General features: G+C 48.9%; 3 protein-coding genes across 6 annotated transcripts in view; 2 read left to right on the forward strand and 1 right to left on the reverse strand.

The window, feature by feature from the left end:
* The first annotated feature begins 12255 nt into the window (after positions 1 to 12255).
* HAO2 (hydroxyacid oxidase 2) lies at positions 12256 to 29597 on the forward strand. 3 transcript variants are annotated; one of them, XM_059674063.1, is made up of 9 exons: positions 12256 to 12389; positions 17945 to 18083; positions 19627 to 19778; positions 20749 to 21032; positions 22218 to 22427; positions 24622 to 24780; positions 25126 to 25195; positions 27687 to 27716; positions 28887 to 29597. In XM_059674063.1, exons 2-9 carry the CDS (start codon positions 17953 to 17955, stop codon positions 28940 to 28942), a joined length of 1092 nt encoding a protein of 363 aa, XP_059530046.1. In that variant the 5' UTR covers positions 12256 to 12389; positions 17945 to 17952; the 3' UTR covers positions 28943 to 29597. The 3 variants fall into 3 exon arrangements, with proteins under 3 accessions (XP_059530046.1, XP_059530049.1, XP_059530048.1); XM_059674066.1 differs by lacking the exon at positions 27687 to 27716; XM_059674065.1 differs by lacking the exons at positions 27687 to 27716; positions 28887 to 29597 and adding an exon at positions 27495 to 27595 and having other exon boundaries at positions 25126 to 25203.
* On the forward strand, positions 24725 to 38616 carry HSD3B2 (hydroxy-delta-5-steroid dehydrogenase, 3 beta- and steroid delta-isomerase 2). 2 transcript variants are annotated; one of them, XM_059674061.1, is made up of 5 exons: positions 24725 to 24780; positions 25126 to 25195; positions 32947 to 33098; positions 34810 to 34974; positions 37463 to 38616. In XM_059674061.1, the coding sequence occupies exons 3-5, from the start codon at positions 32954 to 32956 to the stop codon at positions 38272 to 38274; spliced, it is 1122 nt and encodes a 373-aa protein (XP_059530044.1). In that variant the 5' UTR covers positions 24725 to 24780; positions 25126 to 25195; positions 32947 to 32953; the 3' UTR covers positions 38275 to 38616. The 2 variants fall into 2 exon arrangements, with proteins under 2 accessions (XP_059530044.1, XP_059530045.1); XM_059674062.1 differs by lacking the exons at positions 24725 to 24780; positions 25126 to 25195 and adding an exon at positions 32282 to 32606.
* A 7540-nt stretch (positions 38617 to 46156) lies between these two features.
* The window catches only part of ZNF697 (zinc finger protein 697), a 28231-nt gene continuing 4195 nt past the window's right edge, over positions 46157 to 70192 (reverse strand). Inside the window, exons 2-3 of the mRNA XM_059675538.1 lie at positions 52470 to 52726; positions 46157 to 50650 (exon numbers count right to left, since the gene is read on the reverse strand). Of these exons, the coding sequence (XP_059531521.1) occupies positions 49299 to 50650; positions 52470 to 52726 (1609 nt within the window). The 3' untranslated portion in view covers positions 46157 to 49298. The remainder of the gene's footprint in view (positions 50651 to 52469; positions 52727 to 70192) is intronic.

Here is a 70192-nt window from a genome sequence, read left to right on the forward strand (position 1 = left end):
GACCTTCTGGTTCATAGGTCAATGCTCAACCCGAGCCACACGGCTGGGCATGACAACTACTCTTAACTTCTGATTTTGTGATGGCCTTATACAGATGACTATAGTTCTCCATGCAAAAATTAAAACTCACATTTTGAGCTCACATTTCCTCGTCCAGCCATCATTCTCCAAAGCACAAACACTGGTGCCTGGGTGCTTGTGTCTGGAGGAACTCCCGGCATAAACCTTTCCACACTGTGCCCAAACCTAGGCCCCTCACTCTGATAGATCACATCATTGGTCATAATATCTTCTCTCGGATCAGCCAACTCTTAGGTAACTAACAGATTCCTCAGAGTCTGCCTTTACAGAGCCCGGGAAGATGCTCTGACTGCAAAAAAGTCTCTGGCATACACCATATTATATCAACATAAGTCAGAGTGACACATGTAATTGTAGGGTAATGATTTTTTGAACTAATTTTACATTCAAGGAAACTGAAGCAATAAAAGATTAGGTATCTCCCCAAATTCAAACACCCAAGGAAAGACAGAGCCAGGATTAGAACTAAAATTTCCTCGTTCTCTATTCAGATTTTTAGACACTTAAACATTGTTGGGGTGTATGAGGGATATATATATATCCCTCTTCCCTGACCATGTTCTGTTCAAATTAACAAAACAAAGCACTGGCAACTGGAGACAAAAATATCCTTTGTTTCTAACAGAGGCCAGGTGGGAGGGTGTGGCTGGCTGTTGGCCAAGTAGACCTACCAATGCTAGACCCCAATGAGGAACAAGATGCCTCCAGAAAAGGCCAGGAGTTGCACTAAATGAGCTCCCTTTAACAAATGGAAACATCATAAGTAGGGTAAAAATGTTCCTGCAATACACCAGATATAATTAGTATCAATCAAAGTTAGGTTTAATTAAAAGCTCATATCTCACCCAGCCCCCTTTCATAAAGCCAGATAGGTATGTCTTCTATCTCTATGTTAACGATCATAATAGTAATTTTTTAAGCCTTAAACAAACTCTGAGATACTGTGAGGTGGAGTGAGGTAGAGTGGATATTGAGCCATTCTACAATCACACCACCCCCAACCAATCTTCCTCCAGATTAAATCGGCCTGGCTAACCCCAACGCAAGGGAGATCTCTGTGCCTTTCATCAATTCATTAGCTAATAATAGTCTGTCTTAATTCAAATAAAGTTGTCATTTCCCATCCTATTCCCACCTTCAGATGTAGTCATGTTCTTTCAGGCCAAAAACTGGTTCACCTTCTCCTAGAAAAACCATCTATTAGAAGGATCTGGATTTCAAATAGGTTGCCATCTTAGCATAGTGCCAACAAATTGCCTATTCCAGCTGCTTATTGGCTCCTTGTGGCCCATGCAAAATATACAATGGATGTTTAAAGAATGAGAATTGAAAGATGGATTCCCCACACCATGGCAGCAAAGATTACCGATTGCCAAAGCCTTTTATAAAGTAGGTGGAGAGCACAAATGGTTCTCATCATGTCCTGTCTCCACCATCTTGATTCATCTACATCGAAAAAGGAGGAGGGTATAGTGTGGAAATATGTGTGTGTGTGTGTGTGCGTGTGTGTGTGTGTGTGTGTTTCAAATTGCATTTTTTTGGCTACATCTCCAGTGAGATGATTAAAGAACTTTAGCTCTTTGCAACTGGCTCAGCCATAAGTTTGACTATGCTTTGCTTTCCCAATATGGTTCTCATTTGCTTTCAGCCTCATTCATTTCTTATTATTTTTGTCTCTTAGAGAAAAAGGCAGCAAGAAAAATCAACCTTGGGCTTCGTTAATTAAGGCCTGCATTCTTGCTGGTATATTTCAGGAAGACAATCGGTTCCTTTTGCCCCACTCTCTGGAGAACCTTATCATGTGGTTCCATTCATTCATCAGGGCTCTGGCTTTGGGGCCTGTCGCCTTGCGGTGGTCCTTACATTCATTTCCACATGGCACTGTGGACACTGTATCCGCTTATAAAGCTAATTTTTCTCTCTGCAGAGCCCTCCAGCAAGCAACCACTAGGATAATCTCATAAATCGTTATTGGGAAGAAGACAGAAGCTGTGATTTTCATAATTAAGAAAAAGAAAAAAAGGTAAGCATAGGCTCTCTCAGTCTCCTCACCCCCCACCCAAATACCAAGCATTCTAGTTCTGATTCCTTGTTTATTTGGTATGTGGGGTCCTGACCCACCTTAAGCTTAGTCTTGTTTTTTCTATGATAAACAAAAATAAAGGCAGGGAACTGTGGGTTCATTCTCCAGAAGGTAGAACCAGAGACAGTCGGGAAGAAAAGCCAGATGTCTGCCTTCTCAAGTCTCCTTCCCTCTTCACCTTTATTCCTTCTGGGAAGAAAATGGACGTGCTTCAGTCACATTAGCTAAGCATCTTTTGTCGTTTCCACCAAAATAAACCTTGCAGACTGGCTCCCAGGGGCAATAATGCATCCTTAAGGAAAAGTTCTCCATCATTTATTCAGCAGACACTATTCTGCTCCAGGCAGTGGTATGGGTGCCGTAGGGATTCAGAGATGTGCTCACGGTGCATCTATAAGGAATATGTAGATGACAGAACAGCACAGATGTGCAACAGAAAAAGGGGAAGCAGAAAGGGTGAGGAGGGAAGATTAAACACACCCCTTTATGATGCTGATCTCACTGTCCTCAGTTTAGTTGACTTTGCTCATATCAACACAATTCTAAGCCACTTCTCCAGCACTATAGCCAGATGAAGCATGGTTAGTGTGAACGGCCAAGTGGAAGGAAAAGCCGAGGGAAGTAGAGGAGGAAGTAGAAACAATGATTACAGACATCTCTTTTGGAAAGATCTTTGTAAACAAAGTGAAGGGCGACTTTCAGTGTTTAAAAGGTTAAACTCTCACTGATTTGGTCACTTTGACGGTAAAATTATTGCCTCCCTCAGGCCTAGAGGCTTTTCGTTTTTCTAGAACAATAGCTAATGCTCATTGTTTTTCAACTTAGTGCTGGCCACTCATAGCTCATACCCACATTTTTTCATTTATTTAATCTTTACAACCTGTTAAGTAACTGCTCTTATTATAGCCATTCTGCAGATGAGGAAACCAAAGTACAAGGGGGTCCAGTAATCTGACCAAGACCGTCCATCCAGGAAGAGAGAGAGGGAGAATTGAAATGCAGCCGGCCTGGCTCTAGAGCCCAAGCTCTCACCTGCATGTTTGTGAGTCTTTGTTCTTTGGCAGCACCAGCATTCAGAACTATGGGGCTCTTTCCATCAGTGTCCGAGTTGAGCATAAACACTGGGCTGTGTGGAAGAGTGGACAGCTGAAAAAAATCAGGGCTCTACTAGCAAGGAAGAAATTGGAGGGGGGGTGAAGGATGAACTTGTGTGCAGCCCACCATGTCTGATAAAATAACGTGATAGTAATTCTTATTGAATTGCAACTTAGGCTGAATGGCTTCATCAGTTCTAGGAACAGCGGTGAGGGAACAGAACCCCGCTTAGAGAAGCGTTGATGCGAAGAGAGAAGCGAACATTTAGGAAAGGTTGGGAGCTTGAGGCACCATCCTGCTAAGGACCCAATGCAGTGTGACATCCAACTAGGGAAGAACAGGCACCACCAGTGAAGACCTTTCATATACCAGATGCTGTATGAGATTACCTGCACACGTTATCCTCTTTAATCCTCATAAAAGTCCCTCTAAGATACAAACAATTATTCTTCTATTGAAGATGCCGAAGTCAAGACTCAAAGAAGCTGGGTAACTTGCCAAGGCTAGGAAGTAGCAGGGAGAGGATTCTGTTGGCTGTTGACAATGGCTGTAACCTTCCCACATGGTCCAAGTTTCTATGGAATTTATAGGAACAGAGCCTCAGCCCCCGACACTTGGTTATGACCTGAGGCTTTGAGCCCCACATCTGTGAAGTCTCTTGGTGAAGCAGACCATCTGTGAGCACCAAGTGCTCGTTTGTGCTTCTGGCCTAAGGCTCCGTGAGAGCAGCAGGCCAGGTAGGCCCTGTTCCGCTGGGCCAGTGCTGCTCAGAGGTGTCTACTGAGGTTCTGTCCAATGGCAGAGGAGGAGGAACCTCAAGCTAGGATTGTAATATCAAGAGACCTGGGAAGCCAACTGATCTTTGTCAGTGCAGAGCCTGCTTTAGCGAGTCAGCGAGGCTGGGAATTCCTAGGAAGCCCTCCTCCACTTCACTGCTGCCTGCAGCCAAGACTTCAGGGGGCAAAAAGTGAGAGAAGGCTCCACAACCAGACCCAGACTCAGAGGAAGGGAAAACACGGACCAGAAGCAACGCTAGGAAGAAGGAAAGATTTTACAAACAGGTTAAGAGAACAAGCCATAAGACATGGTGCAAGAGGTCACCTGGGACAAACAGACTTACTGGAGCAAGGTGTTGTGGACCAGGGGCTGGGAGAAAGGAGAAAGTAGACATGGAAACAAGGCCGGCCCGTCACGAAGTAGAGACCAGAGGTGCCAGTGCAGACTGGAGGCGAGTTGCTTGTGTGTCTCAGCTTTCTGAGACTGGGGTTCCGGTGGCCACCGGCTTGCTTGGCTCTGCACATGAGCCCTCGGGTCTGACCACCTGCCACCCAGCCTCACTACCTACCTAGCAGGCCCAAGACAGGCAGGTGGCATCCAGGAAAATAAAAAACAATTGCTCAAAACTCAGAGATGGAAATGCCTACCCATTAATTTTTGTTACAGTGAAAATGGGCTTTTCAAAGTGTGTGACAACCTGTATCCATGAGCCCTCCAGAAGTTATAGTTGGAAAATAAGGAAGCAAGGAGCTATCCAGCCTAGAGAGCAAGAGAGCTCGATAAATGTATCCTTTCTCTCCTGTACCAGATACAGAGAACTTCAGGAGTGGGGGAGAGAGAACACAGCACCCCACCTGGGTGTTTCCCCGGTGGGTACAGGCAGAGCAGCAGCAGACCCAGCTGAGAATCCACCTGTCCTCCAAGTCACCTTAACCCTCAGGGCCGCTGCATTTCGTCCAGTTCCCTGGCCATCCAGGATCACCCCGGGACTGCTACCTGACGGGGATGCATGAAGCTAGAAATCTCTTCCTGAAAACATGATGTACTTAAGGTTGAGGACAGTTTTCCAGGAGTTAGAAGGAATCAGAGGTTCACTGTTTCCCGTGGCTGAGCTCCAGGCCCTGGCTTTGGCGCAGGTGCTCTCATGACCGAGTGAAGGCAGTGATGACATGTTGAATGAAAGGTAGACATTTATGCTCAGTCTCCAGCAGATTAGCCTGTGCGTGGGAGGGTGGGTGCGTGAGTGGGTCAGTGAGTTCCCCAGCGCAGGAGCTGGGACCCCTCTCATGGTAATGATCTGGATCTCACTGGATGCCCTGTTGTTGTTCTGAAAACAGACAGGTAGGGAACCAAGCGATCAGGAGGCGGTCAGCAGCCAGAAGGACTGCAGTGTGCTTGAAGCCGGAGCAGCTGTCCTTGTGCTGTTTTCAGAAAATCCCAGAGCAGCACAGCACAGCCATCCAGTCTCCTGGGCTGCTGCTGGCACCTAGTGGAAAGACGGCGAAGCGGCTGGCGTGCAAATACTTTGTTCTCACAACAAGAGGATCCCACCCAGAGCTCAGAGTTCGCTGTGGACTGCAGGGTTCGAATTCCACCCCCTGCTCTAGCGAGAGTGGTTGCAGCAAAAACAGAAGCCATTGGGACGGAGAGATGCGGCTCCGACTCACCCCTAGGCACCCACAGCACTGGTTCTTAACACCGTCAGACCCAGCGCCCTCTCTTTATCATTTTTATCGAGTGTCCCCTCTATCCTCCTAACAGAAAATCCATAGATAATACAACCTATCTATGACCATTAGTATAAAAATCAATATAATGTCCTAGCTGTAATATAAAGGTGAAAACATTGTAGTGTATGATTTTTTAAAATGTGTTCTTATATGTATGTATTCACACATGAACAGGCTAGAGCAGATAATTGGTCACAGCTTGCACTCACATAAACTTAAGTGTAAATTTAAGAGAATAAGAATATCAGAAGCCACTCTATTCAAGAAGAACAGGAAAATAAAGGAGCAGAAATACCGGTGGACACTAGAATAAAACCTTGTATTCAGACAAAAAAAATAACAGAACAACCTGATTGTTTGGATGTGATAAGGCAGTGGTCTGCAAACTGCGGCTCGTGAGCCACAGGCGGCTCTTTGGCCCCTTGAATGTGGCTCTTCCACAAAATACCGACTTCTGCGCATGGGCCACGAAGTTTCAATCGCACTGTACATGCACTCCCGCACATGGTATTTTGTGGAAGAGCCACACTCAAGGGGCCAAAGAGCCGCCTGTGGCTCACGAGCCGCAGTTTGCCGACCAATGTAGGGATCAAAGGAGCTAACCTTGATGGAAGAGAAAAAGGGATGTGTTCTACATTTTGTGAGTGAAGAATGAAAAAAGGAAAACTGCAGGAGGCCAGACACTGTGGAGATCAAGAATTCAGCAGAAGCGGGAACCCAGGAAGCACCTAAAGGCAATGCTGATCCTCTGAGGATCATGGGAATGTAGAGGTGGGGACAAGAATTTCCCACTGTACCAAGGCTAGAGCCAGTTTATTTGCTACATGATATTGAAGAGCGGGGTGAATCGTATGACTGGAGGACCAGGGACACCTGGGAGGCTGAAACTGGGTTACAAATCACAGCCCAGGAGCTGTTGATGTCACTGTGTGAGCTTTAATCAGCAGGACATGCTGCCTAATTCAACAAAGGTTGGCTGTCAGCAGAGTGAATGTGCCACCTGTGGAGAAAACTGCCACGCATCTGACGGTACGTACACTTGAATAATTCAAACAAGTCGCCTGCTTAGTCTTGAGGCCTCATTTACTGAGCACCCACTGTGATAGATGCTTACATATATTACCTAATTCTCATAACTACCTTGTAAGGTATCCATCTTTTATCTTCACTTCACAGGGATGGAAACGCAGATCTGAAGTAGATAAGTCACACAATCGAGCTCTTGGTTGGATGTGGAAAGCCTCGATTCCATGCAGCTGCGTCTCGTTTGAATCACTCCCACTCCAGCAGGTAGGTGGATAGAAACAGGAATTCTTGTTCCCACTCTGGTTTTGAGTGACCCGAAGAGAAGTGATGTGACTGGCTAAATTCTGTGCAGCCGGCATGCAGTGTCGTTATCTTGCCTACAAAGTCCGCATCTTCTACAGCATTTACATCATAGCTTATGATATCTACTTCATATCTTGTTGTAGGGATCTCAGAAATCAGCTGCAATCTTAAACAAATGAAGTTAAGCTCTCCTGGGAGGATCTGAGCATGGTAATTCATTAACTGTTTCATAATGGAGAACAGAGACTTAAATGTCACTTGGGAAATTTAGTTAAGATCTGTGCTCAGTGTGGGAACGATTAGCGAATAGACTGCAAATAAATTCTCTGATTACTCAGGGATGGGATAGTGACTTGTTACATAGCCACTCGTGGATGTGAGGGTGATCTGGCTTGAACACCTGTCATCCAATTGGTTGGTGGGTTTGGTCCTGCATGGTGTGTTGAGCTGTACCGTCCTCCCTCATTGCCCCTTGAGCATCTTCCTGATTTTCCATGCCGGATCTAAGGTGCCAAGGCGTGGAAACCCTTTTCCTATCACGGCATTCAAGTAGAAAGCATCTCCTGGGGACAGAACCCTCAGAAACCTGTTTGTAAGAACCAATATTATGGTTCTTAGAACTGTCCTAAGTAGTGACCATGAGCTAAGAGAATGAAACTTCAGTGAAATAACTGAAACTTTCAGACTCTGGGGGTGGGAATTTAAAATGGTTCAACCATGCCCTGGCCAGGTGGCTCCATTTGTTAGAGCATCATCCCCATATGCCAAGGTTGTGGGTTCGATCCCCAGTCAGGGTACATACAAGAGTCAACCCATGAATGCATAAATAAGTGGAACAACAAATGTGTGTGTGTGTGTGCATATATATATATATATATATATATATGCACACACACACACATTTGTGTATATATATACATATACATATTTGTATATATATATATATATATATACAAATACATATATATATTCTTTCTCTCCATCTCTTTCCCTCCCCACTCGCTCTTTCTTCCTGTCATTTTTCTCTCTAAAAATCTAACTTTTTAAAAATAAGTAAATAAATAAACTAAATGGTACAACCATTTTGGAGAGCTTTTTCTCCAGTGCTACTTTGGAGAAGTTTTTCTTCCCTGCCATGGACACGGACAATAGTGTGCAGGGGAGGAGGGAAGATGGAAGAGGGAATTGGGGGATAAATGATCAGTGATGGAGGAAAAAACAGAACACCGACTCTGTCGCAAAGCTATTTTCCTCCTGGGCAGCTCCCAAGGGAAATGAAAATATGTTCACAGGAAGAATGTTCTTAGCAGTTCTATTCATAATCACTCCCCAAACTGGAAACAAGCCTAATAATGCCAACCAAAAGGGGAATGGACAAACAAATATGTGTTATATTAATACAATAATACAGTGGGGCCTTGACTCACGAGTTTAATTTGTTCCGAGACTGAGCTCTTTAAGGAGCTCGTTAACTCAAATTACTCTGTCAATTCAATGCAAAAAATCAGCCGAGAGACAGCTGGTATCTCAAAAAACTCATTAGTCGGGACACTCGTAAGTCAAGGCCCCACTGTACTAAGCAATAAACAAGAGAAAAGTAATTCAAGCAAGCAACGATATAGATGAATCTCAAAAGCATTTTGTTGAGTGAAAGAAGATGTGCACACCTACATAATCACTTGATTGATCCTAATAATGCAAAGTTCCAGAACAAGCAACGCTAATCCTTGGCGATGGCATCAGAATAGTGAGCACAGCTTTGGAGGGGAGGGCACTGACTGGAAGAAAAAACAAGGACATTTTCTTCGGGCGTCTCCCGTCCATCCCTGAGACCGTTGCCCCACCCATGGCTCACCCGCAACTTTGAGCTCCTGGCCTGTAAGGATCTCAGTGGCTGCAGAAAGATGCAAACTCCCCCTTGGTTTGATTTAGCCCCGTCCACGGCTGGTTTGGCTTCCAATTTCAACAACCCACAGTTAATATTAACCTGCTCCAAAGGGTCAGGTAGGTTTTTAACCTGATAGGCTTTAGCACACACCTCAAAGTCCAAAGCTCATCCGAATTAGCTCAAGCAAGACAGATGACCTGGCACAGCAGGGACCACGAGGGTCTAGTGTCCTCCATCGTGGAGGGTTGGGTCTTTCCTTTCTGCTTGTGGAACCACATTTGCTCTCTCCAAAGCTGGGCCATGGCTGCTCCAGATTGACCCGTCATTTCTCTTCACCCAAATTAAGCAGGTGCATTGTTCAACAGGTACCCCAGGCCCACCTGAACAAGAACAGCATCTCCTTCCAGCCTCATCCTGCAGCACCCACCAAGCCCGCTGGGGCTGCCCGGTGGAGCCCAGGATCAGCTCTGAGGTTGGGCCCATCATGAATCAATTTTAATGCTGCAAGACCCCATCCGCCTGTGCCCACTGTGCCTCATTGAGAGCCACTCACTTGGGCTAAAGCAGTGAAGGCTGGCATTCAAGTGTGTCACCGTGGAAGACAGGATCTGTTCCCTAGCTCAGTGCAGGGTCAGGTTCAAAAGGTCCCCAGGATGGGAATTAGTTCAAACTTGAAAATCTAGTACGAGAACTTCCTCGCCAGCACCTTATAAGGATTGACTCATTTACTGCTCATTAACGTTGTTAGAAAACAGAGGCAGAGAAATTGAGGAGCACGTGGGAGTCAGCAAGGGCTGCAGGTTTGAGCTCGGGCGTTAATGTTCCCGTGTCTGTGTTCTTCGTGCCGCACTGCAGTGTCTCCTGGAAGGGAGGGATGTGGCCCAGGTGTGGACAGTGCCTGTGGAAAGTCTGCATCGGGGCACAGCAAACAGCCAGGTGACATGAGAGCTGGCCGGCCTAGAGGCTCACTGTGGAGGGGGGAAAGGGATTTCCCAGTCCCAGATTACGGCCAATTTGAAAGCATGTCTGAGGTAATACTGTCATCTAGTGGCAAAACAGCAAAAAGCAGTTACCCTCCAAGCAAAGATGGAGTGAGCCTTGAGAAGGCGAGGTATAACAAATCAGCCCAGAGTTGTTCATTTTTCCTCCAAGTACAGATTCTAAAACAGGCATATCCCATGCCATGTCCTTGGAGTAGCCTTCCGGTTCCACAGGCCACTGGATGGTGGCCGCAGGTTAGGTTCTAATCCCAGCTCTGCTCATTACTGACAAAAGGCTTGGGCAAGTTCATTAATTTCATTTTCTCTTTTGAAAACTGGGGGAAATAATGTCTACCCACATGGGTGTTGTGAGGATCAAGTGAAATTATGCATGCAATGTGCCAGGCATAGTGTAAACATTTAAAAAATGCTAGTTGTTGTGGCAATACTGAAGAGGTGTGGCAAGAGCTGGGACCGAAGCATGGAGGGAAGGACCTGGACACATTAGGCATTAACTAGTGTGACCTTTGGTGAATCCCACAGGGTCGTTCTTGGGGAATAGTTTTTTCACATGCAGTCTTATGTTTGCTTCTCTCAGTCTTCTGCCTACATTACCGAGTCATTTCTCCATTCAAAAATATTAATGGTTCCAAAAGACTCCGAATAGCCAAAGCAATCTCGAGAAAGAAGAACCAAGTTGGAGGTATCTTGCTACCTGATATCAAAGTATGCAACAAGGTGATAATAACAAAACAGCATGGTCCTGGCATAAAAACAGACTCATAGATCAATGGAATATAATAGAGAGCCCAGAAATAAATCCAGGCCTATCTGATCAATTTATGACAAAGAAAGCAAGAATATGCAATGGGGTACAGACAGTCTATTCAATAAATGGTCTTGGGAAAACTGGACAGTCATATGCCAAATAATGAAACTAGACCACTTTCTTACACCATATTATACAAGAATAAACTCAAAATGGATTACAGACTAAATGGAAAACCTGAAACCATAAAATTCCTAGAAGAAAACATAGGCAATTAGCAATATTTTTTGGATATGTTTCCCCAAGAGAAACAAAAGAACAAATTGAACTACATCAAACTGAAAAGTTTTTGTACAATACTGGAAACCATCAACAAAACAACAAGACAACCTACTGTCCTGACCGGTTTGGCTCAGTGGATAGAGCGTCGGCCTGCGGACTGAAAGGTCCCAGGTTCGATTCTGGTCAAGGGCATGTACCTTGGTTGCGGGCACATCCCCAGTAAGAGGTGTGCAGCTGATCGATGTTTCTAACTATCTCTCTCATCGATGTTTCTAACTCTCTATCCTTCATCCTTTCTCTCTGTAAAAAAAATCAATAAAATACATTTTTTTTAAAAAAATAGACAACCTACTGAATGAAAGAAGACAGTCACCAATAATACATCTGATAAGGGGTTACTATCCACACTATGTAAGGAATTCATACAACTTAACACACACACACACACACACACACACACACACACACACACACACTCCTATTTAAAAAAAAAAAAATAAGCAGAAGACCTGCATAGACACTTCTCCAGAGAGGACATACATATGGCCAACAGACATATGAAAAGATGGTCAACCTCACTAATCATCAGAGAAAGGCTAATTAAAACCACAATGAGCTATCACCTCACACCTGTCAGAAGGGCTATCATCATTAAATCAACAAGTGTGAGTGAGGATGTGGAGAAAAGGGAACCCTGGTGCACTGCTGGTGAGAATGCAGATCGGTGCAGCCTCTGTAAAAGCAGTATGGAGAGACCTCAAAAAATTAAAAATCGAACTGCCGTATGACCCAGCAACTTCACTTCTGGGTATTTATCTAAAGAAATCCAAAACACTAATTTAAAATTAATCTCTGTCAGGCCAGGAGAGCCCTACACAGCACGCCCCTCAGACCCTCCTGACTGGGTTCCTCTGGAGGTGGCTCCTCACCCTCCCATCCCCTCCTCCCCAGACAAGCTCTCCTTGACATCATGGGGGCTATTTAATTCCCCAGTTGAAATCACCCACTCTCTTCTTCTAATCATGTTGGACCAACTGGGGAAATAAGCAACTAAGCAACTCTTTTGGAAGCTTATAAGCAACTCTTTTATTTTGAAGTTTCCTTTTGTAACGAACTTCAGTGACATTTGAGGTAACTTTGCAAAGCACAAAAAGTTCGTTTCCAGATTAACCTTGCTCTGGCCTAGTTGCTCATTTACTTCCAAAGCTGAATATTGTGCCCATTCAAAGATTAACTTTTAGCCTTGAACCTCGTCTGCACTCACGGGGCTGTGGGCTGTGACTTGCTGTTTCCTGCCACATCCAGCTGTGAGCCAGGCTTCGAGTGGCTGCCTCTACTTACCACTTTCGTGAGCCCTGGAGGACCCCACAGTCAGGTTTGTGGTTGGGTGTCTCCTGTGGGCTTAGAACTGGGAAGGAGATGAGGTGGCAGGTGGGGCGAGGACAGAGGCCAGAGTCTGTGTGAGGCATTGTGGCTGCTAACTGGGAACTTGCAAGGTGGCAAAAAGGGGTCACGTTGACAGGACACTGAGGACAGCCAAGGAAGGCTCCCCTTCAAAGACAGAAGGCGTTGCGTTTAGTCAAGTCTTAGGACCACCTGGTAGCACATTGACCCTTAGGAGGGAGCATGGCTCAAAATCTGTTCACTTGAAAGGTACAGGCCCTGCCCTCAGGGAGGGACTTTATAACTTGACCACTGCTTTCTGGCCGTAGGCAGAGGGAAACAGTGGCATGGCTGCTGCCGGGTTATTGTGATCATCAAATGGAGCACTGAGGGAAGAGTGCTCTGTAGGTGCATTTAAATGTGTCCTTGTTTATGACCAGCTAAATGATGAAACCTTTCAACTTTCTGGTTGGATTTTGGTTTTATTGATGGACGGAGCAAAGCTGCGCATTTTAAATGCCAACGCTCTCCATCAGCCACACTTGGCTGCACAGGTTTGCTTCTTCTCATGATGCTTTAAGAACTAGGCCGTGGGAGTCAGATCACGTTACTCAATGTGCAGAGGTGGGCAAAGTATTTTAATCTCCCTGTCCTGTAGGTTTCCCATCTGTGCAGTTCAGAGCATAATAACTGTGCTTGGGGGTGGGGTTATCATGAGGGTTGGAACATGAACGCACATAAAACAATTTACACAGCACTCAATAAATGGTTGCAATTTTATTGTCACTATTATTACGAAGGAGCCATTCTGCTGTCTCCGGGGATCTTTGTGTAATCAAATTATTCCACTACTCAGTAGAATAAGATAATTCCCAACCTTTAAAAACACCAAGTGAGCATTCAGGTCCCTGTTTCCCAGCATGCCCTGCATGGTCTCCACACCCCACAGACAGCACACAATTCACAACATGACACTAAGGCTGAGTCCCAAAACTCTACTTGGAAGCCTTGTATTTAGAACTCAGCACCCATTTTCCCATAGAAAGAATGCTTTTATTTTTTTTATTTAAACGATTACACATAGTAGTACATATATCTCCTTTTTTTTCCCCATTGACCTTCCCCCAGCCTGCCCTACCCCTTGTCGTATGCCCTCATCCCAGAAAGAATGCTTTTAAAATACAGGTTGGATTCCCAGGTGACTGAAAATACCCAGAATTCCTAAAAAGACACCAACATGGATCATATGAATCATACAAGTCATCTGAAATCTTCAAAGGAAAAATAACTTGTTATCTAACTGCGTTAGATTAAATGGCAGTATTGCGAAAGCAAGGTCTGCCTTGAAATTCTTTCCAGCCCCCATCCACGTCCTTGCCCCTTTCCTCAGGCAGGCAAAACTATTTGATCCTCAGATAGTAAGCACCAGATACCACTGGATGTCCTTGCTCTCAGGGGTTAGCTTTCTTATCACTGGTATACTAGTTGTACCTCATCGTTGTTTACCATGAGGCAAAAAGCCTAAACAAATTGAATGAGCTTAAATGAGCTACAGTTATTAATTCGCAAGAGACTTTTATTCTTTCCTCTTCTTTATTTGAATGGAGATCAAAGAAAATGGGAACACAAGCAAACCATTAGATGACCTGGATCATCCCTTTAATATCTGGTGCCTTTAAGTCTTGTATGGATCAAACTGAAATACATAAAAACCTAGAGAGCTAAGTCTGCCTCCCAAACTCAGGGAAAGCCTTGAACAACAAGGTTGTCATTCTCTTCAACTATCAGCCTTACCTCTAAGGAAAACAACGGGCTCAGGACTCTACTGAGCTCTCCACATGCTATGAAAAGAAAAAAAATGCATCATCATTGTACTTTCACCCTAGGAAATTCTCTGAAATGCCTTGTAACAAGTACTTCATGTGAACCAACTATTTGGCTGTGCACCGTGAGATTGAACTTGGAGAACATCTATCTTTAAAGGCTAACAGAAGCCAGGATTCTGGGCCTTCCTTTGTAATCATTAACTGTCTCATTCTCTTCAAATGCAGAGGGAGGGAGACCTTCCTGTCTACATCACAGAGAAGTAGATAGAAGGAACTAGTAGATAGAAGTGTGGTAAAAATGGTGTTTGGTGTATATAAAAAGATGCTGGGTTATTTATTTCTAAGCAGCTTTCAGATGATATAATTCACACTACTCCAAGCAAGTAATTCTGAGTGAGGCTGAGCCATTTTCCTTGGACCAGACACAAGCGTCACAGAGTCTCTATGCTAGAAATCTGCAGAAGAGCATTTCTGTGTGCGTGTAATGAGGGGATTTGTTGAGACAGTGGGAGTTGAGAAATGCCCAGACCTGCAGAGAATTTTTATAGGAATTTCTCTGAGCCAAGCTGACTACGTGTGCCAGGGAGCAGATTTCAAATGCTCCGGAGGACAGCATTTTTACAGTTTTATGCATTTGAAATTAAGGTAGGGAAGATTACATGGAGGTGGGAGAAAGCAAGGCGGGGATTGGATAATAGGATAGTGAAGCTTATTTGCTCTTTTGGGGCTGGTTACCTCTTAGAAGACATGACCTGAAAGGCAGGTCATGCACTAAAAGCGTGTGTGTAGGCGGGGGGGTGTTGAAAAGGGGCATTTCAATGGTGTGTTAACCCAGATGCACAGAAACAATGGACAGGGCTAGCTTAAAGCAGAGATAAGCATTTTTTAAAATTAAGTCTTTATTGTTGAAAGTATTACATATGTCCCCTATTTTTCCCCACTGACCCCTTCTAGCCCACCCCTGACCCAGGGCTTCACCACCCTATTGTCAAAGATAAGCCTTTTACTGAGGAAGTGATATGCCTGGGGTGTGACTACCCACCATGACCTGCCCAGTCAGGAATTTATGATCAAATCACCCTGAGATTACTTTCCATGGAAACTCTTCTTTCATCCGCAATTGAATCCTGGTAGAGCATTCTCATCCGACAAGGCAGAGGGAGATGACAGGCAGGGAAATGTCCAACTCAAGCAATGAGCATTGATGGACAGCCACTCCGTGTGGCGTACTGTCCTGATGCCTGGGGGTGCAGCGTGTGTTGAGGGTCCCGGGTTCAGTGATTCACTGGGAAGACAGCATGTAGGTGAGGCTGTGATTTATTACAGTGAAAGAGTGCTCAGCGAAAAATGAGTAGAGAAAAGGCTTCTGGGGCAGAATCTGGAGGAAGCGAGGTGTAAGCTCCCAGGAGTGCTCTCCCAGGGGAATTGTGCAGTAAGAAGTGGTGGCCACTGCTGTGAAGTGTTGTCTGCCAGTCATTTCAGAGCCCAGAGCCCAGGGTGTTTTCAGTGCTGGGGCTGGCCCTATAGACATTCTCTCTCTAGACCAGCGGTTCTCAACCTGGGGGTCGCGAACAATGAAAATACATCCTGCATATCAGATATTTACATTACGATTCATAACAGTAGCAAAATTACAGTTATGAAGTAGCAACGAAAATAATTTTATGGTTGGGGGTTACCACAACATGAGGAACTGTATTAAAGGGTCGCGGCATTAGGAAGGTTGAGAACCACTGCGGTCTAGACTCTCCGAGGGGAAGAAAATGTTCAGCATAAACCACATCATTTGCACAAACAGTTGAGACACAGCGAGCCTGTCTTATCAGGGAATCGTAGGAACCCTCCTGAAATGCAAGTTCCCAGCCTCCAGCCCAGGGCCGACCTTGCTAGCAGGCCTTTCTCAGGGTAGCATTCACAGGCTGCTGGGTTAACCCTTTTCTGCACACAGAGTAGGAAATAAGCGTTTGCAGTCTGGTGGGATCAACTCAATGACTCATTCATTCAACTAAAGTTATCGAGCCCTTGAAGGGTTGGGCGGGAAGGAGAGAAATTAGACGTGGTTGTTGAACTTTGTCAAACTCAACTCAGTGCCTCAATAGCTCCCTGCCCACCCTGGACAAGGTGTGTTGCCTATAAAAAGCCCTGTGGCTGTGCTCCAAGCTCCTCCCCCTCACCTCCATCCGCAACCCACTGCCCATCCCAGGGCTCTGTTCTCTGTCTGCCACCTAATGTCTTCCTGCCTGGCCCCTGAGGTAGGTGTGTGGGGCTACTTCTCTCTTTGACTTGACTAGATCCTGACACAGGCAATGCCCTTGGGCCAGTTCTGCCCCATCGCTACCCCCACCAAGAGTCCCAGCACCCCACACTTCCTCTGGCCTGCTTGGCCCCTCGTCCATGACAGGAGTTGCCTGTTTGGTCGTTTGAAGCCCTAGCTCCTGGGGCTCATCCCCATCCTTTAAAGATGTCCAAGCCATCCTGTTTCTACTCACAGCCTTTGGCTTGTTTTAACGCCGCTGACACCTGCAGGGAGATGCCCAAAGCTGTGACCTACAGGGTATCACCCTCCCAGTGGAACCCTCTCATGCAGGAGCTCTACACGCTGACTCACTGCAACCCGAGCCTCAGCATCTCTGAGGCTCCGTCCTCACTGCCCTCGCCCCTCCTGGAGGGATTCACCCCAAACCCTGCCCCCTCATCTTTCGGAAGGACCAGGTTCCAGGTTTACAGGGTTCAGAGTGGGGATGGGAAAAGTGGAGGTAGTATCTTGTCTTCTTGTCCTCAAGATTAACATGTTCAATGACCCAGCCAAGGAACTGGGAAACATCAGCCTCCTCCCTGATATCAACCACAGGTCCGCCCAAGTCAGACACCAGTTCTGGAAACCCTCAGGTATTAGTATCAGTTCACCCCCAATTCTCCCACCCTGATGGGTCTCCTCCCAGAAAGGCACAGAGGTATGAAATGTCCCTTCAACGCCTTTAGGAAATGCTCAGAGCGACTCAATCAACCAGGGAAAGCCACCAAACACCGAAGCTGGTGAGACAGGGCCAGGTCCTGGGAAGCTAGGAATGCTACGATGTGGGCACCCGAAAGACAGGAGTGTGATCAGACTTGCATTTTAGAAAAGTCCTGAGCGCTGGAGGGAGACAAGATGTAGAGTGAATCCGGAGGCCGAGACGAAGATAAGAAATGTTTTGAAATAATCTTATAAGGTGTGGCATGGCCTCAACTCTAAGGCAGTGGACTTAGTGATGAGGGGACAGACAAGAGGGAAATTTAGAAGACCAAGCATCAGGAGTGGGGATGGGGTGGAGAGGCAGGAGTGCAGTGAGCATGGCTGCGTGCTGGCTGGTTGCACCTTTGACAGCACATTTACCTCTGCCCAGGGAAAGAACACAGCGGGCTGCCCTGGCCAGGTGGCTCAGTTTATTGGAGCATCATCCCATACACCAGAAGGTGACAGGTTCGATTCCCCATCAGAGCACATAGACAGGTTGCAAGTTTGATCCCCAGGTCGAGAAAGCGGGGGAGGCAGCCGATCAATGTTTCTCTCTCCCCCCGCTCCTCTCTCTACCTCTCTCTCCCTCTCCCTCTCTCTAAAAACACAGAGGGTCAATCATGAATCCAAACAGCTTCGTGCTGTAGCCCCCTTTACCTTCTCCTCTCCCTCTGAATTATTCTTACTGGGTTTGGTTGTTGGCTTTTGGTTTCTCCTTTGAAGGTGCAGAAATGTCCGTGGTGTGTCTGACAGACTTTGAGGCCCTCGCGCGGGAGCGTCTGTCCAAGTCAACTTGGGATTATATCGAAGGAGGAGCTGGTGAAGGCTTCACCCGGGACGACAACATCGCAGCATTTAAAAAGTCTGGTCTCCTGTATCCTTTCTGCTGTTGAACTTGGGGCCTGGTTCACAGGCCTGGGAAGGGAGCAGGCCTGGATTCTGCCTGCAACGAACAGAGCAGATATATAATGGCTTTTGTGTTCTTTTGGGTTGGGGTTTTTGGGGGGCAGATGACTGGGGAGAGGAAGGTTGGAGAGAAAACTTATCTTAGTGCCTCTGCAGAACTAGCACAAATCAGTCACTCTCCCTCTGCAAAGGTCACCAGTCACCTGGGCAGGGAGCAGACGAGGCTTGCAGGAGAGAAAGTATGAAAGGAGAGAGGACTCCGAGTGGGAGGAAATAGGGAGACACAGAAGTCTGATGATGAAGGAAGATTGATTCAAGGCAGAGGTTTGGACTAGAGCAGCAGGGGGCGGAGCACAGACCAGCACACAGCAGCCCACAGGCCAGGTCTGGCCCACCGCCATTTTTTGGATGGTGAACAAGCCAAAGAAGGTTAATTATCTCATAACACGATTGAAAAGAATCAAAAGAAGAATTTGGAACAGGCAAAAATTACATAAAATTTAAATTCTAGTATCTATAAGTAAAGTTTTATCAGAACACAACTATGCACAGCCATTTACATATTGTCTATGGCTGCCTTGACATTACAACAGCAGAGCTAAGTCATTGTGACAGAGACACAGAGTCTAAAGTGTTGGCTGTCTGGCCCTTTGCAGAAAGGCTGCTGGCCCTGTGAGAGAGAGCTCAGGGACAAACTGAGACCCGGTACACAAGGCCAGCACCACCTTCTGTGTCTTCGTGATTCTTTAGCTCCTGCTGTCTGGGCACTTTGATTGCTTTATTTCATTTTGTCTCCACAAAACTACTAGGAAATGTGGAGTATTCCTCCATTTCAGGGATGAAGTAATGAGCCTATCTGCCCGTTTGCACAATCAGTATTGCCAGGGAAACCTTTCTAAAGTTGTGTGCAGGAGCAATAATATTTTGTGAAAGACAAGCATTTGGGGCCCTGAAGCTAAGTATCTGTTTGCTTTAAAATGTTTTACATATTTGTCATGGGTAAATTTCCCTACCTTCTACAGCAGTCTTTAGGTCATAACTCCAAACGGATTAGCCTCTAGCTAAAAGAACGCCATGACCTCCCCCTGGGCTTTGAACGCTTTCAGTGACCTCTTCTGACTTAGAGATTTGAACCTGAGAGGGAAGGGCCAAGAGCTCTCTGCTGTTTATGCCTTCCCTCTCTAGTCCTTACTCTGATGAATCAGCCCGAGCACCCACATGCTGAGAGTGGGCGGCCAGCTCAGAAACATAGACCACGGAGGGAGCGAGGAGGGGTTGTGGGGTCCACAGAAGATGGGTTCGTGTGGAACCAGTGTTGGGAGAAGCTTCCTTAAGGAGAGGAGCCTCCAGTCTGCTGTGCTGCGTATTTAGCTACCAGCCGATGGTCCCCCAGCAGAGGTTTCCAACTGCACCAGGAATCTGGAGGCCTCAGCAGCAGGCAGCACCTTGGTGCTGGAGATAATCCCACCAACAGGAAACCTCTTTGTTGTCTAGCACAGAATCCGCCTCCGGCCCCGGTATCTGAAAGATGTGTCGCAGGTGGACACCCGGACCACAATCCAAGGGGAGGAGATCAGTGCCCCCATTTGCATCGCACCCACCGGTTTCCACTGCCTGGCCTGGCCCGATGGAGAGACCAGCACAGCCAGAGGTTTGAAACAGGCCACCCGTGGCCTGCAGTGTGCAGGAGGCCTCCTTCAAGCAGGGCAGGCGGCCCCAGGGTTTCTCTAGAGCAGTGATGGCGAACCTATGACACGCGTGTCAGAGGTGACATGCGAACTCATTTTTTTGGTTGATTTTTCTTTGTTAAATGGCATTTAAATATATAAAATAAATATCAAAAATATAAGTCTTTGTTTTACTATGGTTGCAAATATCAAAAAATTTCTATATGTGACATGGCACCAGAGTTAAGTTAGGGTTTTTCAAAATGCTGACATGCCGAGCTCAAAAGGTTCGCCATCACTGCTCTAGAGAAAGGGCTTAGGGACAGCAAGTGGTTGGAATTAAGGAGGGTGGGAAGAGGAATGCTTAACACTGTGTTTGCATAACACTTCCCTGAAGATTGAAAAAATGCCCATTTCGCCCAGCCAGCATGGCTCAGTGGTTGAGCATCAACCTATGAACCAGGAGGTCACGGTTTGATTCCTGGACAGGCACATGCCCAGGTTACGGGCTTGATCCCCAGTGTGGGGCATGCAGGAGGCAGCCGATCAATGAGTCTCTTTCATCATTGATGTTTCTTTCTCTCCCTCCCTCTCTAAAATCAATATGAATACATTAAAAAAAGAAAGAAAGAAACATCAATGAATCGAATTGTGGCCTCTTGGTTCACAGGTGGACACAACCACTGAGTAACACCAGCCTGGCATCATTGATGTTCTTATCCTTCTCTCCCTCTCCCTTCCTGTCTCTGAAATCAATAATTTAAAAAAAAAAAAATTTTAAACAAAACAACAAAAACCGACTTCTATCCCTGCCCCACAGGGCAGCAGAAGGAAGTCGGGCCTTCTCTTCACTCACAGGGCAAGTTGGCCAGAAGCAGTGCAGGTCCTAGGGCTTCTGGCCCCAGCCTGGAATGCCCCTGGCCTCCAACCTGAGTTGTGTCATTTGCTCTGCAGCTGCCCAAGCAGCCGGCATCTGCTACATCACCAGCACGTATGCCAGCTGTACCCTGGAAGACATCGTTGCCGCGGCCCCCAGAGGCTTACGGTGGTTCCAGCTCTACGTGCAGCCAGATCGGCAGCTAAACAAACAGCTGGTCCGGAGGGTAGAATCCTTGGGGTTCAGGGCCCTGGTGATCACCGTGGATGTGCCCAAACTTGGCAACAGGCGACATGACATTCGCAACCAACTGAACTTGAAGACAAATTTACTGCTAAAGGATCTTCGGTCACCTCAGGAGGTAGGAAAGATACCAGGCCCAATGGGCAGGCATTACAGAAGGCAAAGTCCCTTCTGTGGTTCCTCCCTTCCTTCTTTCCACAAGAATTCATTGAGTGCCTGCCCTGTGCCAGACACTGGTGATGCAGCAGTTCACAGTCAGAGCTTCCCAGAGCTTCCAGACAAACAGAGTGTAAGACAAAATGTTCTCCTCCTGGAGCTGTCCGGTCTGTCACCAGAAGTGTTCTGGCCAGGGCCGAGTGCTGAGAAAGCTATAAATAGGATTTTGCATGGGTCTTCCAACATTTTCTACTTCATGGCACACTTAGAAAACGGTCATTTTGGGAGGCACACTTCGATAAACTGACCCTCTGACGGGGTGCTCACAGCGAAGGTGACCAGCCCTTGGGGTGTAACTAGCCCAGGCCCCACCCTGCTGCCCTGAGAAATGAGGGGTCAACATCTCTGCACACCTGGAACTCATCCAGGGAGCACCAGGTATTTGGAATCTCTGAACTCAATGACAGCAAAGGGCACTTCACCCATTAAAATCCCGACGGATGGGGTGGGATGCCCCAGAGAGAGAAAGTCATGGTCAAGTTGGAATTCCTTGGCTACAGTGAAGATAGGGACCCCAGGCTTTTCAGTTAATGGGTACCAGCAATATCCAGCCAGGAGACACTCGACAGTCCTACTCATTAAGTCATACACACTTGGCCTTGAGGCTTTCAGGAACCCTTATCTCAGAGTCCAGGAATTTATGGATATTTGGTAGTGCCCATGGTGAGTCAGGGGTCAATATTACATACTATTGGATTTAGGATTATTGAAGTATTGCTTCTTTGTCATTGTCCTGTGCATCTCTCAGCCAGAATGTGTTACATTGGCCTATAAATGCTTATCCATCTCACTAAACTCTGAGTTCTTTTAACATGGGGACTGTGTCTCAGCTGTCTTGTGTCCCCAGATCCTGGCATAAAGGAACAGGGAAACAATGAATGGTTAATGAATAAGCAATTGAAGTATAAAATTATTTTTGTAAAGGAAAGGAGCTAGAAATGGGATTGGTTTTTATAGCTCCTCTTTTCAAGCTCATAACTGCTTCTTTTCACTTATTCACTAGCTTTCTGAATGTGCCTCATTTTTGGAATGGATCAAGCAGCCTTGAAGGAATTCAGGACTAAGGTTTCCCTTTTATTCCCCACAGAGAAATTCAATGCCATATCTGCAGATGTCTCCCATCGACTCATCCTTCTGCTGGGAAGATCTCTCGTGGTTTCGGACCATAACTCAACTGCCCATCATCCTTAAAGGGATCCTGACAAAAGAGGATGCAGAGTTAGCGGTGAAGCACAATGTGCAGGGCATCATCGTTTCCAACCACGGAGGGAGGCAACTTGATGACGTTCCTGCTTCTGTAAGTGGGAGGACCTCAGAGGGAGTGCGTGCGTGTGTGTGCATGTGTGCATGTGTGTGTGTGTGTGTGTGTGTGTGTGTGTCTAGAACAGTGGTTGGCAAACCGCAGCTCGCGAGCCACATGCGGCTCTTTGGCCCCTTGAGTGTGGCTCTTCCACAAAATACCGCGTGCGGGCGTGCACGTACAGTGCGAGTGAAACTTCGTGGCCCATGCGCAGAAGTCGGTTTTCGGAAAGGAGATAGACGAAACAAGTATACAAGACGAGTGTGGATGGGAGAGTTGGAAGGGGTCGACCTCAGCGAACGTACCTCAATCAGATTGAGGATATTTTTAGCAAAGGCCAGCTTAGGAGTACCCTAATTAAGTTAATAACAATGTATCTACCTATATAGTTTAAGTTTAAAAAATTTGGCTCTCAAAAGAAATTTCAATCGTTGTACTGTTGATATTTGGCTCTGTTGACTAATGAGTTTGCCGACCACTGGTCTAGAGCAATGTATTCTGTGCAGTTTGGTGCACACTGTCCCCTCTCTCTTACCACATATGTTGGTATATGTGTGTACATTTTAAAGATTTTTTAATGCCCTATTTTTAAAATATATTTTTATTGACTTCAGAGAGGAACAGTGAAGGGGAGAGAGATAGAAACATCAATGATGAGAGAGAATCATGGATCGGCTGCCTCCTGCACACCCCATACTGGGGATTGAGCCCCCAACCCAGGCATGTGTCCTGACCGGGAATCGAACCGTGACCTTCTGGGTCATAAGTCGACACTCAACCACTGAGCCATACCAGCCAGGCTAAGGACTTTTAATAGCCTCATGTGTACCAGGCTGTTTTTACAAACTTTACATTTATTATCCCTCAAAGCTCACAACAGTCCTGCAAGGTGGATATTACTATCCCCATGTTGCAGAATGGGATGCTGGAGTTATTAGTGTTAAGTAACGTTTCCAGTTCACACAGTTAGTGAGTCATTGCGGTGGGTTTGCTGTTAGAGGTGTTTCCGAAGCACTGAGGTCCCTGCCTCCTGGAAGAAGCACTCAGCTGGAAGGTTGCCTGTCTGCATGGATTGCAACCTCACATTTTCTCAAATGACTCAACCCAGCAAGGAACAGTGTGTCACTTACGCTGATAAATAACTGTCTTTCACAATACAACTTTAAAATGCCCCGTAAATCCTTTGCAAAAAATTTAGGACACTGTAATTTTCCCCATAAAGTGAATTTATGTGCATTAGATACGGAGTTTGGGGAAAGAAAATGAAGAGGAGAGAGGCAGAGAAAGAATATCTAAATTGGAATTAATTGTTGCTTTATCTTCATGAAGATACATATTTTCAAGATACATATTTTCATGAAGCTTATTTTCCAGATTCTTCTATTGCTGCTTGACTCATTTTAAGAAAGAAAGTGGATTTTTTCCCCTCTATTTTTGGCCTTTTTACTATATATGTAGAACATGTGCAGTGCAGAGAAACTATAAAATATACAAAAGCAAAAAAGATAAAAAGTACCCCTATTTTATCACTATCATTAATGTCAATATTTTGGGAATTATTTTTATCAACTGTGTAATGCGCATATAACATTTTAGGTTTAAAAATGGTACATAATATTTTTAATTTTCTTCTTTTCACACAAATATATTAAGGGCATCATATTATTTCAATATATATGCTCCTCTTATTTTTAATCATATGAATGGACAGTTTATGATTTTCTAAAAGTTACTTTTCAATTGCATTTGACATACAATATTACATTAGTTTCAGGTGTACAGCATAATGATAAGACATTTATGTACCTTATGAAGTGATTGCCTGATAGGCCCAGTGCCCACCTGGCACTATACATAGTAATTACAATATTATTGACTATATTCCCTAGGCTGTACCCTACATTCCTGTGACTACTTTTATAACTGGCAATCTGTGCTTCTTAACCATGAAAGGATGATTTATATAACAAACTTGCTATTGTTGAACATCTCTATTGCTTCTAGCGTCTGCAACTTTAAACGATGCCTGAGTGACCATCCTTAAAGCTTTAGCACATTCTCAATAACTTCTGTAAGATCAACTGCAGGAAACACAAAAGCTACAGGTTTAGACTCCTGGTCCTCGCCCATGCTGAGAGCCCACTGTCTCCATGCTCTGAGTCAACCTCAGGCCACATGTGCTCTGCTTCAGGTGGACGCCCTGCCGGAAGTGGTGGCTGCCGTGAAAGGGAAACTGGAGGTGTACCTGGACGGTGGGGTCCGGACAGGCAACGACGTGCTCAAGGCTCTGGCCCTGGGGGCGAAGTGCATCTTCCTGGGGAGACCAGTCCTGTGGGGTCTTGCCTGCAAGGTGAGACCAAAGGGAAACCAACCTGGAGATACCCACGTTTCTCATTCCTTTGCATGAGTGTCTGTGGTCTAGCCCCCAAGCTTAACCATTTTTCCAGGTGCCGCGGATTCCTGAAGGAGGGATACACCCAGCCCGCACCTCCAGGCTTCCTCTGCAGCGCGCTGCACATTTTCAAGAGCTTTCACCCCTTTTCCTCAAGAGCTCTCACCCCTTTCCCTCTTGGTGTTTCTTTGTTTCACAGGTACCCCCATGCTCCTCACCAAGTCTCCATGTCTCTGAGCACACCTAGAGTTTATATTCAGCTCATGGTCACAATGTTCCTTCATCTCTCTCTCTCTCTCTCAGGGTGAACATGGTGTTGGGGAAGTTTTGAACATTTTAAAGGATGAGTTCCACACGTCCATGGCCCTAACAGGTGAGTGTGTCCAACTCTTTTCCTGATTTGAAAGCGGAGGTCTAAGGAGCAGGAAGGCAGCCCCCTTCTAGCACCTCTCCCCACCTAGGGATGCCAGAAGAGACAGCAGGAACGAAATGTCCCTGACAGAGATTCGTCTTCGATACATCTTAACCATGAAAGAACAGTTTATATAACAAACCTGCTATTGTTGAACATCTGGATTGCTTCTAAGCTTCTGCTATTTTAAGCAATGCATCTGTGAGCACCCTCAAAGCTTTAGCACGTTCTCAGTTACCTCTGTAAGACAAACTGCAGGAAACACAAAAGCTACGGCTCATATTTCCTGGTCCTCACCCACTGAGAGCCCTGCTGTCCCATTACTAAGGTGTACAGAGGTAAGCGTAGTGTCACATTCTGGGAGCGAGGCCTGCAGGTTACTCTGGACAGTTCAGATCATATCAGGCTCTCTAGATGTGGCTCTGGGTGTCATTGTAAAACAATACTCATGGACTGTGAATAGTCGAGAAATTATGTCAAAGAGGAAGTACAGAGGGACCCAGGAGAGAGAGAAAAACAGGGCAAGAAGGAGAAGCATTGTCCCCAGTCACCACAGACAGCAAGACAAACGTGTCTCCAAATTACATGGGTTTCAGTCAAAAATGAAATTATTGTGAAGTGGCGCTCATAAAAACTTCTATGTTTTCAGCAAAGCCTGGAGTCCCAGTGATCCCGCAAAACAGTGGTTCCCAACTAACGGTGGTGACTTTGTTCTTCAAGGGCATTTGGTTTGGGGTTTTTAGTTTGTGTTTTTCGAATTCTAAGTAACTCAATTCCAAATGACCCAACGTCACCGAGTTCCTCCCATGAGGGAGGGGAAGGCACACGTGTGAACTGAGAACATATTGGGAGCCGGAGGGGAGGGGTGGGAAGACCTGCGGTGTCTGTGGATTCCAGGAAGCTGAGATGACTGTCCTTCTCCCACAAATCTCCCCCCCCCCCTTCTTGGAAATTGATGTCCAAACTTCTTTTCACAAAAGCCTGATAGAAACTCAACAACAAAGCTTCATCATTCCACCAAGAGTTAACACCTATTCACCACTCCCGTGTTAATGGCAGCGTTAATGCAGCCGGAAACTATTACTGAGACCTTTTGAACACCTTTGTAATGGGCAAGGAAAAAGGAAAGGAAAAACAGGATTATGGGCACTTTTGTGCCTGACTCTGTACTCCTCTCCCTTCTAATCGTTCTACAATGAGAATGTATTGTTTTAAATGTATAGAAACAGTAGTAATCGCAACCAAACAAGGGACAGGGAAGAGGGTTTGAGGGGAAGGGAAAGAATAGGAAACTCAGACAACAGGGCATCCCTGGCATCCTCTGTTTAAGAGGCGCTGCTCCAGGTAAGACCCCCCCAGACTCCTCCCTGGAGAGAGGGGATCTCAGGTTGGGGGCCTGTGCATTTGATGGAACTCAGCAAAATACATAATCATAGTGTGCAACCCAGAGATTGTGTCACTCCCTGTTCCTCCCCTGCACAAGGCAGGTAAGACGCCGACACAAAATTGGTGCCCAGGAGGCAGCTGATCGATGATCACCTAATTCCCCGGGAAATGTGTGTTATTTCCCCCTGATATCTCTGTGACATCACAGCCCTGGGAGGAGAGCCCTATGAACACTATTGCTGAAAACAAAGTAAGTTGAAAAGTATTGTTTTTCCAACTGGGAGACCAATTTCTGAAATTTTTGTATTTACAAAAAGGTTAAAATGATGATTTGTCTTGAAAAACAAAAATGTCCACATAGAAATCCCATCTCCCGAAGGCTGCACAGACCTCACTAAGTTCTCATCCCTCATCGACGTAAGAGCATCCGAAGCTGTAGAGAATTATAAAGATTTATTCGAGCCAGAGGGCACGTACGCCTGGACGCAAGAGAGGCGAATGTTTCAAGAGAGATAAATTTTCAACAGAGATAAACGCTTCTAAGAAAGGACAGTTTCCAACCTCCTTTACGCATTTGCAATTAAGGAGGGAGGATCACATGAAGGTGGGAGATAGCGACGTGGGGGATGGGTTACAGGGCAGTTAACACTACCTGCTCTCCCGAGGGTGCTGGCTTCTGAGAAGAGGCATGGAGGCCTTGCAAAGGTGCCTGAACCTGGAGGCACAGAAAGCATGGACAGGGCTTGCTTACCTTTTACTAAAGAAGTGATACGCCTCGGGTATGACTACCCACCATGATCTGCCCAGCTGGGAATCTATGATCAGATCACCCTGTGAGGTTACTTTCCATACCCCCCTTTTTTCGGGTCCACAGCTTCAATACTATTTTCCTGCAGTAGATAACCAGAGTCTACCCTGGCATCTCCGTGCTCCATGAGTAGGTCTGCCTGCGTGGAAGTCCCGCTCTTCTCTGCCCTGTGGAAGCCCAAGACTCTCGAGTTCTTTGTCCGTCCGGGGAGTCACCCCAGGCAGGCAACTCAACTCCGTCCTCCGTTCCCACTTTTAGGAAAAGACCCTCTTTTGAGTCATATTTTTTGTGAGTAACACATTTTGCTGAAGTTATGTTTGGGGAGGTGAAGGTGCATACATCAGAGGCATAGAAAGAAATTCCAGGCGAACGTTACACATCCTGCTGCTCAATTCTAGCAGCCTTCTCGTTGCCAGGGAGATTTCACTGCTTCCTTCAGCCCTCGGTTCTCAGCCCATAAGCCACGCAGCCCCTCTCTCCCTCTTCTTCTACTTCTTAAAAAATATTTTTATTGATTACAGAGAGGAAGAGAGAGGGAGGGAGAGATAGAAACATCAATGATGAGAGAGAATCATTGATCGGCTGCCTCCTGCATGCCCCACACTGGAGATAGAATCTGCAACCCAGGCATGTGCCCTGTCTGGGCATCAAACCGTGACCTCCTGGTTCATAGGTCAACACTCAACCATTGAACCACCTCGGCCAGGACTCTTCTACTTCTTATCCGAAGTCACTTTCTGTAGCCCCTGTGTGATCTCAGCTACAATCCTAAATTTGCGTTCTAATGAGGACCCTTTACTACAAAAGGGGTTTCATTTTTCAGAACTTCTCCTTAGAAGGCTGTTGCTATATGAAATACCCCATCTCCTAAGCTGTCCTGAGTCATTTCCTCCTAGACCAGGGGTGGGCAAACTTTTTGACTCGAGGGCCACAATGGCTTCTTAAACTGGACCGAGGGCCGGAACAAAAGCATGGATGGAGTGTTTGTGTGAACTAATATAAATTCAAAGTAAACATCATTACAGAAAAGGGTACGGTCTTTTTTTTTTTTTTTTTTTTTTTTTTAGTTTTATTCATTTCAAACGGGCCGTCGGCCCGCGGGCCATAGTTTGCCCACAGCTGTCCTAGACAGACACGTCCTAGTCTCTGAGCCTAGCAGGACCGAGATCAAGGTGAAGGGTACCTACTGCACACACACATTGCTTAAAAAATGCTAAAATGTTTTTACGTTTCTGTCATGCCATTTTGACATGGCTGCCAAAAGAGGACCCAAGCACAGACTCCTGAAATAATTCCCGAGGCAAACAGAATGACATCATTCATTCTGGATGCGTAATATTGCCTCAGGGTGAGCACCAGCGGCAAGTCGGGGCCTGTTCCCATTGGCTTATCCACACCATGATGGCGCGGGATTCTGGTGCTGAGAGAGAGCAGCTTCTGAACTCCTTGTTCTTTTAGGCTGCCGGTCGGTTGCTGAGATCAATCAGGACCTGATCCAGTTCTCCAGGTTGTAAAGAAAGAGCTGGGGACAGGACTGCCGAGGTGGCCCACGGGAAGACCAAGCCAGAGCCCTGTGTGTGACACCATCCTGCCCAGGCCCCAATCCTCCTATCCAGCGGCTCAACCACTTCACCCCACACTTACCCTCATCTGCCTCACTGCTTGTTATATGCTGTTCTCTCGCCTGAAAGCCCCCTCTGAAAGAAAAGGGCGGGTCAATGAAAACTGACTAATGGATGAAATTCTTGCATATCCTCTACATCTCTATGAAACATCTATGGGCATCTGCATTCTGGACAGAAGAGCAATACATATAAAGTCACCCCCCAACAAAAATCCTCCTCCTGTCTAAAGATAATAGGGAAATAATAGAGTTTAAAACATAGGTTGTGGGGTCATGCAAACAAGGGATTAACAGGGCTGCTCCTGACAAGCTGGGTGCCTGGGGGAAGTTTTTCAATATCTCAGTGTTTTCTTGGCCTCCCCGGGCCTCATCCCCCATCACCCGTTAGGATGCAGCATCACATACAGTGGGGCGTGGTGCACTTCCTAGAACTTCGTTCCCTGGAATTTTACTTCTAGATCTCAGAACTCTGCCTCAGACACCATTTGTGTCACGTCCACAACTTTGGTCTCATTATTCTCTTCACATCAGAAATAAGAAAATACCTCAAGCCCTAACTGGATTGGCTCAGTGGATAGAGCGTCGGCCTGTGGACTGAAGGGTCCCAGGTTCGATTCCGGTCAAGGGCATGTACCTTGGTTGTGGGCACATCCCCAGTGGGGGGGGGGGGGGGCGGTGCAGGAGGCAGCTGAATCGATGTTTCTCTCTCATCGATGTTTCTAACTCTCTATCTCTCTCCCTTCCTCTCTGTAAAAAATCAATAAAATATATTTTAAAAAAATAAAATACCTCAGTACCAGATTGTCCTTTGTGGTGCAAAAGAATGACTAACAGCCTTGAAAATACGGTTTGAAACCAGAGAATCATCGGTAGAATAACAGCCACTCTTTTAACCCCTTCACAACCTCACAAGTCAGATTTTTCTTTTTCTCACGCTTGTTAGACAGACATGAGCAGAGCAAGACGATGGACCAGGTACGGAGACTCACCAGGGCAGAAAGCCTGGATGCCTCGCAAGGGCAAAACGGGGGAAGCACGAACCTTGTCCCCGGGGTAACCTGTCCTCCCGTAGCATATCTCTGGTCATGAGGTTTGGACCCCTGATCTTTCCTATCGCTGGTTGGGCAGTTTAGACCCCTGACCTTTTCTTCCTAAAGGTAACATCTAGGCCTCAGTTATATTTCAGCTCCAGGCCCAGAAAAGCAGCAAAACCAGACAGGTGACACCGTGGCTGCCTCGGGACCAGCTGCACTAATGACCCCTGCCCTGGCTCCGAGCCTCAGTGGAGACCACAACCCCAAAGGAGCACACGGGGAAAGATAATGGATATTCTATTCAGACCCTCCCCTGGGACCTCCCCTAAGATTCCCACCGGCAGGAGAGAGAGAAGTATGGTCAGGACAAAGGACCCAGTGCACACTCTCCCCCAGAGGAGCCATTCCCTTCCCCCTTCTTCCCTTTAAGTGACCCCGCGAGGCTTGGAATGAGGGGAGCAATGGGCAGTGGCATTGCTAAGTCCCTGAGCCTGTCTCCAAGGCCTGCTGTTCTCTGACTTCTCAGTGAGCCAGAGCAGCCCACCCTACACTCTTCTGTTGCTTCTACGCCCTTCCTTATTTCACTGTCCTAAGTATATTTTTGCTGCCATCAGGGACCCAATGCCCTTTGGCTCAGTGCTGTGTACCCCTTCCCTTTGGATGTCCCAGCCCCCAGCCCCTCTCCTTAAATAAATTCAAATCTTCTGTATCCACATCTGAGATGGCTATTTGGTCTGCCCGTGCATCACCGACTTTAACCCTTCGATGCCCTGATTATCTTACTGGCCTGTGAACTTGTAAAATTCCCCAATTTTCTCTGCAATAACTTTACTTATGAAGACTTGTAAGCAGGCATGATGGCCAGTCCTGAAATCACCAGCTGGGCGCTTGACTGAGTCATTCTAGTTTGGGTTGGGGTAAGAGTGATTTTGATAGCAAGTTGTGCTGATAATGGAGTTCACTTACATTACAAGAGAATCGAGCATAAATCCTCCCTGGATGCATGGTGGACAAGGCGAAGAGAACTTCTCCACTGGCAAGTGTGCAACAGTGGAATGGAACATTTCGTATCTAAAAGATAAGCCTTTGTTCTGATAAGGAGAATCAGCTTCGAAGGCACTCCAGGGTCAGGCTGCCTGGCGGAGATTCCCACGTCACTGTCCTCGAGATGTTTGGCCAGACTACAAACATCTCTGTCTTCCCCTCTTAAACAATAATACCAACTCTTTCGGGCTAACATCGTGAAAATTAAATGGCATAAAGGACTTCTGTTTCCCCAATCCAGGATGTGAGGAGCTTAAAGAGGTCTCCACTCCATCCTAACAAGTCAAAAGCTGGACAAACTGAATAATTAACAACCCTGCTCAGTCCCTCAGAAAAGTGAGGTCACAGAGCAAACCGCTGCTCCCCATTGGAGAGACAGGCAGACCCGGAGAATCACAACTTACAAACCTCCATGAAAGTCATCCAGGGTAGGAAACTGAGCTGTAACTGACAAATTGACCGGTCTGAAAGTTAAAAACCCAGGGGGTCCCAATCACAGGAGGCCCCCAGACTTTTGCTTTACCTCCAGGAACTCTACCTGGTTTACCTCCTGGTTCTCTCAGTGAGTATCAGAGAAAACTCCTCTAGAGCTTCCATAAGGGGAAAGGAACCATTCTGAAATGTGCCTGCCAGAACTCTCTGCGCTTAGCAAGGCCCGCCCTCAAGAGAAACTATTTCAGCAGACGCGGCCTAGCCTATCTGGGAGGTGGAAAATACTCAACTCCAGCCCCCCTGTAGCCACCCTGTTCCACCTAAAAGCGGGCGGGGGGGGGGGGGGGGGGGACCGGGAAGCACTGGTCAAGTTCACAGGTCGGCAGCACAGGTTCACCAAAAGACAGACCTAAACTATAGGACTGAAAACACAAAGACATTCCAAGTCCTGGATTGTTTGTGTAACCTTCCATTCATTCATTCATTCACTCACTTCCTGTTATGTGTCAGATATTGCACTAATTCTTATGGGGATATAAAATATAAACTTAGTCAAACATGCAACAGTTTTTGAACACAACTAGACCCCTAATCTCCTGATACAGGCCATAGAAGTGGGCGGCTATGGCTGGATAACTTCCCCCAGACCTCTCCAGGGGGGGAAGCAAAATTGACATCTGGATATATAGCGTGGAAAGAAAGTCACCTCCCACACATCGTGACTGGAGCTGCCACCGTTGCAAATGTCTCGACTTTGCAAGATGGCATTTCCAGCCACACCCTGAGAGAGGAGGCAGGGACGAGAATGCCCCCCTCCCTGGGTGTATCTACTTCACAGGCAACCATCCCACTGTGCTGGGAGACGTCTCCTAGTCTCGCTGAAATTCACAGATGGTGGGCCCCCCACAGCCAGAGCCACCTGCGGGTGCCCTGCTGTGGGTGGCACCGAGCATCTTTATCGCTGTGGCCTTGGAGCTGGCCTTCTCTTCCTCTGCTTCGAAGGGAAAGGAGATAGAAGTCGAAGCTGAAGTTCCGCACTTTGTGGTAGGAGGGATCCTGGGACAGGAATGAGCAATGAATATGTAGTAGATAGTGTCCAAGATAAAAAGGCCGAGCCAGAGGGGATGGGGCAAAACTCCAGTCTTCCTTCCGGGGAGAGACTCAGAACTCGGGCTCTTTCATCTGACTTTTAGCAATCGAACAGGTTAGAGCGTTTTAAAATTTTTCTCTCAAGTAGTCGTGGTTGCGGAGGAGTTGGGGGAACAGAACGGATGTGTGTGCACCTGTAACCACCTGGCCTCTGGGGGGGCCTTCTTCGGGGTGGGCCTCTATCCCACCTGCTCCCCAGCTTTCTGGTTTCTGGAGCGTGCCTCTTGGTTCGCAGGTGTGCCATGGCTGGGTGGAGCTGCCTCGTGACGGGCGCAGGAGGCTTCCTGGGGCAGAGGATCATCCGCTTGTTGGTGGAGGAGAAAGAGCTGCAGGAGATCCGGGCGCTGGACAAAGTCTTCAGACCGGAATTGCGGGAGGAATTTTCTAGTAAGTGAACTTGGGTCATGGGAAAATGGCAAAGCTAACCTTGAACCTAGGCAGTCTCGCCTCAGAGTCTGTGCTCTTAACCTCTAGTTTGCCTGAAAGGTTTCCTCTGGGCCTCCCTCCCACCCAACTCACACCACATAAGCAAAGGCATATTCAGCCTCACCAAGTCCACGGAGCCATGGCTCCACCACCGGGGTTTCCACAGCGCCCTCTCCTGGCTTCTCTGCATCCCTGCAGGTTAGGGGGGTCGGTAAGATTTCTCCCCTCCCCTGCTGCCCCCTCTTCCCTCCCTTCTGCCCCTCCCCACCCCCCCCCACCCTCCAGGATATATTGAGTCTTTTGATCCAGTCTACTGAAGTCAGCAGCAAACAACAGGCAGAGGAAGGGAGGGGAGAGGGCAGAGGTGGGTCAGGCTGACTCTAGCTGCTTCTCTCCTGCCTTTCCCCTACTCTGGGGTCTTCTGGGGACAGAGCAAACTTGGCAGACACTTCAGGAGAGCAGATGGTTGTTCCCAGTTGTGACCTAGGAAGGAGATTCTCCGGCCCTGAATTTTCCCCTCTGAACTCTCTTACTGTTCTCTGGCCCCCATTGCCAATTTTTGTTCAATAGACTTGTCACTGTACCCCAGAACTGGGCCAGTCCTGCACTTGGGTGGCAAGGGAAGGTGAGCCAGGCTGCAGGCAGGGGGAAGGCTGAGTCACTATACGTGTGACTGAGACCTGCCCCTTCCTCTCTGAACCGCAGTTCCCTCACTTGTAAAGTGGCCATCAGAATGCCTATCTCGTGAGACAGCCGGGAAAGGAAGTCAGAAAACTATGGGGGTTGAGTGTAGAGTAGGAAGCACAGGATAAATGCAGGGTGTTTATCCAAACGGTAGGTAGCACAGCGCTGTCACTCCCGTGGGCTTCAGAGGAGCAGAAGACCCCGCTGTGGTAGCTGCTGCCCTCGGCTCCAGGGCTGGGAGATTTCATTCGGCACCTAATAAGAGCTTGGGCTCATCCTAAAGTCCCCGCACGTGGTTCCACTATCCTCCTGGTACCCGAGACTTTGGCTCTTCCTCTCAGCCCATCTCCAACAAGAACCAGAACCTGACATGGCGAGGTCTGCACATCCAACCTTGTGCATCCCTCCCCTTCTCTGCCCAGTGCAGCTGCTGGGACCCTGACTCCCATGCCCCCGTCTGAACTTGGGTCCAGACATTCAGATTGATCTCTCCACTGCTTTGCTTTCTCTTACACCCTCCCGACAAGCCACTGCGGCCAGGGTGAGCTTCCTACACAACTCTGTTCACGTTTCTCCACTCATTCCAAATCCGTGCATGATCCTCATTCCCTACAGAATGAAATCCGAATTCCGTCCTCTTTATAGCCGCTCTCCACAATCGCCCCACTCTCCTCAATGAAGGGATGGACTTCCCACAAGTCCTTTCGACGATTTCGTGTTCCAGGCACGCTTGACTCCTCACTGCTCAAGTTCTTTTTTGGAATGAGATGGGTGGAAACAGATGTCTGCTATTTCCAAAAAAACACTACACATTCTGATCTCTGTGCTTTGGATTACTTGTCCTTCTGTGGAATGTGCCTCCCTCCCTCGCCCCGCCCTCCTCCCCCCTCCCCACCACTTGTCCTAGGAGACCTGGGTAAAATGCCACCTTTATCGGGAAACTCCCAGATCCAAGATGCCTCTCAGTGACCTGACGGTGTTCACACAGAGCTCCAGAGCCAGAGCAAGCTGACCTTGCTGGAAGGAGACATTCTGGATGAACAGTTCATGAAGAGAGCCTGCCAGGGCACCTCGGCTGTCATTCACGCCGCCTCTGTCATTGACGTCTTCAATGTCATTCCGAGAGAGACCATCATGAATGTCAACCTGAAAGGTACTATATCCTCCGGAGGAGGTGGCGTGGGGTGGGCAGGTGAGGCTGGGAGAACAGGACAAGGTAGAGAGGAGCAGCCCAGTCGCTGATCTCCTGAGATCTGTGCTTTTGCTTAGCACTACCAACTAAGAGACTGTTGGCTGTTGTCCTCAAGGTTTTTGTTGTTGTTTTAAGAGGAAAGGGGAGGAGGAAAGGGAGAGAGGGAGGGAGGGAGGGAGGGAGGGAGGGAGGGAGGGAGGGAGGGAGGGAGGGAGGGAAACATCAATGATCAGAGAGAATCAATGATTGGCTGTCTCCTGTATGCCCCCTAGTGGGATTCAGCACACCATCTGGGCATGTGTCATGACCAGGAATCAAACCAGGACTTCTTGGTTCATGGGTCAGCGCTCAACCAGTAAGCCATACCAGCCAGGTGTCCTCAGGTGTTTAGATGAGAACACTAGGGCTGAGAAAGGCTAAGTAGCTTCCAAGGCCCCATGAGCCCGAGAGGGAGAGCTAGGATTTAAACCCACAGCTGTGTGACTCCAAAGGCCACAGAAGCTCTTTCTAGTGCTGCTCCCATCGAGAGGGAACTAAACTCCAACCTCCAACACTTGATACCCAACCACCTCCCCTGGGCTGGAACCGGGTCTCCCAGCTGCTTCCTTAGTCATCATTTTAGCCCTCCCGTGTGGCTCTAAGGCGGTGGTCACACCGTGAGGCCAAGAACTAAGGGCTCTGGGATGAGGTGGCCCCAGGTCAGTTGGAAGCCATGGGCCTCAGCTCTGGCCGGATTTCTTGGGCGGGACTTCCTGCGCAGGATGAGGCTGGTGCAGGGGTCTGGAACTACAGAATCATGGAGCACTTGACGTCCTGTAACATTTTCTTAACAATAATGGTATCCCATTATCCATAACACCACTTCTTCACCCACTACCAGGTCTCCTCTTAAAGACTAGTTCTAAGCAGGTGTCAAGATACACTTTCGATCCTCAGACCTTAAAGGCTTGGGGGCTCTTTCAGAAGTGTGGCTTCCCAATCTACTTTGGATGCATTTGCTCGAGGGTTTGGCTTAAACCCCTCATTAGCTTGCCGTTATTATCATCCATCTGGTTCCTGGCGCCCAGCCTCTCGCGGACAGCAGCACCCCATCTCCCTAGCCCATCTGTCTTCTGTGCCCTGCACGCCCAAGTTAGTCTACTCAGACTCCTTTTCTAAAGCAACGTATGGCTTTGGGTTTCTAGCCAAAAACAGCACAATAACAAAAAAGACCCCTTTAAGTTTCCCCTAAGCCACACCCCCGATCACCCCCACACTGCAAGGAGCGGGTGAGAGTAACCAGTTTCTCGCGGTCAGCCGTGTCTCTCACAGTCCCCACCCTTCACAGCCCCCAACAACAGGAGATTTGACATTCCCAAGAAGTGTTGAGTTGACTAAAAGCAAGGTCACTCTCAGGTTTAGAAAATACTTCATGATGATTGTCATTTCCCCCTCTGCCGGTAAATTAGCTCCAAATATTCTCTGCCTCTAGATTTAAATTGTTTTCTATTGAAGCTGTCTCTCCCCAGAATCAAACTTCACACTGTCCTTAGAAGGGATTTTTAAATGCAAAACATGAAAATGATGCTTTGGCCCGGAGATTCCTCGTAGGGAGGGAGCTCTGGATTACTTACTTCCCTGAGCTAAGGTTCTACCCAGCTAAAGGGATTCTGCCAGATCCTCCAGTTGTAGGTATCACCACCAGAGGGCGCCCCCTTCTGATTCTCCCCCAGGCTCAACGTGCAAGGCCAGTGCAGAATTCCGCAATGCTTAGGAGGAGGAGGGTATCACGCCCACTTTTCATACCTGGGAAGTCACAGACAGAACTAGGATTGGCCTTACAGGAGACACACGATCAGGGGCAGAACCTGGATCTCCAGCTTCTCCCCAGAAAACACTGATTTGCTCAGTGGCTCTCAAAGAAATGTCCTTGTGACTACGTTTTTATTGGTCCTTAAAAAGGGAATACAAACAATTCAATATATATTTAAGAGTGTTTTTACCTATAAACCTGTGTGTGTGTGTGTGTGTGTGTGTGTGTGTGTGTGTTTGAGATGAGAATCCTTTAACTGTTCTCTTTTGCCTAGGGACTAGGACTGTCCATATTCTGAGAGTATAGCCTCCTAATTTCTTTTATTTAAAATAGCCTTCCATTAATGAGGTGGTAGGGATGAAAAGTGATCATTTGTTAATGTCCATCATCAGGAAAATATGAAGTGGCAACCCTATGTCCTTTTCCAGAATCGGAAGTACACACGCAGGCCCACGACATCCAAAAGCCTAGACATCTTTGCTTTTTATAGTTGCACTTTTCTGTGGCATTGGCATGTCAGCTCTCAGCCAGAGACATGGGAGCATTCCCTCCTGGTCTGCAATAACCCCTCCCCCCTGGGGGTGGGGGTGGACAGGGTCGGTGGGCGTGGGTCCTTTGGGCTTTTGCCTGCCACTGACAGCGTGCTCCTGTGGGCAGGTACCCAGATCCTGCTGGAGGCCTGTGCCCAGGCCAGTGTGCCCGTCTTCATTTACACCAGCACCATAGAGGTGGCCGGGCCCAACTCCTACCGGGAGGTCATCCAGAACGCCTCTGAAGACCAGCCTCTGGAAACCACGTGGTCGGCTGCATACCCGTACAGCAAGAAGCTTGCCGAGAAGGCTGTGCTGGCCGCGAATGGGTGGGCTCTTAAAAATGGTGGCACCTTGTACACGTGTGCCTTAAGGCCCATGTATATCTACGGGGAAGGAAGCCCCTTCCTTTATGGCTTTATTGATCACGCCCTGAAGAACAATGGCATCCTGCCACACAACAGCAAGCTCTCCATCGTCAACCCCGTGTATGTTGGCAACGTGGCCTGGGCCCACATTCTGGCTCTGAGGGCCCTGCGGGACCCTGAGAAAGCCGCAAACATCCGAGGACAGTTCTACTACATCGCAGATGACACGCCGCACCAGAGCTACGACCACCTCAACTACACTCTGAGCAAAGAATGGGGCTTCTGTCTGGATTCCCGGATGAGCCTGCCTGTCTTGCCCAAGTACTGGCTGGGCTTCCTGCTGGAAATAGTGAGCTTCCTGCTCAGTCCCATTTACAGGTATCAACCCCCCTTCAACCGCCACACGGTCACCTTGTTAAACAGCGTCTTCACCTTCTCCTACAAGAAAGCTCAGCAAGATCTGGGGTACCAGCCTCTCTTCAGCTGGGAGAAAGCCAAGCAGAAAACCATGGAGTGGGTTGGCTCCCTGGTGGAGCGGCACAAGGAAGCCACGAGAACCAAGACTCGCTGAGGCGGGTGACGCGGGGGTGCATGTGGGTATTGTGAGCGGGTGGCTGTCAATCTCCCCTTCTGGTGCATCCCTGTTACGAGATGCCATCTCATTGCCTTCTTCCTACCAGCAGTCACTGGACCAGCGAAGCTTTCCGCGCTACCCACCCTCCAGAGGACAAAGTGATTTCCTGCAACTGCTGGTCCCCACGTCCCAGTTGCTGATCCTGAAACTATTCGGGCCTCTTTTCATTTAGGTTTCTGCCTATTCGTTTCATTTCCTTTGCCAATTACAAAATCTTTTTAAAATTCCTATCCCTTTACACAACTCGGTGGAAAGAATAATAAATGTTTTCATGCCTAACCTGAAGGGAGTTGTGGTTTATGTGAATACATACCTTCCTCCTTTTGCCTCTATTTCCAGGTGTCACCATCTCCTGTAAGAAAAACTGCATGGACCTGGGTATGTGCCCTGCCTGGGAATCAAACCCCCAACTTTTTGGTGTACTAGAGGACACTCCAACCCGCTGAGCCACCCGGCCAGGGCAAAGCAGTTAACATTTTTAATTCATCATGGTTTTACCTCCCTAAGGGGTCTTTTAGTAAATCAGCAACTTACAGTCTACTGGCAAGATCTGACCACAGAAACACTGACCACTTTTCCATCAGTCCAGGCCCACTCACAGCCACTCAATCAATTAGCTGTCAAGTGTCTAGCCTTCACTGGAGGTAGCAGAATTGAGCCTCTGAGCAAAGCTTGGATATGTAGATTGCCAGCAGGTTACTTTTCCCTTATCTTGCTGGGAAATTTAAGACAAGGGTCCTTTATAATTAAAGTCTTACTATTGCCGGCTTACAGCCTCAATAAAAGACACTGACAGGTGTAAAGCTATCACATGCAAATACCAAAAAAATGAAACAGACACAACATGATTGACAATTTAGTGTTGACAGGTATTATTTGAGTTGGTCACTGGGACAGGGGACAAAGAACCATGCTTTCACTTCATGCATTCAGCACTAACGACAGAATAGGTGGACTTTTACAATGTTTACAAGAAGGGAAGGGGGATACCTCCTAGATTTAAGGTTCAGTAGCAAAGATGAGAAAAATAATCGAAGAAAACAGGTCAAATAATCAAAGCCTAATAGGTCACAACACAAGCCTTACTACCCAAGGCCAAGTCCCTGTGGAAAGCCTGCTCACACCCATTGTGCTTGCCACCTCATCTTAACCCATTCAGAAATAATAAAGTTGACGTTTTATTTTTTTTCTCTCTACTTTTTTACAAGACAAGCTTTGGATATTAAGAATTAATGGCCTCTAGTTAATTTAAAAATTTCTAACACTTTATGCATTAATGAAAATTGCTCCATCTATGTTGCACATGAATGGGACAGTATGGCAGGGTGTGCCTTAAAAGAATTCTTAAGGCTTTAGTAAAAAAGTGTAGTGTGCCATTATAGGTACAATAATTATTAGTTGTTTTTCTTAAATAAACGCTGAATTGCCCTATCATTCCTATACTATACATTGTACTTACTATACATTGTATTAGTTTCATGGCCCATAGCACAAAATTTAGAGTCTAAAAATTACTATATATATATATACAGCCCTGGCTAGTGTTGCTATATGGTTAGAGTGTCAGCCCCACACTGAAAGGTCTCGGGTTCAATTCCTGGTCAAGGGCATGTACCTGAGTTGCAGATTCGATCCCTGTCCGTGCAAGAGGCAGTCAATCAATGTGTCTCTCTCACATCAATGTTTCTCTCCCTCTCCCTTCCTCTCTAAAATCAGTAAGGATATTTTTTTAAATATTTGGAGGGTACAATATTTAAGTATGCTAGTCAAATGCACTATGCGTTTAAAGCCCAATTTGTATGAAGAAATTAAACAGCCATTTTACCCTTAATTTTCCAAATAAAGTGGTGTTTTCTTACCAAGTTCTTAAATTCTAGCACAAATTTCAAGTTCAAATCTGTAAGCTCATAAAAGACCTATACCCCTAAATTGGGATAGTCTCATTGAAGTCCGACCCCTGGAAATTTGGACTATCATACTTCAGACTTACAGTCTTTCTCTTTTTTCACTTCTGTCTAGCACTTGTTACTGCTTCCTATCAGGCCTGACTCTCAAATATTGGCATTAACCTAAAAGGCAGAACTAAATCTTTCTGGCACAGTCTTTCTGTCTGTGATCAGTAGTTCATGAACGATTAAAAAAAAGGGGGGGGGCGATGTCAAAGAAGTTAAAAATAAAATAAAACCAACTGAGCAGCAGCCACGAGAACCCTCCAGGGTGGCACTCGCCCAGCGCTCCCCTCCTCCACCGGCGCCCGAGCCGCACACTCCCAGCTCCCCGCCGCCCCCGTGCCAGCTCGTCTTCAGCACCACGCCCCACCCGCGGACCCAACTGGCCCGAGCCATGGCCCCGGCCTGCCGACTCTTCACTGACCTGTCGGAGGGGCCCTCTGGGTGGAGCACCGCAGGATGTCCATCATCTGTCATCTCTTCCCCGCACCCCGCCCCTCGCGACAGCGGACCTGCCTGAGAGCGACCTTAGCAACGGGAGCTGGCGCCCATCCCCGCGCCCCGTAGCGCCCTCTGCCGGCGCCGGCTGCGCTGCTGGGCGAGGCGGGCAGGTGCAGCGGCGGCTGGAGCGCCAGGGTGGTTCACCGCAACAGCCCCGCTGCAGCCAAAGGCACCAGCGCGGCTTCATCTGCCCGCGTGCCAGTGCGGGTTCAACTGCTGAGCCTCGGCTGGCTGGACCCCAAGCCCCTCGCGGACCCTCCAATTCTGTTGCCTTTTTTTTTTTTCATTCACAAATGGAGAACTTTATTATAAGGAGTCACGGGATTGGAATACTGTCTGTTTCTAAACGGGTGGGATCTTTTCAGATTTTACTTAGCATAGTGACTACACCATTCTTGAGGCAGCTCTCGCTAGGTGTGGCATTGAGGATGACACCGGGAACAGAATTTAATAATGTAAAAATTGGCATTTACTACCATCCAATGCTAAGTTGACATAGACATAGTGAGAAAACAATGTTTGGGTTTAAATTTCGCAAGCTAAAAGCCCTTTATTAATGCCAGTAATGTGATTATGGGCACATGAGGGAAATGAGTTCCTCCTGTCTGCAACACATTCCATTCCCTTGGCGCCTCTCCCTCTCCGTGCCTGCGGAAGTCTCCAGTTTTCCAGGGAGGGGCACAGTGTCCCCCCGCTCGGCACCTGTCTTGGTGCAGGGCGGTTGCTTATTAACCTGTCTCCCGGACTTCACTGTGGACGTTGGGAGGGCACCAGGGGGACCCTGTGCTGACCACCTGTGCCCAGCCATAGCCCCACATCTGGCTCAAAATCAACACTCAATCAACACATGGAATGAAGGAAAGATGGAAGGCGATGTTCTTAAAGACAGGGACTCGGGACAGGAAAAACAGGATTTTTAGGGAGTGGCGTGAAGGTTATCCAAGTTCGAGTTGTCTCCTAAGAAAGACACAGTTGTGCTCCACACCCACCTGAGCTTGGCCTGAGAGCTCAGTGCTGAGAAAGGGGGAGGGGGCGGCACAGCCGCCCAGGGCCCAGGAAGGCACCGGGCCAGGAGGCCGCCCCACCAACACATTTGTCCAGTGGGGGAAAGGCAGGGGCAGGCTTAACCAGCACTCCGGCGGCCTGAGCCTCCGTGGAGCCCGCACAGTTCCAGCCATCCAACCTCAGCTTGTGGAATGCGGGTCCTGCGTGAGGAGAGTGAAATAGGTTCCCTTTCCATTTTGCCGTCAAGGTGAGACAATTGCTTTACTTACCTGGGTCTGTTTCCTTATCTGCCCAATGAAGGTGTGGCCCATTTCCAAGTTCTGTTCCCGGGGACACTGGGCAGCTGTAAGTCGGTTGTGTATCCTTGGGCACCTCCATACTTCGGCAGCTAGCCTTGGCGATCACAGTCCTCCCCTTGAGTACTGGTTTGCTAGTGTGAAGCCAAAGCTGAGAATGTGGTTTCCTAACTCTTCCCAGTACTCCTGGCACCGGCACCTCATCTGTACCTTAGTAAAGGGGCATAATACCCCTCTAGTTGTAGAGGACCAAGGCCAGGGACCAACAGGACCCCCCAAATACCAGTTCTCTCCTGCCTCTGAGATTACAAGCCTTTCCCGTCCTCATTCTTTCCTTAAGCTCTGGGTGCTTACCGAGTGGGTTTTAAGCTCTTGGACAACCACTAGGCATCAGAGTAGGCCGAGTCCATAGAGATAGTGCCTCCTGAAGAGGAAACAGAGACCCAGAAAAATCGGAGCCTTGCTCAAGACCACAGCCAGTGAACACCAAAGCCCTTCCCTGCACTCTCCCTAGCACAGCAGGCCCTCGAAGGGACAGGCGGGGTGGTTCCTCGATTCTTCCTCTGTCCCCAGGAAAGTGAAGGCTATGGCCTTGCACCTCCTCCTCTCCTTCCCCAGGAGCTGGAATCCCAGAGGACACAGTCTGCATGTGAGCAACTGCCTCTCCCCTCCTGGGCTCCTAGGAGCTACCACACAACACATCACCCCATGACCACCTTGTTTCCTAACATCTGCACTGTCCTAAACCTGCCAGGAACCTTCACATTTTATTCGCCTTGACCTTCTCCCCAGACCTCACACCGGCATCTTCCCACTGGACAGGAAAGCCAAGATCAAGTCTACCTCTAGTGCCCGGTCTACAGCTACAGCAACACTGGACAGTGCCTCCCTCGGTCCAGAGGCCTCTGGCTATGAAGTAATATCTGTGACTCCTACAATCTCCATTCACATCAACCCAGAGAGCATAGAGCTGCTTCAGCCGAAGCCTGGCCATGGTCCTCCTCTGCCAAAGGTCTGGTTTGACTCAGACACTTCCTAACAGTAGGCCTAACAACAACAAAATGTCTCGCCAGCTCTTTAGCAGCCCCTTGCTTCACAAGCCTTTCCAAGTCACCCACCTTCCCCCACCCAGCAGAGCCAGGCGACATGGTCGCTGCCTGGATTGCAGCAGCAGTGACCCCAACTTACAGTTCACCCTGAGCCTTCCTGAAGGGACCATCTTGCCCAGGGAGAATGCTTGGGGCCTCATTAAGACATTGCTCCTCTTCTCGCCTTAGCCCACCAGGGCCAGATCCCCAAACACATTCTTACAGTTTGCAAACTAATTCACTACAAGGAGGCTGGTTTTGATGCTAGGCAGGGAACAAAACCAGCCTTCCCCTTCACCTGCTGGAGTGTGAAACTCGTGCGCTTCCCCCGCCTCACCCCTGTAGCCCCAGCATTGAGCGCTAGCCCAGCACATGCCCACTCAGCACGTTTTTGAATGAACTTCTTGAAGTCTCTGCTCTTAAAAGCCACAGCACTTAAGAGGGTGGGCCTCCTGTACACAGGAAACTTGTACGGGATCTTATGGGAACATCCCTGCAGGAGAATCACTCCAGCCCTCGGGTCAGGGGAGGGATCTCAGGGGAAGATCTCCTGTGAATGAATGGACTGCTTCCACGGAATCCCTGCTCTCCAGTAACCCGTGAGGCCCAGGACCGCCGACCCTTCTTTCAGGATGAAACCCTCTACACGTGTGGGAATGCCGGCTTCATCCAGCACAAATACGGATACCTCTTGTCAAGCACAAGGCAACTTGGTACGTGGAACACCTTGCCACCCACCTATGGTTTCCAAACCTGAGCCTCCCCGCTGCTGTGATGAGGCAGGTCACCGGATGGACGCAGAGAGGGCTGTGAACAGGGGGGCCTGGCTCTCACTGGGGCAGTAGATGATTGAAAGCCATTGCAGTGTGCTTTGGGTTAGCAGAGGTGACCTTGAAAACAGAGGCGGGCAGCAGGGAACTGTGGTCTGCAGACACTTGGAGCTCTGCCCGGGGAGACAAGAGCCCTATGCTAGTCCCTTCCAACGGGAGACCTGCTGGGTGTGCTCCTCACCTTCCCCTCCAGGGGCCAGGCTTAGGAAACGCCATTGCCCAGGGCAGCTGAGAACCGGAGTGAGGCATGGAGTTTTGGGTTGATAAGTGAGCCCAGATGGCAAATGAAGAAACGGACTCATAGAAACGGAGAGCTGGGGGTTCCCAGAGGGCGTGGGGGCACTGGGTGAAAGAGGTGACGGGACTCAGAAGCACAAATGGGTAGTTAGAAAATAATCACAGGGATGTAAGGACCGCATAGGCTACCTGGTCAGTAATATTGCGATAGCTACGTGTGGTCCTGGAAATACTAGCACTGAGGGGAATACTAGGTAAAGTATGAAGCTGTACACCTGAAACCCATACTGTACATTAAAACAAAAAAAGGCAGAGGGGGAGATAGCAGTCTGATTGACAGACGAAGGAGGGCCAGCGGCAGCCCACAATGGCCATCTGGCTTTCTCTGGTGAACTTCAAAGAGTGGTATTGTCCCTTGCCCTTACTTATTGTCTGTAACTATTTGGAGAAGGTGTGTGTGGAAGGCAGGCCGACCAAGAGCAGACGGGCAGCCTCACCTGTGCCTCTGCCAATGCCCTCAGCGGAGGAGAGGACTGGAGGCTTCATTTTACTGCAATGATGAAAGGAGGCACCTAGCTGGTCCAACATGTGTCAATCCGGCTGCCCGTTAAAGTCAACTGGGAAGCATTTATAAAATGACAGATAATTGGACTTTACCCCAGACCAATTAACCAATCTCTGAACAGTTTGTTTTTGTTTGTTTTTACAGCTTTCCAGGTAAATCTGTGTAGTTAGGGTTAAGAAAACCTCGGTATTAAACTAATGAAGCTCCAAAAATTCCAAGTTGACCAAAATACAGCTTCTTGAACTGGACCGTGGACAGAGAGGCCTGCTCTCACAGCACGCAGGCCAAGCACCCCTTCAGGGTGTGGCCCAGACCAGGTGCACTGCTGCCCGCCCAGGGCACTGACTTGGTTTGCTTATCATTTTCCCAAGAGACACCTGTCGTTTTCCCAGGGGCCAGGAGCTAGACGGTGGTTCTTCAACCTAGAAGAGCCAGGCTTGGGAAGGAACGCTGTGGTCATAGTACTGATTGCCTCCCTGCAGGACAGGGCCCAGCATTCGCTGGCTCTGCTCAGCAGGGCAAGGGCTTGTGGGCACTCACACCAGGAGGCAGTCCTGGCCATGACAAGAAAACAAGGTGTTCTTCATGCTTGCTCTTCTTTTCCTTGTGATTCCCTTCCTACAAACTGCTGTCTCGTTGTTTCTACTACGAGGCTGGGCAGAGACTAGCGAAAAAATACGTCAAGCCAAAGGCCGGTATTAGCTGATAAGCTGCATTCAGTATTATCAGTATCCATTAAGTTACATTTCTGAGAACTGGGGGAAAGAAAATACTTTGCTAGGTGATTCAGGAATACATTTTTAAGAAATAGATTAGCGGTAAGACCTAAGACTGCCTCCCTTTCTCCGTAACGACCTTCCCCTGCCCACAGCCAAAATTTCCCACAGACTGGTTCTCACAAGGAATGAGAGCCAGATCTTTGGAAACCGATCCAAATGGTGCGACATGAACACATTCCCATCATCTCAAAGCCGCGTCAGTGCAGAAGTGCTGCGAGGGTTTACTGGTCAGAATGGGAGGCCTAGTTAGACATCAGCCAACCCCGGGATGATGTGATCCACCTGAACATTCTAAAGAACCAGATAGTAAATACTGTAGGATTGTGGACCATGGAGACCCCTGTCCCAACTACTCAACCTGCCCACTGTAGTCCAAAAGCAGCCCCGACACTGTGTATGGGTCTGCGTTCCAATACAATTTTATCTGCAAAAAGACGCAGGCTGGGTTTGGTGGTTTGCTGACCCCTGTCCTACCAGAAACTCTATTTTGCAAATCGACTTGGATTGGTGAACACAGCCTCCATAGAGTGGCCTGACACATAATGGTGACAAATAAAGAATAAAGAATGTCATGGTGAACGACTGACATGGATTTAATGACACATATTCCATACCGGCTGCTTGAACACCAGAATGCTGTCCAGGGAGCCATCATTAAATAAAACAACCGGGGAAAATAAGGCAATTCTCACAGACACAAGCACACACACAAAACCAGTTACTTTTAGGGTCATTAAATTATTCGCTATTTGAACAATCAGCTGTAAAGTAACATCACAGTGAAGGGAGGGGCGCACAAACTTCAGAAGCTCCGTTCCGATGGTCTGTGAACACAGGTTCTTCATTTGCACTTTTCACATATGGACAGCCACACGGCTCAAGGGGTTCACCAGTCATCTCCTTCCAACTCGGAGCTCCCGATGGCAGCAAGCCATTTCACCTGTTTAATCTGCACCGGATTCTGCTCAGCAAAGCGCAGCCTGCACTAGACCATACTCCCAGAAAGCAAATGATACACTTGCCTCCAGCTTCCGTGATGAGCTGGTAGACGGAGTCTTCCGATTAACATTTGTAAGGGTGAACCACAGGTAACAGGGTTTGCTTGAGAAACATTATTATTTTAAAAGTAAATCCAAGAAACCAACCCCTGAACGCATTTCATTTCACTCAATGCAGATTATGTTCCCTGAAGACTTGGAAGAAAAATGGAATCACATTTGCGATGCACCGTCAGAGTGGGTGCTGATGGTTGGTCTGCTCGCGGAGGGGACCCAGGAGCAGTAGCTGTCTCTTCTTAGCCACGGGAACAGAAAGAACGAGAGAGGTCAATGAACCCCAAAGATACCCACTGCCTCTAAATTACAGGAACTTCCACCTCGCCTCCCCCTTGCAGCCTTTCTCAAAAGCTGCCAACAGGTAACGTACTTGACGCGGACCTGACTGTGCAAATGGCAGCAAAAGGCCAAGTAACCCATAAAGTGGAGAGTCAACCCATGAAGAAGCAAACGTTCGATGCGATTTCATAGGCACAGACTTGAGAGAACCTAAAACAGCCGGGAGAGGTAGATGTGCATGGAAAAAGGAACAAGATTACCTACAAATGGGCCATATTATTTTCAGGTGAGTCTCATACACTTCATAGACTATACAATTCAGAATAAATAATGACACTTGCTTTGCTCGTATTACTCTCAACTAAAAGAACATTTTAAAAGAACAATCCGTGTCTTCCAAAACTATATTTTGAAAATCTAGTTGCATTTGTGAATAACAATCCCCTGATTAAGAGGGCAAGATCAACAAGCATCACACAAGCCCAGAATTCTCAGGATTCTTTTAAAAAGGTGTTTTTATAATGACATGAACATGCTTCCCTACAGCCCCCCCAAGGAGGGTCTTTGCTAGAATACAACAAATCAAGTATAAATGACCGGCATCCCCAGAAAATTTGCTGAATTGTAAAAACAACCTTGTGGTTGTCTTCCCTTCACGTGTATCCAACAGTTTGTGAAGATGCTTCCGTGAAAAGTACGGGTACCCATCACTAGTGAGAAAACAAGGCTGCTTCCCACCACTCTGACTTCGAGAGGCTAACCCAGGGGAGGGGCTCAGCCCAGGGAACTGAAATCTACACCAGAGTCATCTAACCACAGCCCCCCAGGACACGTGGCATGCCGAGGGCACCCTACGGATGCGACAAAGACCAGCTTTGTCGGTGAGGACATCTGTGGCCCTTCCAGACTAGCCTTCAGTGTCCCGTCACGCATACGCATGTTCAGTGTCCTTGTTTCGTTATATAAATCACAACGGTAAGTCTTCCTAGCAGCTGAGAGCACAAAAGGTCAGACCACAGCTGTCCACACTGTCACAGCCTCTCCTCAGAGCAGCCTTCGGCACTCTTGTGCCCAGGCCCTCCCCAAGACAGGGGCCAGAACACTGATCCACCTCACAGAGATCTGAGGGGCAACTGACAATCATTAAAAAGCATAAAGCACTTTACAAATATAAAAGTGCTAGTTTGGCATTTGTAGAACCACCAGGAAACATTCACTGCTTGTGCTACTTGGCAGTTTTGCATTTACACCTCTCCCTGCTTGTGCCCTCCTTGTATAAAGCCTGGGGCTTTCTACTGTGCCTTCGTGTAAAAAAAAAAAAAGTTTCTACTCAGACCGGAGCCCAGGTCAACAAGAGTGAAGGTGGGGGTTCCATGAGCTCCCCCATCACTACAGGGGAGGGGGTACAAAGCAAATGCAAATGAGACAAAGGAGCCTTTGCACCCCAACATGTGAATTTTGCAAAGCTCTTGAGCGGGCTGACTTTTGTAGCGGGTCAGGGGCCACTGTGATGGTCTGAGGTTCACTTGAAGTAAGCACCCAGCTGACCCGGGAAAGGGAAAGGCGCCCAGAGCTGGGACGGTTCCATGTCCCTGCAGGTAGAAGGTCACGAGTGAGACCTGAAAGAAACACGGAGCCAGGCGCACACCTGGCCCTGGGGGCAGGGCCTGCTGACCACAGACCACCTTGGCCCAGCAGGAAACCCGGACGTTTCAAAGGAAACAGCGAAGAACCAGGTTCCCTAGATCTGAAAACCAGTTATGAGTGCATGTCTGAGTTTCACCTTTGAAATGAGGGTGTGCAGCTTTTCTGCCCAGCTTCCCCTGGATGCCCCAAACAGCAGCGAACTGTGGCTCAGAGACAGGAGAGCGCCGGTATATCCTCCCGCAGGATGGCAGGGTTCCTCTGCTTTTCCTGGGACTCGAGCTGATGGGGGGCGGGGGGGCAGGGCAAACGGTGGCTTCACACCTGGTACAACCAGGATAGAATTATTCACACCCACCTTTATTACCCCATGACCCTCACTCCAACCACACGCTCTCCTGATTCCCACAGAACATCGCAGCCCAACCTAATCTTGGCCTGCCATCCTGTTCCTCCCCCACCCGAACCCCATTTCCTCAGGGTCCTCCAAGTGCCCGCTTAGCTCCTAGAGTGTTGGAGGGAGTCAGCACGCCCAAGCACATCTCCAAAACATTCCTTCGTTGTCCCCAAAACGTAGCACCAAAAGAACACCTCTTAACGCTCCCTAACACCAAAAGCGCCCCCGTCACTCTCAGATTGTCCCTCCCGCCCTTCCCACGCCTTTCTGCAGGGCCTGCCCCCGGGCTACTTACACCCCGCCAGCTCCCGCGAGCGCGGCCCCCTGCGCCCGGCCCTAGCACAGGTGCAGCTTCTGGTGCTGCGCCAGGTGCGTCTTGTAGCGGAAGCCCTTGCCGCAGCCCGCGCACTTGTGCGGCTTGTTGCCCGTGTGGATGCGGCGGTGGCGGATGAGGTGGGAGCTCTGGATGAAGCTCTTGCCGCACTCGATGCACGTGTAGGGCTTCTCGCCCGTGTGCGTGCGCTGGTGCTGCGTGAGCGTGGAGAAGTCGCTGAAGCGCTTCTCGCACTGGCCGCAGCGGAAGGGCTTCTCGCCCGTGTGCACGCGCAGGTGGTTGACCAGGTGCGAGTTGCGGCCGAAGCCCTTGCCGCACTCGCGGCACACGTAGGGCCGCTCGCCCGAGTGCGTGCGCTTGTGCGTGAAGAGGTGCGAGCTGACGCTGAAGGTCTCGCCGCACTCGGAGCACATGTAGGGCTTCTCGCCCGTGTGCACGCGCTGGTGCTTCACCAGGTCCGAGCGCCAGCTGAAGCGCTTGCCGCACTCGCCGCAGCCGTGCGGCTTCTCGCCCGTGTGGATGCGCTGGTGGTTGGCCAGGTGCGAGCGGCGCACGAAGCCCTTGCCGCACTCGCCGCACGAGAAGGGCCGCAGCGCCGCCGGCCCCGCGCCGCTGGCCGCCGCGTGCGCGCGCCGGTGGCTCAGCAGGTGCGAGCTGAGGCTGAAGGCCTCCCCGCACTCGGGGCACGGGTAGGGCTTCTCGCCCGTGTGCAGCCGCCGGTGCTTGAGCAGGTCGGCGCGCCAGCTGAAGCTCTTGCCGCAGTCCGCGCACAGGTTGGGCCGCTCGCCCGTGTGCAGGCGCAGGTGGTTGGTCAGGTAGGTGTTGCGGCTGAAGCCCTTGCCGCACTCCCCGCAGCGGAAGGGCTTCTCGCGCGGCGGCCGGGCCAAGGCGGGCCCCGGCCCGAAGCCCCCCGCCACGCCCCCCACCGCGCCGCACTCCCCCGCCAGGCCGAAGGGCTCCAGGCGGGCCGCGGCCGCCGCCTCCGCCAGGCGGTGGATGCGCTGGTGCTGCAGGAAGGCGGCGCCCGGGCTGAAGCTCTCCCCGCAGTCGGGGCAGATGGTGGGCGCGTCCATGATGCTGGCCATCAGGCTGTCCAGCTCCCCGAGGTCCACGGCCATGGGGTGGTGGAGCCGGCGGAAGCGGCGGGGGGCTGGCTTGTCGCCCGGGTGCCGACTCCCCAGGGAGAGGTGCCGCCGCCAGGGAAGCACCGGTGGGGGCGGCGGCTCCTCCTCTTCCCGGGGGCTCCGGGATGTGCCGTGGGACTCGGACAGTCCCGGGAACACGGCCACCGCAGCGACTCCAGACTGGCCATCCTCTTCCTCCCGCAGAACTTCTTCCTCACTCAGCAGCCCCTCTGCCAACAGAAAAGGAGACAGTGGGGCGGGCGATTAAACCTGGAGCTCAAAGAGTAAACCCAGAGGAAGCCAAGGTCAAGAAAAGTGTGGGCCAAGGAGTAATTAATTCCCTCCCTCGGGGTATTCACAAACTCACTCTCCAAGATCTCCAACCTCCTACCTGGAGCCTCCTGGGGAAGGAAGGCCTAGAGGAGAGTGTGCTCGGAAAGAAACCCAGGGAAAGCTCACTCCGGTGCCCTCAGCTCACCAGCTCTGGGCAGCTGTCTCTGAGCCCAGGCCCCACCCACTGTCCCTGAGGCTCCATCCGAAGGCCACATGGACAGTCGGCTTGAGGTGGTCAAGTCTAGGCCAGGTGGGACGCTGTGGGAGCTCAGAAGAGATCTGCTCACTGTAAGAGCAACCCATGCGTTCCAAGGCCCTAACCGCACAAGGCAAGACCACTCCTGCCAACCACAAGAAAAAGCCACCTGCACTGATTTTTAAAAAAATGTTTTTATTGGCCGAAACTGGTTTGGCTCAGTGGATAGAGCGTTGGCCTGCGGACTGAAAGGTCCCAGGTTCGATTCCGGTCAAGGGCATGTACCTTGGTTGCGGGCACATCCCCAGTGGGAGATGTGCGGGAGGCAGCTGATCGATGTTTCTCTCTCATCGATGTTTCTAACTCTCTATCTCTCTCCCTTTCTCTCTGTAAAAAATCAATAAAATATATATTTAAAAAAATCTTTAAAAAAAAAAAAGTCCTTTAAAAAAATGTTTTTATTGATTTCAGAGAGGATGGGAAAGGGAGAGATAGGAACATCAATGATGAAGGAATCATCCATCACCTGCCTCCTGCACGCCGCCTACTGGGGATCCAGCTGGCAATCCAGGCATGTGCCCTGACTGGTAATTGAAAGGTCACCTCCTGGTTCCTGGGTCCACACTCAAACACTGAGCCCCTCAGTGGGGCTGGACTGACTTTTAAAATGGGATTGTTCATTCTGGGACAGCTCATGGTGGAACAGTATACCGAACACACCCCAACACCAGGGCTTTACTATGTAAGGGGAGAGGAAGGTGCAGGGGGAAAGGGGAGGTGAGCACCGGGCCCTGAGCTGCTGAGCCCAGCCTAGAGGCCAACCCAGCGCACACACCTGTCTGTCTCTGGCTGCTGATGCCCAAACAGAGGGCCCTCCAGACAGTCCCTGGGTATGAAAGAGCATGTGCGTGTGTGCACTGCTGGGCCTGGGATGCGTTACATGGGAAAGCCTGTCATCTCACAGCCCTGGCCATGGGTGTCACAGCTCATTTCTGTCCCCGAGGCATGCACAGAGCAGGATAAAGTAAGGGAGGCGGAGGGTAGAACTGAATACGGGTGGAGTCTGTTTCCAGGTCAGGAAAAGCAAGGTGATGAGCAGAGGCCCTGGCACTCAGAATCAGCCACATGCACCTGGGCACCCTTACCACTGAGCTGAGTTATCGACAACCAACACGATGACAATAGCCGTAAACATCTGAATATGCTGCGCAGCGCTGCGCTTAGTGGGCCTTTGTGTGTGGCAACTCATCTAACTCTCCCAACAACCCGGTGACGGAGGTTCTCATACTCCCCGTGTTCCCTCTTGTGTTGTTGCAGGTGTTGACCTCGATCCGTGCTCCGTATACTGTGAAGTGCGATGCCAGCGACTCCCTCCTCACCCGTCTACCACAGCCACCTCCCACTGGACTGGAGAAAGGGATGTTCCTCTTCACAAGAATGCTGCCCCTGGCGGCAACTCGGGAGGAGCCAGAAATACATGTGAGCCCCAACTTCCATGGACATTCCCGCTTTCTCCTCACCTGTGCAGATGTCAGACACCAGTTCCCGCTCCTCCCGTGGGTCCGAGCCCATCTCCTGCTCCGGGTGGCCGCCTCTCTTGTCTGCGTCCTGTGCGTTGGAACCCATTTCTCTCTCGTCTGGGTCCCCTTCCCTGTCCTCGGAGTTCTCAAAATCAGAGCCCATTCCTGTATCTTCTGAGTCCGGGCCTTCACACACACCGTGTTTGTCTTCTTGTTCCATCCGGGAGGAGCCGGACAAGGGAGGTGACCGGGAATCCCTGCTCCAGACAAAACACACAGATAAAGGTCACGTCAGCCTGGCCCTGTTCCCTCAGCCTGTCCAGTGACACAGTCCAACAAAACGTGCAGAGTTCCAAGCCTCGATGGCAAATCTCCGCTCCACCTCACGTTTGAAGGTAAACAGATCCGGGCGCGAAGGAGGCTGGTCTGGGTGCCAGGGTTACAGTGGCAACTCCTCCGCAGGCCATGGGCCAACCCTCGCTGGACCACAACTTGATCTGTTTCCGTCTGTGAAGTGGATGGGCCTGTTAGCACAGCCTGTAGCTCTCACCATGGGTAAGGGGGACAATGGTGCTCCCATCTTGTAGCTGAGAAAACGATGCTCAGAAAGACCCACCAGCCTAAGGCTAACATGTAAGCCGTAAAGTGGGGTTCAGATCACTTTTGCTGCCTCAAGTTCCATGCATTCCTTACTCTTATTAAAGCTTGCCCTCCTCTAAATATATACAATTTGTACTTATCAACTGTACCTCAATATGGCTGGGGCGGGGGGGGGCGGGGAGGTTGGGGACTTGCCCTCTGCCAGCCCACAGCAATCTTGTGAGGGTTTTAGCTGATGATGAGTGGGCCTCCAAGGAGCCAGAGGAAAAGGACATTCAAGACATAAGAATAGCCCTAGCCAGTTTGGCTCAGTGGATAGAGCTTCGGCCTACAGACTGAAGGGTCCCAGCTTCCATTCTGGTCAAGGGCACCTACCTCGGTTGCAGACTGGATCCCCAGCCCTGGTCGGGGCCCGTGTGGGAGGCAACCAATTGATGTGTCTCTCTCACATCGATGTTTCTCTCTCTCTCTGTCCCTCCTCCTCCCTTCCACTCTCTCTAAAAATCAACAAGAAAATATCCTCTAGTGAGGATTGACAAAAAAAAGAAGAAGAAGAAGAACAGAAGCATTGGTATACTCACTTCTGACCTAAGACCGTGTCTGCAGCAGCAGCACCAACCTGATTTTGTGGGTCTGGGGGTTGGGGGGGCGGGGGGAGAGATGCAGGGACCCTCCATGTTAGAAGCCCTCCCTGTAGCCTTATTACATAGTTTGCCTGATAGTATGTGTACTTTATTGTAGAGAGCCCCTAGCAGAGCATGCCCCCGGTGTAACCGGCAGCCCCTCCACAGAACAGGCCAACATGGGAACTGGAGGGAGAAAATGACCTCAGCTTCCCAAACCTTTGGAGCCCTCAGGTTTGCATTTCAAATTTAAAGGGCCCCCTGCCAAGGCTGAGCCGTGGAGCCAAAAATAATTCGCTTCTGCCATCCATCACGCCTCCGGCTTAGCTCATGGCAGCAAAGCAGTTTGTAGGTCAAGGATCCTGGACCTAGACTTTTTTAAAAAGATATTTTTCTTGATTTCAGAGAGGAAGGGAGAGATAGAAACATCAATGAGAGAGAATCATTGATCGGCTGCCTCCTGCATGGCCCCTCTGGGGATCGAGCCCACAACCCAGGCATGTGCCCTTGACCGGAATCAAACCCGGGACCCTTCAGTCCATAGGCCATGCTCTATCCCAGCGGTTCTCAACCTGTGGGTCGCGACCCCTTTGGGGGTCGAACGACTCTTTCACGGGTCGCCTAAGACCATCGGAAAACACATATATAATATCAGATATTTACATTACGATTCATAACAGTAGCAAAATTACAGCTAAGTGGCAACGAAAATAATTTTATGGTTGGGGGTCACCACAGCATGAGGAACTGTATTAAAGGGTCGCAGCATTAGGAAGGTTGAGAACCACTGAGCCAAACCAGCTAGGGCCTGGACCTAGACTTTTAAACTGTCCAGCTCTCTCTGCCTCGGCAGCCCCCAAAACAGAACTCCCCAGAACATGGCTAAGCAGGTGCCCCATCTTTTCTTCCCTCCACTGAGCACTTCCCCGAGGCAGCCCTGGGACTACCGAGACTCAAAGTGGGAAGCAGGAGCCATTCTGGCTGGTCCAGCCTCGCTCCAGAGCCCAAGGCAAGTCAAGGAACCTCTCCTGGTTCCAGTGTCTTCCTCAGCGCCAGGGGGATAATGCTCCTTAACCTTTCTCACTGGCAGGGTGTCAGAAGGAAACATTACAAAGCACCTTGGAAAATACTGTGGAGAGGAGCCGGTGCTCCGAGTTTTACAACTGCGGAATAAACACGTGATTTCTCTCTGGCAATACACACATTCTGGCTCTTTTTTAAGTCCTGATGCCATTCCATCACACCTCAAGGACACACCGGCCGACTTAGCGCCCTGAAGAGGGTGTTACTAGTATATCCCTTCTCACAGATGCCCTGTTCCCTACATTAGAGTGGAAAAGCAAGGCCTTCTCTTATATGTCACAGGCAATGGCCTGCCGTGATGGCCGTCAACAGCGCCCTGGAAGGCAGCCAGCTCCTCCGGCTCCTCGGAGGCCCACTCGCTCCGTTTAAAACGCCAGGGTTCAAACACCCAGGATTAGGCTGCCGAAAATCCCATTAAAGTCATAAACCTTTTAAGAGGTCTGTCCCACCAAAGGCTCTTACCGCTGAACCTCTGCTACCCATCACGCTCATGCCCCCTGGAGCAATACGCAGCCACATCCGTTGAGTATGCATACACAACACACCCCATGGTGAGGGGTGGATTTCAAACATGTTTTAAGACCTGTTGGCTTGTTAGTGGCTAAGAGCAGCGGGGGGAAATTTTAGGGAGACCTCGTCAATGGTTTCTGCCCATCTAAGACCGGCAAGCCGAGTTTTACATCAGTAAAGGAACCAAATAAGCCTGTCCCCTGCGCTCATGCAACTGAAATGGCAGGATGTGGCGCCCAGAATGGCAGTGACCGCAGCCTTGTGGGGCCCAGGGGTCCACCCTGGGAACCAGGGAAGCTAACGGTTTCACTTCGAAGCCTGTTGGAGGACAGAGCACCATCTTAGGAAGCACCTCGGATACAGCAAAATCAGAACAAGAGGTTTTGGGGGTTTTTTAATCCTCACCCAAGGACATGTGTTTTCTTAATTGATCTGAGAGAGAAAAAATCACATCCATGTGAGAGAAAAATGCCAATTGGTGGCCTCCTGTACATACCCCAACCAGGGGTTGAACCCGCAACCTAGGTATGTGCCCTGACTGGGAATCGAACCCGCAACCTTTTTCTGTATGGGACAACGCTCCAGCCAACTGAGCCACCCGGCCAGGGCAGAACAAGAGGAGTTTCTGGTTTATGATTCCTTGGGAACCAAGAGAGAATTCATACCAGAGACACTAAATAAAGAAGCATGGTTTTCCTGAATTTAAAGAGGGAGTGGGGGGAGAGGAAGAGTGTAAGCCCCGACTTAGGGCTGGCGTGTTCAGATTCTGCCTCACTCAGAATCCAGGAGACCTGAGCTCCCAAGGGGGCATGCCATGGCTTCCTTCACACCCGGGGAGGCAAGACTGGGTGCGCTTTGAAAGAGGGGGAAGCCCCTGTCACCAGAGACACCATCCACTGTACACCATCGACTCCAATTTATTCTAAAATGCATTGCATTAGTGCAAAACTGGAAACCTGCGTGCCCACACGCGGACTCGGTTCCACTCACGCCGTTACGCCAACGGGTTCTAGGCAGCTATCAAGCAACAAAAAGGCTACTTGGAGGTAAGGAAAGGCAGCCTCGATATATTATTAGATGAAAACTGTTTGGTTTAAAAATAGTCCCGTTGTGTTTATTAGGACATGCACAGTAGCCTAGGTATTCACGTGTTTACACAGGTTCAGGGAGGATTCTTTTTTTTAATTTTTTTAAAATATATTTTATTGATTTTTTACAAAGAGGAAGGGAGAGGGATAGAGAGCCAGAAATATTGATGAGAGAGAAACATCGATCAGCTGCCTCCCACACGCCCCCCACTGGGGATGTGCCTGCAAACAAGGTACATGCCCCTGACGGGAATCGAACCCGGGACCCTTGAGTCCGCAGGCCGATGGTTCATCCACTGAGCCGAACCAGTTCTGGCATCAGGGAGGATTCTTAAAATGCTACACACCTCTTGGTCACCCCTAGGAGCTTCGTATCATTTCCTCTTAACGACACCCCAAAGAAGCAGGGCATTCGTTTCCATTTCAGAGGTGAGGAACCAGGCGCAGAGGTTAAGGGCTAGCTCAAGGTCACGCAATCTTCAGTGGCAGAGGGCTGCACAGCCCTGCCTGCGGTCCAGCTCCAGGGCCCACATTCTTCCCCAGAAGCCGGAGTGCGGTCCAGGACAACTTTTTCTTTTTGTAAACCCTGTCTGTTCGACACTAAAGATGTACTTTTATCAGCAAAAACACCAACTTTGCTTTTAACTTGACAGAACACATGAAAGGAAAACCTACGATTATTCTAGAAGCAACGAAAAGGAAGACAAGGACGAGTTGTGATTAGCTCTATCTGGAAGACAGTTCTCAGAAACGTTACCGAGACACTGTGTCAGTCGACAGATAGCTAAGCACATTTTGTTCCAACTCCCTTCCCATTCATTCTCAAAATAAAAGCTAGCAGCATGTTTTCTTAAGCAAGGCCAGGGTTGGAGAACGAGTGGCTGCCCTCTGCTCCGCCAGCTACTTTACCTTGTGCGAGTTTCTTAGCCTTGCAGACCCTCAGATTCTGCATCCATAGCCAGTATGCTGCCACCTACCATCTCAGATTGTTGGAAAAACAGCTGGCACATAGTAGGGACACAATAACTGGTAGTTATGAAACTTAAGCCAACCTCTTTTTTTTAAAAAAAAAAATCTTTTTTATTTATTTCAGAGAGGAAGGGAGAGGGAGAGAGAGAGATAGTCTTTGTTTTACTATGGTTGCAAATATCAAAACATTTCTCTATGTGACACGGCACCAGAGTTAAGTTAGGGTTTTTCAGAATGCTGACACGCCGAGCTCAAAAGGTTCGCCATCGCTGCTTCAGGGCCTTGTAGACAAACTCAGCCCCATTTGAAAGACTAATCAGATCAGTGTGAAGATAGTGCTACCCAGCGGAAGTACATATGACAAGGGGTGATGGAAAGGAGGGAGGGAAGGAATGAGGTGGGGGAAGAGCAAGTGGAGCCAGCACAGAGCCAGAATGGGAGTGTAACCTGAGTTTCCCGCACATTCTCCCAGCGGCCACACCGACAAACCCAGGCCTTTCCAACAGCAGGAGCCCCAGCACTTTATAGATTCGACCTCATTTCCTACGGAGGGTGGGGCAGACAGGCACACAGCTCACCCCACCTTCCTAAAAGGGCTGGCTGGCATTCAAGGGGGTGGGGAGGGGGGGCTCAGGGCCCCACACAGTCAGGCCAGCTCCCTCCCGGATGGTGGTGGGGAGGGCAGTGCTCACAGGCCTTGGGCTCTGCTGTGAGCGCTCACCCACTGGAACCACCAGGGCAGCTGACACAGCACCTGAGCGGGCCCTCATCTGCCTCCATTAATTCCGTGAGGGTCACCCAGCCCGAAGAAAACCGCAGCTCAGCAAGCTGAGCTCCAGGTGACATAGTTCCCAGAGAGCCAGGCCTCCCACCAGCGTTCCGGGCCCCGCGCCATCGCATTCCCCACTCGGCTGGCTCCTGGGACGTCAGAGGCAGCGAGCGAGGGCAGGTCACAGGACAGAGGACAGGAGCAGGCGACCCACCTGGCAGCCCCTGCCCGCAGAGCAGTGAGAGGAGGGAGCCAGGGCCTGAGCCAAGCCCTCCCCCCCGGCACCCGACCTCCCCACACGGGGGAGCCATGTGCCAAGGCCATGGCCAGGTGGCCTGGAGCCAGGCCTGCGGCGGGGCTGTCATGTCAGGGGAAGGAAGCGGTCAGGCGGCTGGCCAGGAGCGGCTCCCTCTCTGCCTCCTCGGCCGCAGCTCCTTTCCTGTCCCCCGTCTTGCCGGTCCCTGCCTCACCTCCCCGCCTCCCAGCCACAGCCCAGGCCACCCTGCTCACTTCCCACGCCACCTGCGCACCATGCTCTCCCAAGGGAGGGTCCTATGGCTGAGGCCAGGCCCACCGCCCCACTGGGTAGAAGGATGGAGGACAATTCCAGTCTGCAGTTCCAAAGGCTGGACTCCTGACCAGAACTGGGGGCAAACCAGGGATTCCAGGGGGTTAATCATTTGTCAGTCCCGGCACCAAATGGGTAAACAGTCAGCTAGCCTCTCGGGGGATATGGCCATCAGGGGCCTGCCTCCTCCCTCTGGTCACTAAGAACCCTAAGCAGTTGAGCATCGACCTATGGACCAGGAGGTCACAGTTCGATTCCCAGTCAGGGCTCAGGGGACATGCAGGAGGCAGGCGATCCATGATTCTCTCTCATCACTGATGTTTCTATTTCTCTCTCTCCCTCCCTCTCCCTTCCTCTCTGAAATCAATAAAAACATTTTTTTTTAAAAGAACCCTAAAGGCAAAGTGATCCGCCTCACCTATTTGTAGGGGATGCCCCCAGGAGCAAGGAGAAGGTGACTTCCCCAGTCCCACCCGAGACTGTCCAACCCAACATGCCAGCCTCTGCAATGGCAGGCGGCTGCGGGGGGTGAACAGAGAACGCTGAGAGGTGACTGCAGCTAAGCCGTAACCACTCTCCAGACAGGAGAAGCGAAAACGATGCGGTTTCCTCCTGTGGGTGCTGCCTTTGCCTGGGGAGGGACGCCCAAGCTGAATCGAGAGAGGCTCACAACCCAGACGACTGAGAAACCAACCTCCAACCCCATGGCCAGAGCTTGTCCGAGACGCCTTCCAATCTCCACGGTCAAGAATAGCACAGTGTCCTTGGGGTCAGGCATTTCCTGTCTGTTGGTTGGACTGGGGCCCCTCAGTTTGGCCAGAGGGCCTCAGCTTGTCACCGCTGCCACGCCTTCCCCACCCCCTCCTCCTGCACAAAGTGAGGGTGATCGCAATGCAGAGACAGATTCTAAGAACCGTGGAAGTTAGGCCCCCACTGCCCTCAGATGAGAAGGCACAAAATCCAAAGGTTTTCATGCAGGCGTTTACGCGGCCATGTTTCACACTTAACTGATTAGAATATTCTACCTGATGCACAGAGAATCCTTCGGTTCACGATGCCCACCCCCTACCAGGCTTTGGCATCACAGCACCAGCACCACCTGCATACACCCTCAGCTTCTTCCCTTACCTAGCACCTGCGCAGGCCTCGGAAAAATTACCTTTAGATACCCCCTCTCAGCATGTTCAAATGGTCAATGTTTGTATTTCATGGAACCAAAGACTTGATATCTCTTATTTCAAACTCCTTCTGCAGACAGGAAACGGAGGCTCAAAGAGGGAAAGCGACCAGGCCAGAGACTGAAAGGTCGGGTGCTAGAAGAGTTATGGCCAGAATCTCTTTTTTTCTGGTGGCCTCTCCAGTGATCTTTCCATTTCTTTAATATAAAACACCACTTCTAAAACAGCCAGCCAGATCAACCTGGGGCATATATTTGTTTGAGTTTACACACACACACACACACACACACACACACACACACAAAAGCCTGATCCTTTTTTTTTTCTATTTGTTCTCTATTTGTTCAGGGTTCTCCAGAGAAACAAAAGCAATGAGATGCTTATATAGAAAGTAAGTTACTATAAGAAATTGGCTCATGTGATTATGGATACTGGCAAGTCCAAAGTCTGCGGGATGGCCCAGCAGGCTGGAGACTCAGAGCTGATGCCACAGTTTCATTCCGAAGGCCTGCTGGGGAAGTCCTTTTCACTCAGCGGAATCAGTCTTTTGATTCTATTCAGGCCTTCAACTGATGGGGCGAGGACCACCCACAATTATGGAGGGCAACTTGCTTTACTCAAAGTCCCTAAAAATGCTGCCACAGAAACACTCAGCATAATGTTAGACCAAATATCTGTGTACCTACGGGCCCAGCCAAATTGATGCATAAAATTAGGCAGCCACACACACTGCCGCTAAAAAATACAGTCTGTGACCACCCCATCGTATGTCGAAATGTACTCATAAAACACCTTCTTTTTCATAAAAGCCTTTATCAGATGGTTGAGCGAGGTCTCTGTAGAGGGCAAGCTGGAAAGAATCCACATTCATCTTCATTAAAGATCTACAGAGACACGTGTGTGCACAGGCACGCAACTCCACAGCAGAAAGGAATGCAACTTAATAAGCCGTTTCCCTGAAGGACAAAAGAGAAAACAGACTTAAAATGCACAGGGGGTGCGTGTGGGGTTTGGGAGTTGTTAACAGGCAGCTTTGCTCCGGGAGGGTTGATGCTGGAATCCCGTTAAGGTGACCAGATGGGGCCAGGTGACCTCAGGAAGTCGCTTCCAACCCAGATGATTCTGTGATCACATTTCCACCGGAATGAACAGCCCTCAAGAGAGGGTTCATCACTGCACGTAGGGGCCGAGGAGTGCTGGGACCCGAGGGTTGGAGGCGCGCATTCAGCCACCTGCAGACTCGGTAGGAAACGCTGCTCTTCTCATTCTCTGCCCAAAATAACTGTGTGCTGTTGTGGATGAGGAATGGCTGGCGTGTTCCTGCCCAGTCCACTCCAGCCGTGGGTAAGTGACACCTCCGCATACTATCTGCCAAGGTGTCTTCCAACCGAGAGAAAGCAGCAATAAAAATGTAGAGATGTCACCTGATACTTCCACTTTCCTGCCTGATTAAAATTTAAACGCCACTGCTAGATTGTTTTCAGCATAAAGTGAAACATTTACAGACCCCGAAAAACACCTTTCAAATAAAATACTTGTGCTACCCTTATGTCCTTAAAAATAACATTATCAGCAAAACCCAGATCACAGGAAACTAGAAGAGACACATGATCCAGTTTCTTCGGTGACAATGACAAAAATGGCAAGAAAGAAATAGAAAGGAGGAAAACCTATTGTGTCAAAAAAAAAATGAGATGTTTCAACTATCCTCAGTGTATAGACCTTATTTGAATCCCAGTTCAAATGAACTACTGAAGTAAATGACAAGGCGCTTGGGGAATTGTGAATACTGATGCTTGATAGTAAGGAATTGCTAATTTTTTGAAGGTGTTGGTATTGGGGTTAAGTTTACAAAGAGTTCTTATAACTTTCAGAGATACATAATGAAATATTTACAGGTGAAATGGTATTTCTGGAATTTGCTTCATTTGAAATGATTTCTAGGATTCCAGGACAAAGGGGAATGGGCAGGGATGCAGATGGAACAAGCAGGGTGGTAGCATATGTGGATTTAGTATACTACACTATCTACTTTTATATTTGCTAGAAAACTTACTAATAAAAACATTTCAATGGAAAACATAACAAATCATTTTTTTCTGAAATTTAAGGTTGATTATATTCATTTAAATTCTGAGCCGACCATAATAAAATGTCAGTGACTCCCATAAAAGGATCAGCCTGCTTGTATTAATTATGCCAAATCCGAAGTAAGTATAATGCTTAATACTGAATCTAGAGCCCATGGGAATTGGGGGAGAGCCAGCAGGGTAAAGGGACTTAAGAAACTTCAGTTTCACCCTGACCGGTTTTGCTCAGTGGATAGAGTGTTGGCCTTCGGACTGAAGGGTTCTGGGTTCGATTCCAGTCAAGGGCGTGTACCTTGGTTGCGAGCACATCTCCAGTAGGGGGTGTACAGGAGGCAGCTGATCGATGCTTCTCTCTCATTGATGTTTCTAACTCTCTCTCCCTCTCCCTTCCTCTCTGTAAAAAACCAATAAAATATATTTTTTTTAAAAAAAAGAAAGAAAACTTCAGTTTGATGCTTTTGAGTCTTTTTTAAACTGATTTTTATGAGATAGAGGAATAGCTGTTATATACAAAATAAAATCAGAATCCTGTTTCCACTTTCATCTCCTTTTATGTTTCCAAAGAACACAAAGAAGGGTGCGGCCATAGCCACTGTTGCTTGTTTATTTCCACCCTTAGTTCAGCAACTCTACTCAAGACCAAGGGGAACCAGAACCACGTGGCTCAGCTGGTTGTGTTATCTCATGCACCAAGAGGTCTCCAGCTTGATTCCCAGTGGCGGGGGCAGGCAGGGTGCAGGAGGCAGCCGATCCATGTTTCTCTCTCATCAATGTTTCTATCTCTCTGTCCCTCTCCCATACTCTCTCTGAAATCAATAAAAACATATTTTCATAAAAAAAAAAAAAAAAAAAAAAAAAGACCTGGATGGAGGTCCTGGTCCTGACAATTCTGGGAGAGGGATGTTTTATCCCCAGGAAAGTGAAACTGACAAAATGATGTGAGAGTCCAACAGAGGACCCTCACAACCCAGAATGATCTTCTAAGGCAGCGGTTCTCAACCTGTGGGTCACGACCATCGGAAAACACATATAGCATATCAGATTATTTACATTACGATTCATAACAGTAGCAAAATTACAGTTATGAAGTAGCAACGAAAATAATTTTATGGTTGGGGGTCACCACAACATGAGGAACTGTATTAACGGGTCGCAGCATTAAGAAGGTTGAGAACCACTGTAAGGGGATGAAAAATGTAAGGGTGTGTGTCAATGAAGAGAAAATATACCCATGATTTATGAACATGTGATCCCTAGGAGACGAACCCTGGCAGGAACAGCTACTTTCCCAACCCAAACGGAGCACTTTTAAATTTAGCCAGTGTCCTTCTCAGAAGAACTCCGAGGACGCCATCCAAATGGACTCACACCACACTACAAAGAGATCAGCTGAAAGAGATCCTATTCCCACCTCGTGCTGGAAACCACCAGCTCGCAGATACTTTCCGCCTCAGCCAAGGGTGTGTACGGTCAGTCTGTGATGCACAGAACCAGTCACAGCTCCCATCCAGGAAGTGACCCATCTCTCTCAAGAAGGGGGTGGTGGCATCCAGGCTCATTGGCAGCTCGGCCACCGTAATTCCCAAGTCAGGCACAGGCTGTTTGGGTTCCTTACCTCCCTTTGACCTCCATCCAGTTCCTAGCATTTCCTGGAGAGAGCAACAGTCCGACACCCGCTTGTGAAGGGAACAGTGGCAGTTTCCTTAGGCCTGGGTCCTCAGCCTAAGAGCCTTCAGAGTCCACCAACTCCCGGAGACCTTGTGAATGTGTCTGTAGAAACTTTTTCCTGATGAGAAGGTGCCAGCTTTCCCTTGGCCTCGGAAAGGATGTGGGGCACAAAAACAAGACAAAAGCCCTGTTCTAAACCATGACTGCAGACGACTCGAGAAACATTCCTGATCATAGTGGGCTGGTGGAGGAGGGAGATAGGACTGTGAGCCCCAAATCAGGCAGGAGAACAAAAATATCAGTACATTTCAAACAGGGGATGATGGAGCGGGATGATGGAGCAGGATGAGAGAATCTGCAAATGCATCCTGCCTGACCCCCCAGTCTGCCGATCTAGGCTAGCGCCCTGTTTTACGGACGAGTCAGGTAACAGAGACACGGACAGGTGAAGAGCAGGCAGGAGGCTAAATCACTGTCTCAACTTTCAACCCAGTTACTTTTCTCCTCAACCCAACAGAGCCTACTGCGACTGGCTCAAACACTCACCCTGGTGATGGGACCCTCCCAGCATCATTAGTTCACCTGCTTCCTAGTCACCTGTGCTATGTGGCAGGTGCACTAGGAGGGAGTTACGTCGCTCTTCAAGCCTCTAACACACCCCCTCTTGGGGATGTGGCTAATTTAAACAAGTTTGACCCCGGGTTTATAGCTCCCATCAGCTGCTTGCTTGGGCAGTGAGTCAACGCACATTAATCAAGCCCTAACCTACCCAGGACACACAACACTTTGCGAGTTAATCCTTCTCTTCTCAAAGGGAAAAATTTTTTTTTAATCTGGCTGAAGTCACCAACTCATTCCTAACAAATCCTCTAAGTGTTAGCAAAGTCACCCTGCCTGCACATAACAGCATGCAAATGCCCACAGGAAGAGGGGGGTTCTGGGAGTGACACAAAACTGCATTCTCAGGAGCCCAGCTCACACTTCATGGCAAGTAAGGAGGTGCACACTCATCCAACACGGCCCGTTCCTACACACAGGTTGTCAGATTCGCCCTCTTTTCTCTGGCGTCTTTCTCCTCCTGCCTTGATCGCTATGCATTCTCGGTGTGGGAGGTGGTGCAAAAATGGGCCAGGTGGCAGGCCAACTACAATTCTGCTGAAGAGACTGAATCCTCAGAGACAGAGAGCATTTCACATGTTGTTGCTGTTGAACATTTCTTGAAAGGATCCCTGATTTTACAGGTAAGGAAATGAGGACTAGAGAAGTGCCTCCTGTGAATTCACAAAGGTAGGGAGTGAGTGGCCAGATTGGGACTACTGTTCGGGTTATCTGATCCTTTCAAGTTCAGCCTCTCGTGCACCAGACTCTGCCAACCAGCTGCCATATTTATGAGTTGACTGCTCTGGCCTTACCCATAGCATTGCACCCATGCTACCTTCTTCCGAATTTTCTTGTTCTCTCCCAGACTCCTGCTCATTTTTTTTCTATTGTAATTTTAATTACTTTCCCTCTAAAAAAATGTAGAAAATGTTCTTCAAACTCAATTTCCTGTGATCCTCCAAAACAATCTCTCTTTAAAAGGTTTTGGGTTATCTGTTTGTCATAGAGAAAACAGACATTTTGTGGGCTAGGGAAAAAAGGAAAAAGTCATTTGAATTAGCATTGACTTAATGGAGTGTTATGATAAATATTTAATAATTCCAACTCCTTGGTACAGCATTTGAAAGAAAAGTAAGAGAGAGAGAGAGGCAAAGCGAGAGAGGATGTGGGGTGGAGAAGAAAGCCTATAAAACATCAACTTGAACAATTAGTTATGGTTATGCCATTTTAAAAGAATCTTTAAAGACTTTTTTTTCCAATCAAACTATGCAACTCTCATTAAGAATGGAGACCCTTTCTTCTGCAGTATCATTTTTTAAATGCTTAAAACCAATGATCAAACTATATTACATTTCCTTCTGCAGTGCCTTTTTTTATTTTGCCAAACAAGTCCTACAGGCTGTTGGGGAAAGGCGTCCTCTGCTAGATGCTACCATCGTCGCCACACACATCAGTGTCCCGTGAACCGTGGGCATCAGGTGCGAGCCATCTCAGCGGATGCCATTAATTGTTAACGTTCAGTGAGTCGGACTCACATCAATATCAGCCATGATTTTCTATCTTCCAAGTCTGGTGGTCTCTTCCTTGACCTCACCAACAGCACTGAGTGCTTGGCATACGTACAGGGATTCAGTAAATGACTGCGGAAAGCCGATTGAGATGCTCCTCCTGGGAATTTTCTCCTTCCTTTGCATCCAGGGTACGGCTCTGTCCTAGTAATTATCATATTTCACTCACCACCCTGTCTCCTCTTCTTAACTTCTAAAACAGGTCAGCCTTCCAAGTTCTTGTTTCCCTTTTCTTCTCCCTCTCCTTCCCCTTCAGTCATGTGGCCCCTTCCCCTGGATTTAATACTCCGCTCCTCTGTCCAGAGATGTCACAAATTTGAACCTCTCGCCCCAACCCCTCCCCTGCCCTCTAGGTCCACGTCTAATGATGCACCCATCCCTGCACCTGAGGAACTTACAGACCCTCCCCACCCTATGTGCTGCCCTGCACCTCACCTGGGGCTCAGGGCAGAGGCAGCTGAAGAGTTGAGTCATCAACATACCTGGTTTCAAATAGAAGTCTGCCACTTACACACCATATGCCCCCAAAACAGTTCTTTCTCCTCTTTCTTAGTTTCCTCATCCACACAATGGGGAAAACGAGGTACCTTGAAAATTGTTGTCAAGACTAAATGAGCTTCTATTTGTAGTGTATCTGTCCCTGGTCTCATTGGAAACCACTGGTTCTGTTCCCAAATCTTTGTTACGAACCATCTCCTCCAGGCAGTGCCCACTTCTGCTAAGGCTCAGAACCCTGGAATCAACTTTGACCCCTCTTCACCCCTTTCAAGCAAGTCAGCTGCCACTGCTTTCCTCTTTTTTGCCTTGCACCATCACTGCAGAGACGCTCTCACCATTGCGGCTCCCACATGTCACTCACTGCAGGCTCCATCGCAGAGCACAGTCGCCCCTCCATTGATGCTCCTGCTCAGAAACCGCTGGTTGACTTAGTCTCCAGTGAAGCACACACTCCACGTCCTCAACCGTGCAGCCCAAGGCTCTCTTACCTCTTGTCCCTGACCTCTGTCTGCTAACTCCAGCCAAAAAGGGGTGCTCTGCACCCCCCAGATGCAGCACCCTGTGTGTTCCTCTCTTGCCATTCCGTTCTCCTCAAGAAACAGCAGGAAGAAGTCTCTCCTCAACCTTAGTGATGAGAGCCAGAGCCAGACCCCAACATGGTCTTGTCATCTTAAGAAAGTTGCTCAACCTCTTTGAGCCTTGGTTTTTCCACCTGTAAAATGATGCAGACAACTGTGTCTACTTTATACGATTATTGTGGGGTTTTTATGTTGCTGTTTTCTTTTTTATCCTCACCTGAGAATATTTTTTCCATTGATTTTGAGAGAAAAGGAAAGAAAGGGGAGGGAGAAAGGAGGGGAGAAAGAGAGAGAGTGAGAGAGACACATCAATTGGTTGCCTCCCAAATGTGCCCCAACTGGAGCCAGGGATAGAACCTGCAACCCAGGTACATGTCCTTGACCAGAATGGAACTGGCGACTATTGGGTGCATGGGCCCACTCTAACCGCTGGGCACACCGGCCAGGCTATAAGATTATTGTCAAGCTCCGAAAGAACTATTATTATGTCTCTCTGTATGACTTTCAGGTACTAGTCCTTATCTTATTCTGCCTAATATCGGTTTCTAAAATATAACCATAGTTATAAGAACGTGCACCTTACTGTTTGCTCTCTCTCCCCCTCTAGCACCTCCCACGAGTAAGCTCTCACTGGGAACATATTGTTTCCTTCCCTGTGGTGGCTCCCCCACACAGCGAGCCCTCAAATATTCCTTGAAATGGGTGAAATGAGGTGTAATGATGTCTCTCCCTCAGTCTCAAAAAATAAGAACCAGGCCAGGACATCTAGCGATCTGGGCAAGATCACATCAGGTAAGGCAGCGCCATGGAAACAACCTGGCTCTCGGAACTAGATCCAATCGCCTGTCGGCACCAGGAGCCCAGCGCGCTTAATTATGCTGCTGAACAGACAGGCATGATAGAAAGTGGTGATTAGCTTCAAAAGTTCCACAGAACCTTCTTGAAAAAGAATCCTGTGTCCCTTGGCCAAGTGTCAGCCAAGGGACACCCGACGCACACAGCCCTGTGGGCGTCCGAGTCCTGTGTGGGTCCCCCTCCACTGCGGCCTCAACACTGGGGCACAGAGCTATGCTGTGCTCTGGGTGCGAAGTGCTGCTACACTCTCCTGGTCCCCACACAACAACTGCTTCTCCCGAACCCCTGGGGCAAGACAGGACCAGAACTAACAGAAATTAAATAGTGAATGAGAAAGACCAACACTCAACCTCTACAAAGGAATGAGACTAAAGAAGGGGTTGCTGGGGGGGGGGGGGGGCACCGCGCAGGGAGGAGGAAGGAACATTAGGGAGCACAGTCAAAAATCCCAGTCCGCGTGGCATGGCTCAGTGGTTGAGCATCAGCCTATGAACCAGAAGGTCATGGTCTGATTCCCAGTCAGTGCACATGCCCAGGTTGCAAGCTTGATCCTCATCATGACGGGGCAAGCAGGGGGTAACCGATTGATGATTCTCTCTCCCGCTTCCTCTCTCTAAAATCAGTAATAAAAAAAATAAAAAAATAAAAAAAATATTCATTGCTTTCAAAGCCATCTTCTGCTACCAGAAATCACTGTCAATGCCTGCAAGGGGAATAAGTGATTCTTTGGAATTGACAAAGGTTGGGGAGGGGGGGGTAGGAGGGCGTTGAGGGTGGAAAAGGGGTCAACAATGGGAAATGTGTTTTCCTAAAGTGCCTGCCCAAGCATCCAAGAGGAGCTAACCACAGGAAGATGCATAGCACTGAGACCCTGAGACCAAAGCAGGGATTTCTTAATAAAGCCCAGAAGGGAATGGGTCCTATTCTCAAACTTACGGTAAGATCCTGACAACGTTCTCAGAGAATATATAAACCTCCGCAGAGAAGTGGACGCCTTTCCCTTAACTGCACACATCTTGGCAAATCAGAGCCGCCAGCACAGGACTGACTCGGACTTTACCCTCTGCGGGAAGGGGAGCTTGACTCGCACGTGGCCCTCCCACACACCGGGTTGGAACAGCTCAATGCAGGGATCCCAAGAACTGGCCCAGCCGCCTTTAAAACGGCTAATATGCTGACAACCCACAGAGGCTTCCAGCGTGAGGCCTTGAGGTCAGGGGCAAAGAAGAATGAGTCAGCCTCAGGAGGGGGGTTCAACCTGGTGGCGAGTGAAAAGCCTTTGTCCCCAAAGGAGTGAGGCAGCCGATCTTTTCAGCATCCCCTTTAAGACATGATGCAATGAAGCCCAAATCCATACCCCAGCAACTCACACTCCGCTCAGAGGGAAAAAACAAACAAAAATGGAATGAATTCTTTTCCTTCCTTATTCCAGCCTTTCTTTTTCTTTCCCTGTTTTTTCACATCTGCAGAGGCCGGGAGCACCCTCTGAACTTCTCAGATGTGAAACCCAGAAGCCCTTTCTAGAAGTTAGGGTAGATGGTGGGCAGGACAGCAAGGAGGAAGGGACTGAAGCCATGGACCCGCCCCTGCTCCCCAACATCAATAAAACACCGTCATCACTTAGCCCTGATGCGAGTCAAGTTCGGGAGACTCAACACAAGTCCCGGGAAAAGGATGAACATTCACCAAGAAAATGACCCCTCTGCTCCCTCTCCTACAAACCGTCAATGTGCACATAATGTTTCATGACTTGGTTTCTGCATGTTTAGTTATTACCAATTCATCATCAGCTCACGGGTCCTGAACCCCCACCATCTGTGGAGGTGTGCCCTGGACATAGAGTTCCTGCCAGGTGCAGGGGGTGTGCAAATACTCCAGCACCGAGTGGGGCTTTTTCAAGTTTACTTTCATTAAGAAGACACTCGGCCCCAGGTACTTCAGATAATACAGAAAATTAGGGGAGAGGCCGCGTGTGGCATGGGGTGTCAAGAAAGGTGACCGAGGAGGGCGAAGGCTTGGTCTGGAGGGAGGAGGGAGGCTGGGGGGCCATGGAAAAGAATTCCAGGAAAACAGTTCTCTGCCCAAAGGTCTAAGGGAGGGATTCTGAACCTGACCTTTCTCACAGATGGGCAAGTGGAGTGTGAGAGCATAAAGACAATGAAACCAGTGCCTCTCGGAATGAGACCCGCTAGGAAGAATTTAGAAGCTCGACAACATTCCTGGTAGGAGATCTGGAAAGCGGAGGGCCTCAGGAAGAAGGAAAGGAGATCTGATGGTTTTCGCCCAAGGAAAACACAGATACACCCATTCTGAGCAGGCGTGGGAGGCAGCAGTCCTACATTACACTGTAGCTTCCGTTCAGAATCTGGGACTCCAAGCAAGGTTCTTCTCTCTGAGTCCCAGTTTCCTCATGTTTAGGATGGAGGTAATAACATGTCAACCACCAGATTGAGGCAATGCATGCAAATTGTCTAACAT

Source organism: Myotis daubentonii, chromosome 18 (genome assembly GCF_963259705.1).
Source record: "Myotis daubentonii chromosome 18, mMyoDau2.1, whole genome shotgun sequence".
NCBI lineage: Eukaryota > Metazoa > Chordata > Mammalia > Chiroptera > Vespertilionidae > Myotis > Myotis daubentonii.

What these genes read in the sequence shown, in the direction of transcription:
- HAO2 (XM_059674063.1), top strand. Translation starts at nt 17,953, where the DNA reads ATGTCCGTGGTGTGTCTGACAGACTTTGAGGCCCTCGCGCGGGAGCGT. An exon ending in AGAGACCAGCACAGCCAGAG is followed by an intron (nt 19,779 to 20,748) that starts GTTTGAAACAGG and finishes TTTGCTCTGCAG; the next exon opens with CTGCCCAAGCAGCCGGCATC. An exon ending in TTGATGACGTTCCTGCTTCT is followed by an intron (nt 22,428 to 24,621) that starts GTAAGTGGGAGG and finishes GCTCTGCTTCAG; the next exon opens with GTGGACGCCCTGCCGGAAGT.
- HSD3B2 (XM_059674061.1), top strand. Translation starts at nt 32,954, where the DNA reads ATGGCTGGGTGGAGCTGCCTCGTGACGGGCGCAGGAGGCTTCCTGGGG. An exon ending in ATTGCGGGAGGAATTTTCTA is followed by an intron (nt 33,099 to 34,809) that starts GTAAGTGAACTT and finishes GTGTTCACACAG; the next exon opens with AGCTCCAGAGCCAGAGCAAG. An exon ending in CATGAATGTCAACCTGAAAG is followed by an intron (nt 34,975 to 37,462) that starts GTACTATATCCT and finishes TCCTGTGGGCAG; the next exon opens with GTACCCAGATCCTGCTGGAG.